Genomic DNA, 60948 nt, shown 5'->3' on the forward strand with positions numbered 1-60948 from the left:
GTTGTGAGGCAGGCGAGAGACTGCCTGCAAGCAGGTAAGGCACCTGTCTGTCATTATCAGCACGTGATAATCCCCCAGCCATCTTGCTGACCTCATCCTATTAGAAAGCTGCATGTAATTAATGGTTTAAATTAGCAACATCCAGCCTTAACCTAATGCTGGCACCTAGCCTCGTGGAGTGCATCTCAACGTGCTAGATTTACGTTGCTCCAAGATAAGCATGTTTGCCTCTTACAGATGATGCTCAGAGAAGTAAAGCCGCGGCACAGATCAGATTCGGGCCCCCCAACTTGCCCCACTGTGGATAAAGTGAAGGTTCCTGTGGCCAGGATTCTCACCTGGCCCTGGTCAGCATGCTCACTACACACGTGTGGGCAATGCGCTGCTATTGACTCTATATAAAGAGCTCCGCCCAGTGCTCTGGGTGACACGGTGGCACGGCTGCAAGGCTGCAGGAGAGCAGAGACTGGTGTGGTGGCAGCGCCGAGGACAGGGACTGAGAGGGCTATGGGGACAGAGAGGCCCAGAGGCAGAGACTGGCCTGCTGCACAGAGTGGATGGGAGTTTGTTGATTGACCTGCCACCATGGGAATAAAGGTAGGTATGGACCCTTTCACCCCAAGAACGTTCCATTGTTATTTTGTGGTCTCATTGATTCCATAGTGAACTTGCCTGGGGCTGAAACCCACTGGCAAGACACCCCTGCTCCTCTCAGTACGTCCCTGGGCCTCCTGCTTAGAAGTGAGAACGGAGAGAGCAGGCGAGGCTCCGTTGAGAGACCACTGTCATCGATCACGCTGCATGGTCACTGACCCGGGGCTGCACAGGGGGCTCTAGGCCCTGACACACATGCCCTGTCCTGCTGCGAGGGAGAGGGCACGTTACACAGCTTGTCTGAGTTCACAGAGCATGTTGCTCACCAAGCCAGGAGCAGAACGTGGGAGTCTGGCCCAGGCCATTCTCGGGGAGCCCTTGGCTGGCTCCCTGTTGTGAGGGAGGGGGGCCTCCGTGCTTACTGAGACAACACAGGGAGAAAAGCTGCACCCAGAGAGCAACTCTAAAGTGCCGACAGCATCGATTAGTTCTACTTGGCTGGGGTGGTCAGGGCTGCAGCTTGGAGCGTCAGCTATTTATGCACAGGGAGACTTCAGGCTGCTTGCCCCACTTCCGAAACACCTACGGCTGGGTGGTCCCCCGGACAGGCCCAGCCAGCCTGGCCTATTCCTCCAGTAGGAGGAAGCCTAGGCCCCTCCTGGTGAGGTCTTTGGGAAACCCCTCCCCCACCCTCACCTTCTCACCCTGTAATCTCTGTCATCACCCCGGGTTTCTCTCTGGGACTCTGACTACTAAATCTTCAGATGTGACCTCATATCATCCCAGCAGTCTGTGAGGTTGGAAGGGCTAAGAATTTTTTCTGATAGATTAAAGATGATAAATCTATGGCCTGGAGAAGTAAACCACCCTCCGCATGGCTGAGGCAGGGTCCCTGATCAAATACCGTCTGCAATGAAGACAAATGTTCCCACTCAGGCCTGTTGCTACAGGCTAGGGCATGGACACAGCTGGGCCATTTGGGAGTTTAGGGAGGGGATAGTCTCTCTGCTCTTTCTCTTTGGCTTCTTCTGGGTGCCTGGGGACTCCCGTCAGCTGGCTTCCAAGACCCCTCTGTGGCCAGCACCCCCTGTGGGTTGAGATTCCTTCAACAGAAAAGGTACTGATAAGGCCAGCAGTGCCTGGGAGGCCCTGGGTCCACCTTGCTCTGCCCAGTGCTTCTGAGTTCCCAGATCCAAAGCCAACCTGCAGCCTGCTGAGAGGTACACCCCACTTCAGCAGCCAGCCACCTGTTCCTTTGCTCAGCTGCTCCTGGGCCTGGGAAGAGCCCAGCTGCTGGAACTGACTTGAAGCAGCTTTCTGATTCACTGTCCTCAGCCGGAAGGTGTGGAAGGTACAGGGGGCGGGGCCTGTGTTTCCTTATCGTGCTCAATCCTGGATCATCAGGGAGACTGGCACATAGTAGGTGCTCAGTAAAGACTGTGGGAAGAACGAATGTGTGTGTGTGTCTGTACTGTGTTGGGGGCTTATGGCCTCCTCAGGCAAGTGTGTGGATGAGGAGAGGACATGGGCTGGGCTCCTGAGAGCTCCTGGCACACTTCAGATAAGTAGAGCCTGGAGCAGTTGGGTGGGTGTGTGGGGAGGACAATGGTGGCGCTCAGCAGAAGTGTTGGCAGCTGGGCCACAGAGGCAGCACCTCAGGGTCCTCATTCAGGCGGGGCCATCTCTCAGCCCTGTGACCTTGGGTAAGTTCCTCCTTGCTGGGCCTAGCTTTCCTCACATGTAAAAGGATGGAGCTGAAGTAAGCCAGTGGATTCCAAATCCAGTGGATGGCCAGAATCTCCTGGGTGCTTGTTAACAGCACAGAACCCTGGCCCTACCCTGCAACCCACTAAATCGGAACCTCTGGGGCAGGGGCCCAGGAATCAATATGTTTAATAGTCTCCCATGGTGATTCTGAAGCTGCCAGCCCAAGGGAACGATGCTCTCTAGCCTCCGACAGGCATCAGGGACTCAGGGTGTGGAAAACTCATGGCTGCAGTCCTGGCCCTGGGGTTTGGGGCTCAGGGGCCTGGCAGAGATTTACTGAGCAGAGCCTGCTGAATAGTGTTACACAGAGACAAACACACCTTGCAAGCTCATATATGCCCACTTGGCCTCAGATGCCAGGCCCTGAGGAGTGCCATCTGGCAGCAGCAGCCGTCACATTCCTCCACTACCTGTGTCTTCCTCAGGCTGCGGCTTGTCTGTCTTCACTGGATCCCACACTCACTGAAACACTCCCTGGGGAAGGGGGCCCACATGCACACTTGGCCTCTGGCCACACTTTACCGTCTGGATCTCAGTTTTCATAAAGGAACAATAATTCTTTCCTCCAGGAATACTATGTACATAAATAAAGTCAAGAAGGCAACATAAGGGAGTGTGTTGGAAAATGCAAACCACAGAGTACATTGGTTCCCTTAGGTCGGCTCTCTGTGAGGCAGCCTCTCTGCTCTGCTCTTCACAACAGAACTCGATGCTTTTCTCCAGCCTCTGTCCCTGACTCGACCTAGTCCCTACTGTTCCTTTGAGACTCAACGTGGGGGTCCTGGTGGCAGGCAGACCCTAATATTCTCCCAGGGACCTCTGTCTCTTGATACACTTGTATAAATCCTTTCCCTTGGAGTGAATTAGCCTAGTGACTTGCTTCTAATCACAGAACAGGAGAGGATGTACCTTCTGTGATCAGGCACATAAGTCTGTGATTTCCATCTTGCCCTTTCTGACTCTCTCCTTTGCTCATTTTGATGAGCAAACTGCTGTGTTAGAAAGGCCCTCATGGTCAGGACTGAGGTGGACTCCGGCTAAGAGCCCACGGGGAACTGAATCCCACCAACAACCGTGTGAGTTTGGGAGCAGGTCCTTTCCCAGTCAGGCCGTCAGGGGACCCCACTCCTGCTGCACCTGATTGCTGCCTGGTGAGCCCCTGAAGCAGAGGTCCAGCTAGGCATGCCTGGACGCCTGCCCCATAAAAAACCAATAAACATGTGTTGTCTTACACCATGCGGTTTGTGAGCATCTGCTACATCGCAGTTGATAACTAACAAGGATGCCTTCTTCCGTGGCTCTCCTCCTACCCCCAGTGGGCCCGGTGCCCGTCCTCTGCCTTTGGTTTGCTAGTTTGTCTCTGTCTCTAGGTAGGGACCACATTCTCTTGATCTTTTCTCTCTAGTGCCTGGCCCTCTGCCTGCCACACTGTGTTTGCTACAGGACAGAGATTCTAGGATTTCTCTCTCTCCTCCTGACCTCTCCCAAGATCTGACATTTTGCCTTTTCAGAAAGTGGGTCAGGTCCCCCTGAGAGGCCTGACTAGTGGAAGATGCCAGAGTGCCCTGGGCTGTGGCAGGGGCCAAGTGAACGCAGAGAAGATGCGCAGGGCTCAGCCTAGTGGTCTTGGAGGCCGCATGAGCCACCCAAAGCCGGGAGCTGGCACTGCAGAAGAGGGGGGCCATACCATCTCCCACTTGGACGACGTACCTTCTCCAGTTGGCCTGCTTAGCACAGGACATCCTACCTGCCTACCTCAGGACATCCTGGGATATTTCCACGCTAGAATGATGTCCTCGTCCATTAAACGAGCTATTCCAATGGCAGGGAAGATGAACTCTGAAAAAGAAACTGTCCAACACAACAGAGAAAGAGAGCCACTTTGCAAGGGCCAGGGCCAGGCACATGCTCTCTTCATTCCATCAGGCAAAGGGTGGGCAGCCAATAGTTTCCTGTGGCTACTATAACAATTTACTGCACATTTGGTGGCTTAAAGCACCAGACATTTATTCTTTCGCAGTTCTGGGGGCCAGAGGTCCAAAATCAGTATCGGGCTGATCTGGGCTGAAATCAAGGTGTTGGCAGCGCTGTGCTCCACGTGGAGGCTCCAGGTAAGAATCGGTCCCTTGCCTCTTCCAGTGGCTCCAGGTGTCCTTGGGCTTGTGGCCACATCATCTGTGCTTCTGTGTGTACACTGGCTTCTCCTCTGTCATAATCTCCACGTGCCTCCCTTGTATAAAGACACTTGTGATGGCATTCACAGCCCACCTGGAAGATCCAGGATAATTTGCCCATTTCAAGGTCCTTAACATAATCCCATTTGCAAAGTCTCTGCCATGTAAAGTAACATTCATGGGTTCCAGGGACTGGAATGTGGACATTTTGGGGGGCCATTATAAGTCTACCCCAGAGAGTGTGTCCAGAACGGGAAACACTGAGGCACAGAGCAGCCCAACATCATATTCTCGTCTGGAAATGGAAGCCCGGAGTCTGAACTCGCAGACCAACTCCCTTGTCCCTGACTGCTGTCCCCAAACGAGGAGGGCCCGGGACAGACAGGACCAGCTCTGCCTTTGCCATCCTTGTAGCTGGAGTCCAGCCCCTCCTGCCCTGGGTCCCTGAGCTCCTCTTTCCTGGCCCTCACCCCCACCAGCGCCTGTGTGGGAGGCCCTGGCCACGGGACCGGGAAGTCTGGCTTCAGAGCAAGGGCTCTTTCTCTCCTGAGAGCAGCATCTTCTCTGGCACAAGCCCCACAGTGGGCGAGGCTGTACATCCCGGCCCGCCCAGGACAGCTGGGGCCCGGGCACATCCTGTGGACTTAACTCCTTGCTGGCCTGCTGACCACTCCCTGAGCCTGAGCTTCTGCTCCTGGGTGCAGTGTTGGCAAATGGCCCCAGGACTGTTTACTGAGGGACTTAAGACTGCCCATCCTGCCAAAATCCAGGAAGAGCCAGGGGCTGGTTAACCCTGGTGTGGCTGGTGAGGACCCTGGCAGGAAGGGCTGATCATCGTCAGCATCCAAACGGCCTATATGCAGAACCATCTACACCAGGCTCTGGGATGAACCACCGACCAGCCAGAAACACTGTGCTGGCCCTAGGGTGGGGCTGCTGAAATGTGTTTACTTAGCTCTCTCCTTCCCAGACTGTGTGTCTAGAGACTAGAGCCTTGTTTATCTTAGGAGATAATAATTTCTGTATAAATGGTTCGAATGATGCTGAATGTTTCCAGCTGTGCAGAATCGATCCTCCTTCCCTGCTGCCTCCGACACTGCATTCATTTGGGAAAGTTATGGAGGTTTGAAGGGTGTGAAAATGCTTCATAAAGTCAGGACATTACACACCTCAGGGACGATTATGATCAGTCTTCAAGAAGCTGGGAGCAGACACACTCCATTAGCATACTGACCATCGTAATAACCTTCTGCTGTGTGGCCTGGTGATAAAGTTTCGTGGGGCTTCCCTAACTACTAACTTATTTGAGTTTCCCCACCGCTTGGAGCAGAGGTAATCCCTTCTCACTTTGTGGATAAAGAACTTGAGAATCCAGAGACATTTAGCAATTGCTCAGAATCGCATGGGGACTGTGTGCTGTTCGTTGGAGATGGGGTCCGAGCCCAGGTGTGTGGGGCCGAGAACCAGAGCCGGGGCAGAGCGAGATGCTGAAGGGCGCAGGGAGAAGCAGGGCCGCAGGTGGGGGGGGGGGGGTGCTGGGGAACATAAATTGGATTATGAGGCCCAGAGTGAAGGTTTGGGAATTTTAAATCACTGCCCTGGGTGACTTAGGGTGGTGGCTGGGCAATCATAGCATTTTCCTGAATATGACATGAGGGCCTGTATTTCACCAGGTGCGTTGTATGGATGATAAATAATAAATACAGCAAAGGAACAGGAATGGGATGGAGGCTGTGACAGAGAATGGGAATTGTGGCTTTTAGGGAAGGGGAAAGGAGCAGGGGGCAGAGGTGTTGTGATCAGCAATGGTGCTTGCCCACCAAGCAGGCTGCAAAACGGATCCCTGCAGGTGTCGGGGCCAGCATGGGGTGGGAGGGAGGTATCAAAGCCTACGGTCACTCGGTCACCCACTCCAGGAGGCAGGCTGGGGCGTGAGCCTGCCACTTGGCCAGGCGCTGCTGGGCTATGCTCTGATCTGCTCCTCCCCCGAGCCTCAACAGAAAGACAATAGTCCCAGAGAGACTCCTTGGGACAGGACAGGGGGTGCCAGCCTGCCCAGAAGGACAAGGAGCCCTTGTGCAGGCCACAGCCTCAGATCCTGCCCCATCCCCCCCGGCCCTGGGGGATGGTCGGAAGTTCAGATCCTGTGGGGAGGCGGCTGGGAGCTGACACTGAGGGCCAGGGCTGGGGCTGGGGTCACCTGAAGGTCTGCAGGGAGCCAGGGAGGGGCTGGATAGCCAGTTCTGGGTTCCTGGACCCTGGAGGAGGCAAGGATCGGATGCCCCGCAGCTTCTGGTGGAGGCTGCAGAGTGGCCTTCTTGGAATAGAAAGGAACAGACATGCTGAGGTTCCCAGTTTTTCTCGTGTGGTCCACAAAACAGCCCTGTGCGGTATGAACGGAATGGCCCATCACTCGCCCTTTATAGACGGGGACACAGAGGTTCCATGAAGTGGCAGGTGCTACCGGAGGCCACTAGGGAGCGAGAGGAAACACCACGGTTTGTACCAGCTCTGGGCGTGGGGCTGGGCGGTGGGCTGGGAGAAGCTGTTTCTAGAGAGTGGCCTCCGGTCCGGAAGGCCGTCCGAAGGGCGGGGGCCCAGGGCCCTGTTAGCCGGTCTCGGCCTTTCGCGTCCACTCCCGCTGCCTGCCCTCCTCCGCAGGTACCGCCTGGGAGCCCGGCCCAAGCCTGCGGCGTTCCAGGGAGGGAGGCACAGGGTCCCAGCCGGGCAGCCCAAATCTCCCAGCTTTTCCTTGAAATTCCGCACACCCTGGACATTTGGCAGGAGCGCGGAATGTGCTTCGTCTGAACAATTTGTCTTTCATGGCGCATTTGCATCAATTACTCCATTGTTGCTTTGCCTTTTTCTGGACCACTGGGGCTGGCGGAGGCACTGCCAGAGCGCCGTGGGGGCGGGGCAACGTGGGGGGCGGGAGGGGCGCCCCCTGGTGGCCCATCTGCACACTCCCGTCCCGGGGACGGGCCCCAGGGGAGCTCTTAACACAGCGGCCTGATGGAATCGTCCGGCTTGACACGACCCCAGCTCCCCACTTCCCACTCTGTTCCCAGGGTCCCTGGGAGGCGTAGAAGGCACAACACAGGTGGGTCAGGCACTTCATAAAAGGAGGGGTGCTGTTTAGAAAAAAGGTACAGCCCACAGGGCCAGGGCCAGGGCTCAGCCCCTACACTACTCCTAACTCCTGTGTGGTCCTGGGTGATTGAGCACCCTCTCTGGGCCTCAGAGCCTCCTCTGTATAATGGGCGAGTTGGGGGGAGGATAGTTGTAAAATCACAGGCGTGGAAGCCTGCTATGTGGGGTCTGAAGCCTGGCTCTGCCACTTCCCAGCTGCGTGCCAGTGTTTACCCTGATGCGCCTCAGCATCTTGCTCTGTAAGATAACAGTACAGTCGACCGTCTTTATTTGTGGATTCCGTATTTACAAATCAGCCCCCTGGCTAACGGCTATTTGTGACCACCAGATCAGCATTTGTGGAACTTCCGTGTGGACGTGTGCAGTGGCCCTGAGCGTGCGGCACAGGTTCCCAGTGGAGGTCATGCGAGGTGGCACCCTGCCTTCGCCCCTCTGCTCTGGTACTGCCAACCAGTATCTTCTTTTGCGGTGTGCGTAGTAATACTTGGTTTGCACTTCTGTGCTTTTTCTTGGTGACGTTACCACCCGCGACGGCCCCAAGACACTGATGTGCAGTCTGGTGTCTGAGCACGTGAAGGCTGATGTGCCTTATGGAGAAAACCTGTGCTAGAAAAGCTTCACTCAGGCTTGAGTTACCGTGCTGTTGGCGACAAGTTCAATGTCAATCAACAATATATATTAATAAGGTGACTTTAAATAGAAACGCATAAAACAAGGTCCTGTGTCGACTGGTCGTGAAAATGTGACCAGAGGTTGGCAGGGTCTTTACCCTGTGTTTCTGCAGGAGCAGTGGTTCCGTGGCTGAGTCAGTGCCCCAGGTGACTTTGTAGAACAGAACTGATGGAGGGCAGAGACAGGAGACAAGCATCATGATTCATTTTCCAAACAAGCTGAGGTGTAAACAGTAGAGTATGAACAGGAGGGATTCCATCTTATGGCTAAGATTCCATTTAAAAAGCCAGAGAGTGAAGAGCTAAGATTCCTAATGTGGTCTTTGGTAAACAGACTACTGTAACCCACCTTACAGCAGGGCAAACAGTCTTAACCGACACACATTCCCAGAGGGAAGCCACTGTCCCGAGGAGGAGCCAGATCAGTACATTTCTTGTGTTAAGCTGATTTTGCAGAATTAGCTAGAGGACTGATAATAGAGGAGAGGAGACAAGGTGTCTCTCACTAGAGGTAAGCATCTTGAGGCCACTTGACAAGTCTACACCCCCCAGCCCTTTGTCACATTCCGGAAAAATGCCTAAAAGAGGGAACCCCCAGCCTTTCCGTGTGCCTCCTCTCTGAGGATGCCCACACTTTTTCTCTCTTTAAGTGCGTAACTTTAAACAAAGCTTTCTCACTGCTCAACTTAACTGCGTTTTGCCTCCCTGCACTTTTCCAGGGGTAAGCGGCTTTGTTTCTTTGCTATTTCATTCTATTTCTAAGCCTTCACTTAGCTCCATTTTACTCCTGTTAAGTAGGGAGGGGCTGCCTGCGGGTTCCCGTTGCCTGCCTGACCCAGAGGAACTGCAGCTGCAGGAGCTGCCTGAAAATCTCCTTTCTTTGGGAAGTTCTCAGAACGTAATGTCACTCCATCCCATGCTCCGAAGCTCCCCAAATTCTGGGGTGGGATGGGGTAGCCCCCACACAGTGCAGATTCAAGCGGACATGGATGGCAGGTGACCCTGGCTCTCAGAGATGGCAAAGGAATCTGCCCTGTGCTGAGAAAAGGTTCAAACTTTCTCTTTCCCTCCGCCCTTGCCTGTCCTCAGCCACCGGCAAGGCAGCCACCATTCCCTGCTATGCTGACTTTCATGGAGTCCTTCTTTGACTCTTCCGACCTGCTCGAGAATCCGTTCAGAGTCAAGAACCCTCCCCCGTCCAGGCTGAGGTCCCACCTGGTGTGCAGCCCCTAAACCTCATGGGGGGATGAGCTGCCTGGCGGTGGGGCCCCCCCAGTGTACACACCCAGAAACATCACCAGCCAGGCGTCGCTGCTCAGGCCCGGACCTTCCACAGAGACACTTAATTCATTTGGTTTCATAGAAAGGCTCACACAGCTCCTGATGACTCACAGAGCCTCCGCAGGTATGCCCTCATTTGATCCTCAGCGCTCCTGGGATGGCAGCATCGTTGTTCCCAGTCTACATATGAGCCTGAAGTTCAGAGACGCCAAGTAGCCAGCCCAAGGCCACCGGGTTCGTTAGTCAGCAAGCTTCCCACTACACTGCCCACCACCAGGCTCCCCTGTTAAAAGGCTCAGCAGGAAGTAAGAGTCAGACCTTGTTTTGACAATTTAGGCTGAATGGGTGCAGTGAGGTCCCCAGGGACGTTGGAGAGCAGGTGGGAGAGGAATCTCTGAGCACTTCTTCCCCACCTCCGCCTGTGCTCCAGACCCGGGCTCCCAAGGTAGCTCACCCCACACCCGGACTCCTCCCACCCCCTTTGCCTACAGGCCCTGTGGGCTCTGAGTCACCTGCCCTGCTGTCGCTGTGGCCATGGCTAACTTCCTACACATTATGTGTAATAGTGTTACTCACAAATCTCCCCTCCCACACCCTCGCAATAAATTTGACTTTCTTGCAAGTTTTAGTTAAATTAAAAGTATTTACATACTTTTGACTATGTACGATGTATTTTTCATATCCAAGCCATAAATAGTATATAAACATTCCCTTTTTATACAGCTTTTGATTTTCTCTGAAGTTGTGTGACCTTGTTTTTAATTGCTGAGCTGTCCCTGTGTCCGTGATGGAATCGGCCCCCCACTTTCTGACGGCACAGTGGGTTCGCACATCAACCCACAGGCCATCTCAGAATGTCCCTCCCCTCCCTGGCGCTCGCCTTTCCTTTTCTCCCTTCCTGTGCCCCATGCCTTTCTCTCTCTGTGGTTTGCTCCTTCATTTTGGGGAAACACTACGTCCTGCAGCTTCCTGAGAAAAGAGGCAAGATAATTTCGAAGCTTTGCATATTTGAAAATGTCTTTCTTCGACCTTCACACCTAACTGATAGTTTTGCCAGGTGTGTATAGCATTCTGGTTGGAAATTATTTTTCCTTGGAATTTTGAAGGCCTTTTTCTACTGTATTCTAGTTTCCAGCATTGCTGTTGATAGGCCTATAGTCATTCAACTTTTCAGTCTTTTATATGTGACCCACTCTTCATTTCCAGAGGCTCTGCGTGTCTTCTCTTTGTCTCCCAGGCCGGAGGTCTTTGTGATGGAGCCGGGGGCTCGGTGCCCAGTCCTGCGGTTCTGGGAGGGGTGGCTTTAATTTCTTGGATGACTGTCTCCTAAATTCTCTGCTCCTCTTTCTGAAACTTCAAATAGCAAAATGTTGGACCTCCTGGATGACCCCATACTTTTTGTATCTTTTCGGATAAATTTCCCATCTTTTTTTGTACTTTTTGGATGATTTCTTCAAGTTTATCACCCAGCCCTTCTGTTGGATGTCTTATTATTAGAATCATGTTTCTAATTTCCAGGAGTTCTTTTCTATTTTCTGAATGTCCCTTTTCCCTTTTATGCAGCACCCTGTTCCCACGTCATGGACAAAATACTTCTCTCTCTCTAAGTAATCATAGGTTTTTGAACTTTTGTTCCATTCCTTGCATGTGTGTTTTCCCCAGATGGCATTTTAATCTGTTCTGGTTTTCTTTCAGGTTAGAGATTTTCCTCAACTATCTGGTGATCCTTCAATGTCCTTTTATGTATATGAATTTGAGGCTCTGGGAAGCTGATTGGGAGCTCTGCGTATGGGGCGGGGCTGGTTTTCTAGGGGTCGAACTCCAGGCGGTCTGGCCGGACCTCGCGGCCCCAGGGCCGGACTCTGGAATGTCAATGCCTTCTCCTGAGACGGTCAGTTGCCCTAGATCTGAGTTTTCAGGTCTCCTGCCTGGGGGCGGTGAGCCTGGCTGCCGGCGTTCCGGAGCAGGGATGGGAGGCAGTGGGTGCACCTCGCCCTTCCGCCTGTGAACTCCCCTTAATCCTCCTGTTTCCAGGATGGGGCCCCTGTGCTCAGATGCGCCTGCTGCTGCTGAATCGCAAAGCTCTCCGGCTGTGTCTCTCTTGAGGGCACCTTTCTTTCCCGCGGCCTGGAGCCTGGGGCATGATAGCCATTCAGTGTTTGCACGGCAGCCACCCCCGCCCGGCCGCCAAAGACTCCCGCCTGCTGCAGCGGGAGGGGTGCGCTGCCCTCGCAGTGGATCAGCCCTCCTTCCCGGGGCCCTGTCTTCACTTGACTGCTGAGACGTGCTGGTCTTGGGCTGCTCGCCCTGCTTCCCCTGCTGCTCAGAACGCCTGCCTCTGCCTCCCCTGGACGAGCCACGGCAGGGGCCGCGGGGCAGGCTGCCCCCAAATGTGCCATTGTGACATCCAGGTTATTTCAGAGTTGAAAACAATCAAGGCCCAAAAGATTCAGAAAGAAACTGTGACCTCCCCACCTCAACCGCATAGCAAGAATTTAGATAGAGGACCTGCTCCAGGAAGAAGGCCAGCACCACAGATAAGCCCATCGGAATATAACCCGGGGGTGGGAGACAGGGAGGAATGCGGCTCCGGCTGTTAAAGGCCCTCTGCGTCCCGTTGCTTCTGTCTGTTGAGCCTTGGCTCCTTCCCATTGCTGTGAATGGCTTCCCTTTCCCTTTACGGTCTCAGACCCCCTCCCTTCTCCTTGTTCAGGATGACATGCAGACCTCATTTCCCCTGGTGTCTTTGGAATCCATGTCTATGGATTCCCTGTATGTACCTAAATAAATTTGTTTTTTTCTCCTGTGAATCTATCTCATGCCAATTTGATTCTTAAACCAGCTAGAAGAACCTTGGGCAGAGGAAATTTTTTCTTCCCCAGTCCCATTGCCCCCAGGGTTTCACCCGCAGCCTTCTTTGCCTCCCTTCCCCCCTCCTGTCCTCCTTTCTTCTATCTCGACACCCCCCTCCCCTGTCTTATCCCTGCCTATGGTTTTAGCTGCTCTGATAAACTGGCCTGCCTTCCAGCTGAGACAGGGACTGTGGGTTTAGACAGGGTAGGGTGAGGGCCTCCGGAAAAAGACCCCTACAAAACTCTGTATTAAACAATTAAGCAAAGTCAGAGTCCCATTAATTCTCTAAAGTAATATAAGCATTCTTCTGTGAGATTAATTAAAACTAAAAAGCCAGGAGTAACTTGGCCTGGAATGTTTGAACATCCTCCAGATAAGAAAAGACCTCAGTATAGCCCATGTCTTCATTATGTCAATTGAATCAGGTGATTCCTGCTAAAAAGCCCAGCTTATTTTCTTTAACTTTACCCAGATGCTGCTTTTCTTCTTCCAGCTCTAAATCAAATAATTTGCAACCTAGGCAAGTAATAACGACAAGTGAGCCAGGTTATAAACAACATAGTAAACACAGGAAGGACTCCATCTTAAAGATAAGATTGCATTTTAAAACCCAAGAAGTAAAAAGAAATAGGTTTCTTAATGTATTTAAGTCCAGGTAAAGGAAATCCCGGGACAAAATACCTCTAAAAACCAAAATCAGTCAAAGGGAGAAATAAAGTTTAAGACCCGTTTATTGCTTACAAAGGGCAGTCTGGGGTCTTCTCTCTTTCCTGTTCCAGCAGAAGCCAAACCAGCGCCCTCCCTCCCCTCTCAGGTACAGATAAGCCCTCCATTGCCCAGGTAAATACCCACTGATACGGAGATCAACTTCTCTCCACCCCTGAGGATATATATACAAATGCACTAAAGCCATACTTCTTTCCATCTTTGAACTCCTATTGATATGCAGATATATTAAAGCCAGGCAAGATATTCTGGAAATATTACAATTTTACCCACAACATAACAGACAATAACCCAGCCCACCTTGGGAGCAGGAAGGCAGTCTTGATTGATATGCTCCCAGACCAAGAAGTTGCTCCCAAACCAAGAAGCTGCTATTCTGGGAGAGAATCAAAGCAGTAAATTTCTTGTGTTAACTTTGCAAAATAATCCAGAAGACTGATACAAAACTTAGTGTCTCTTCAAAAATAAACATTTGGGGACCATTTAGTGGGTGTGCATCCCTAGCCCTTTGTCTCTCAACTACTTATAAATCCCCTAGACAACACACCACCACTGACTCTCTCATCCCCTCCTGGCGTGAGCCAGGAGCTCTGTCCTCTTCCTTTATCTCTAAATAAAAGCCTCACACTTGCTCTCCTACTTCGAGTGTTTGCGAAGTTCATTCTTCGACTCCGTGAACAAGAACCCTGGCATCACAGCCACCAGCGCCCCCTTGGGCTCTATACCAGGCTATCCTGCTAACCGGACACTACTGCTTGACTCCTGAGTTCCTCCAGTTCTTCCTGTCTGAAATAGAAATCATCGTCTTCATCCCAAAGCAGCTCTTTCTCAGATGCATTCCCAGTTTCAGTTCAGGGCAGGACATCCATGCTGCTGACTGAGCCAGAAAATCAGCCCAGGGTCTTCTCCTCATCCATCCCATCTCGGCCCCCCACCAGACACACACCCCTCCCGCAGTGCCTGCCAACGATCGCCTGGAATGGCCCGCTGCATCCGTCTCCTCTGGTCCAGACTTCTGCGGCTGCCTGAGCGCAGGCCCTCCTCAGCTGTCCCCCTAATGATGATGATTATACTTTTGTTGTATTTGTGTATTGCTTATATTTTCATTATTATTATTATCATTGGAATTGCCTCTGAACTGTTCCTTTGACCTCCAATCCTGTCACTCCCTAAACCAGTTTTTAGTTCTGCAGTTGGTGTGAACTTTCCAAAATTCCCATCTGACTGTTAACCTTGGTTTACAGCCCCTTAACGGACCCCAGTTAAATGCATGAAGTCCAGGCTCCCTGGCACCAGCATGTTGACCAGTTTTTTCTGACTTGTCCCACATCCACTTCAGCTTCATCTCCTTCTGCTAGTCCTCGGCCTAGCCCTTCACACTCTAGCAAGAGCAAACTGCCCATAGTTTCCCCACACCCCATGCTTTCTCATGACACTGTCATTGCTCAGTCTGTGCTTAGGTCTGTAATCTTTTGGTTGCCTGATGGGCTCCTGTACTTCCTTAAAAAGCCTAGCTCAGGGGTTACCTCTCCAGGGAATCTGCTTTTGAGTTCCATCTGAGAGACTTCATTACACCTTGTCAGTGCACTGAAACTCCTGTTTTTGCACATATTACAAACACATGGGGAGTTTTTCCTATCTTCATGTGGAAACAAAGCAAGAGATGAAGGCTGTCTTCTATATGGATATATGGATTTTAGTCTGGATCATGAAGAATTCACATTTGTCAAGGTAGGGAAGGATAACAGGGAGGGCAAAGCACGCGTGCGTTTCTCCCCCAGGCTGAACCTCCTGAATTACAGGAGGGTGTGTGTGTGATTGCCCATGAAGGGGGGATGTGGTGAGAATAAAGTTGTTTTGTCACATGCCACGAAATATATTGGCTCTCTGGCCTCCATAAGGCACCCTGGGAGCCTCAAAGTCCTTATATAAGAGAAATGGTAGGAATATGCTTCATTCTTTTATGCCTTTATTTTTTGCTCCTGGGGAAGGCGGAATGGCCCGCTCGCCACCTGCTCCATGCCGCCCTCTGGTGTTGACTGGCTGCTCCTGCTCTGGTGTCCGCGCTTCACTCCTTCTGGTGCCCACGCTTCCCCACTCCTGTTCCCAGACGTGAGCAGGCGCTTAGGGAGTCTCTCCCTGGAAAAAGATACCCGGAAATCCTTGGAGACAGTCGTGCACGCGTGACTGGTTCAGGTGTCCCCTCTCTCCATGTGTGTCCTTGAATGGGTTTCAGAGGGTCTCTGAGCCCCCTGGAATTGGTGTGTATGCAAAAAATGTCCGACTTTCAGAATGAGAATGATGTGCGTGAATGTTAGGAATTCCGAAAATTTTCAAAGGAAGTTCTAAGCCTCCCCAAATATAACGAACCACTTAGCCTTGAGAGCATCTAAACTGTAGGGAGACCTTACTTGCAGAAAGAAACATTTTGAAAGCAGCTACACTGGGGTTACAGAAACTGTACTGCAAAACACTGCCTGTGTATGTTGCTCTCCAAGCCTCAGCACTGGAATTAACCCAGATCACCTTGTGTGAACGAGGAATGTGTGCGGGGAAGGTTCACAGAGCGATGACAAAGGGCCTGGGACTGGAAACACTTCTGGTAACACCTCGGGTGGAGGGGTTGGAGAAGGGGTGAAATGGGGAGGAGGGACATTCACATATGGTCAGCCATTCTTAAGTGTGCACACAAACGATCTCATATGCACAGTTAGCAGGTCACAAATAAGTCGCACATACATTGACGCACACATGCCCTCACCAGTGCTCTCTGGCGGCAAGGAGGAGAACTGCACACAGCTCCTGGGAATGGGCCTGTCGTGCCTGAGTTTTCTCACCCAGACACACACAGCGGACTGAAATGAAATCACAGTGGCAGTCAGACTCTTCCGTGCAATTCCCTATGAAAATTTCCCTCTCTTGTCGTTTCAGTGGCATTTTACTAAACTACAAAATCCCCAGAGCTCACAGCAATGGCTGGTGGTGCACTCAGCAACTAGGTCATTCAAGATTTGTTGGTCGATTCCTGTTACTGGCAGAAGTGATTTTTAATTTGACAGAATTAACAATCATACTTCATTTCTTCTTGATCACTTTTGTGTTTTACTTATTGTATAGATAAAATAAGTGAATCAGGATAATAAACAATGATAATGTACAAAAAGCAGGTTCTCAAAGTTGTGGGATTCAAGAGCCCTTTACACTCTTCCTGGGGACCCTAAGGACTTTTTGTTTAAGTCAGCCACAGCTAACAGTATTTGCCTTATTAGAAAATAAAACTGAGATAGTCTTAAAAAATATTAATTCATTTAATAATTATTATAATAATAAGCCCATCTTATGGTTAACATAAATGAAATATTTTTATAAACATATATATATTTTTTATTTGTAATAAATAAGGACTTTGTTTTGCTTATTATATGTTATATTTATAACATATTTAAAATATTTTAAAATATATATTTAAATATATATAATGAAATTACAAAATACAAATATCTAATAAGGGTGGCATTATTTTACATTTTTATAGACCCTTTTAATGTGGTTTGAGAGAAGATAGCTGGGTTCTTATGTCTGCAGTTAATCTGTTATAATACATTTTGGTTGAAGTGCATAAAAAATATCCAGTTTTTCACAGATACATGTTTGGAAAAGAGAGGAGTATTTTAATAGCCTTTTCAGAGAATTGTGGATATTCTTGGGTACCACAATAAAACTCACCACGTTTCTTAAAGGTTGGCTTCAGTGTGGAATCTGAAATCATATCAATGAAGTTTTATAGTTGGTTACATCAAAATCCAATGGTTTATCTTGCACTTTGAATGAATCTTTTATCCATGTGATGCTTTTATAGCACTATGCATAGGTCATCTGGAAAATATTGCTGCTCTGATTCATGCAGATCTTCCAAATGTTAATACATTTTGTACATTTTACATGCTTTTTAAATATCACATTCTTGAATATCACCACAGATCTTATCAGAAAAGTCTGCATATTTGGGAAGCTGTCAAGCTCACAAAGGCAGATATAAATTTTCCGAGATTTGAATTTTTGTTTGAAGGCTTGTATTTTATAATTGGCAACAAACACGCTCAGCTGTTTCCCTTTAAGCCAGAGCCCCTTTTGCTTAGTTTTGAGAAAATATCTACCAACATTCAAATCTAACTAACCAGTTTTTAAAACAGTCACTCACTCTACCAAGTAAAAATGACACGCCATGAAAACAGCAGCCAGATGTGGTGTATTCCATCCCACTTGGTGGGTAGCAGATGTGCTCAATGTATGCTAACCATGTTTAATAGAAAAAAGTTGGTGCTTTTTCCTGCTTCATCAAGGAGACTAAGTCTTAAGTACAACTGGCTGTTTCCCCCACGATGGCACATTGGTGGAGAACCGTTTGGTGGCATGGCCTCGATTCCTGCTTTGGCATGAGCGGCTTTCCCTGCCATTGCCTTTGCACCATCCATGCAATGCCAACACGATGAAAAAGGCAAATCATGTACCCCAGGACTGGGTGGACCACACTTTGAGAAGCACTGCCACAGACAGGCGCAGGACGGCGGGTGAGTGGGGAGAGAGGGTTTGTCTTCCGAGGACTGACGCTGCCTCCGGTCCCGTTTTGGCTGGGAGAGTGAATTTCACCCCCCACCCTGCGCCAGGTTTCCTGCCCCGGCTGCAGCAGGTGCCGTCTGGCTGTAGCTGCGTGTGCTGGACGGGCAGCATGGAGTGAAGGGCAGGGCTTTGGGCTGCGAATCCGCCTACAAACAGGAGGCTCCCCCGCCGAGGACAGGAGAAGGTGGAAGTCTGTCTGGGAGTCTGCACTGGGAAGGACCCAAAGGACCTTTGGAGAGGTTATCCCACCCTGGATGGGGCCTTGAAGGAGTTCATTAGAACCTCTGATTGAGAAGGTCCCTTCCTTGTCCATTTCTCCCCGAGGCTCCTGAGAAACCGTCAAGGCGTGGGGGCAGGAGTGTAGGAGGGTAAGGAAGGAGGGCTGGAGTCTGTAGAGTGGGGGTGTGGACAGGGATGGTGGGGGAGGGGGAGGCAGCAAGGGGGGACCTTTGTCGTGTTGGCACCTGCTGGCATTCCTGGCCCCAGCCTGGACATGCAGGCCGGGGGTGGCCATAGTTCAGGGTGACTGCCGAGAGGCTAAGTTTAACATCAACAAAGGCCCAGCTGCCCAGCTGCTGTTTCTATGTATGTCCGAGCACATTGTTGGAGGGAAGAGGGGTTCATCACCTGTGTCAAGGTCAGGAAGTGGCTTCCAGGGGTCGGACACAGCGGTGCCCAGACACTGGGTGCCCAGAACTTGAACAAGATGGCTTGCCAGCCTGTCCTTTCCCTATATGCTTAGCCATGAGCACCCACCCTGTTTCAGGACCCTGGGAACAAGCAAGGATCCCTCCTCGGCCCTGAGAGGCAATCTCCTGCCCTGTCTTTGGTCAGAAGGCTCCTCTCCAAGTTGGCCATTTGTCCATTTATTTATTCCCTGAGCATTTATTGAGCACCTGCTATGTGTCAGGCCCTGGGATACAGATGTGCTGAGGGCACAAGAACGAGTAGGATATGGCACTGGCACTCTGGCCCAGTAAATAGACGGCTTCAACCTTTTGGGCTGAATGCAGGGAAAGAGGATGTCCAGGGCCTGTGGTGCCTGGAAGGGGCGCTGCTTGCAGTTAGGGGTGGTCAGGGCAGACTTCCTGGAGGAGTGGGTGCTCCACTGAGGCTTGGAGGAGGGTAGGAGGCTGCTCATCTGGGATGGGGCGGGAGAGGAGGGCCTTCTGAGAAGGCCCCACTGCTCTGCCATCTGTAGGCAGCCTCTCGTGGCTGGAGTTCAGGGGCAGTGGGTACAGGGAGCTGGGAGGCGTGGGCTTACCTGGAGCACGTGCCCTGACTGCGGGGTTTGCAGTTCATCCTGAGAGCAGGAAGTGGTGGGACGATATTCTTATTTTAGAAGATGTATTAGGAAGCAGAGGGGCAGTGCAGCCGGCAGAATGCAGGGGCCCAGCAGCAGCAGAGCTGGGCGGGACCCCCGAGTACAGAGCAGGGCAGGGCCTGGCGCTCAGCGGGCTGAGGGGGGTGAAGGAGGTGACCCCTGCATTCCTGATTTGGCTCAGGGGCTGTGGCTGTGCCATTTTCTGTGGCGTGGAGAACAGAAGGAACAGGTTGGGGGGCTGACGTGGGGTTCGGGCTGGGACCCCGGGTGAGGGGGGCTGCAGACAGCTGAGCCAGTTTGGCCAACAGGGAGTGGGCGCAGCTGCCCGATGCTGGGGGCGGCCTGGGCAGGAGACAGGGCTTTGGCACCAGGGAAGGACAGCAGGCTGGGATTCTGTCCCCGGGGATTCTCCCTGCCCTCTGGACTAATTCACCGCTCCAACGAAGAAGGAAATGATTTCTGTCCCTCACTGCCTGCAGCCTGGGAAGGAAGAGGGCAAAAGCAGAAGGATCAGGAGATGAGAGGGTCTGTGTCCTGGTGTCCAAGGTCACCCACCAGGCCAGGGCGGGGGTGGGGGTTGGGCCTGGGGCTTCCTGTGCCCTCCCTGGGGCTGGGACCAGTGCTGGGACGCGGGGAGCCTCCATGTGAATACATGAGTGGGTGGTGGAGTTTGTGGGCACCTCCAGAGCTCTCTGGGTCCTGGGCACAGGGTAGAGGAGGGCAATGGCAGGGTGGGGGTCAGGGAGGCTCTTGGCTGGGCTGTGGGCCCAACCCAGCAGAAGAATGGCACAGACGGGTCGAGCCATGGACCCAACGGGCCGTGTCTGCCCACAGGGTGCACCTTTTCTGGTTGGTATAACTACCATGGTTCTCAGAGTGTGGTCCCAGGCCAGACAGCATCAGTGCCACCTGAAAGCGTGTGAGAAATGCACGTTCCCAGGCTCCACCACAGACTCTGTGTCTACCAAGCTCTCCAAGGGCTTCTGATGCACCATAAAGGCTGCAAAGCCCTGGACTGGCAGAGGCTGGCTCGGCTGCCAACCACACTGAGTCCTGAGGGCACAGATACAGACAGAAGCCCCACCACCAGCCCCTGGACGCAGCCTTCTCTGAGGGCAGGGAAGACCACCCCTGAAGAGAGGTGATCTGGGAGGGCCCAGGGGAGGAGGTGGCTTCCAGCAGCGCCTGAAAGGAAAGGCAGCATCGCTGGGGAGCACGGAGTGGGTGACCTTTCTGCTTTGGAATCCTGTGGGCTCACAGGTGCAGACGTGGAGACCTGTGATGTCTGGGCTGAGGAGCAGCAGACGGACTCAGTGGCCAGGGCGGAGGTGCGAGCAAGCTGGGAGTTGGACGAGAGTGGAGCGGGCCGGCTGGAGATGGTGCTGGGGGCCCGTTGGCGGGGAAGGAGGCGGGGGAGGTGGAATGGGGAGGGGGACACGGGGAGCGGCGTCCCTGTCCGGGCCTTGCTGACGGCTCACTTGCTAGTTCGCAAAGGATGTGTTCCCAGCGTGGGGTCCACCCCTGATTTGCCGGCTCACTCTCTCCCTGTGTCCCCCAAGTCTTCCCCAGATCCACAGTACCGACCCCAAACCCTGCCTGCTTATTATGGGATTTCTGGAGAAGCAGCCAGTTTTGCAGGGGGCTGCCAAGGCAGGCTGGGCCTCAGGCTTTTGGGGGTGAGGGCTCAGCCCCAGCACGGAGGGGGCCTGGGGTGGGGGGTTGTGGTCTTCGGTCCTCCTCCTCCATCATAGCCCTGGGCTCATGGGGGAACCAAGATGGGCAATGCTGAGCAGGGGGAGAGGCAGGTCCAGGGAGAAGGCCGGACCAGAGTGGGGCAGACGTGTTGGAGGCAGGGCAGCAGTGTGGGAAGGTGCGGGGAGGGTGCGCGGCTTGGAAGGGAAGTGTGAGAATGCCAGCGTTGAGCTGAGGGCAGAGCCGCACCTAGCCTTCCTGGATGGCAGGGCAGGGCCTCTTCCTAGTATGTCAGCACCGAAAATAGTGACTAACACCATCTGTGTCCGTGCAGCCAAACCTCTTACAATTAGGTTGATAGAGAGTCGGTAATTCAAAGCACCACTTACATTTTTTTATTGTCAGAATGACTATATGGGGCTTCGGGGGCCCCGGTCTGGTTTGTCCCAAATCTCTGGTGGAAGCCAGCATGCTGGCTGAAGGTGAGAAGCTAAGGCCACAGCGGGGCCCTGGTCGCTGGCTGCGGGTGTGCGCTGCGCTCCGGTTAAGGTGCCCAGGGACCAGGTGCTCGTCTCAGTGCTGCGTCTTCTTGCTGCGGGACCTGGGGTGCGCGGCTCAACCATTCTGAGCCCTCTATCTCCCGCCAGTAAAACGGTGTTAATGTAGGTGCCTGCCTCAGAACGTTACTGTGAGGCTTCAAAGAGAACATGCTGAGAGCTGACGTTTGATGCACTGGCCTCCTGCCAGACGTCCGCTGAGCTCTCTGTACACATTCCCTCACGTGAGCCCCATAGTCTGCTCTGAGGTGGGCACTGTGATTATTCCCACTTTACAGATGAGGAAATGGAGGCTTGGAAGGGCTAAAGCACCTAAGTTATACTAGCGAGGTTTGCTAGGCAGTGGCAGAGCTGTCCACCCTGAGGTGTGGGTATGCTCCAGGCCTTAATGATGGTGCTACTCCGTGGCAGAAATTGAGGGGTGTCTCCTTTTCTGTTCTCTGTTCCTCCCGCTCAAGCCTCTGCAGCTCCCGCCTGGCCTCCTCTCAGAACTCAGCCGCAGGAAGCCTGGCGCCGGACCAACTGATGGGTTTACATGGGGTGGGTGGAGGAGAAGGCAGGGGCTGTGGCCGGCTGGCCCTGAGCCACCCGGGAAGGGGCCGCGGCTGCAAGGTGCTGGGAAGGCAGAAGAGGCTGGCGCTTGTCACTTACTAATTCGGGCTCCTGTGCTTCCCAGACATGCGAGAGAAGCTGGCTGACAGGTGTCAGCCCCCGAGGGGGTGGGGCCCTGACTCCATGACCAGGCCTTGCAAGGCTTAGTTCCTCTGGCCAGATGCTGCCCTGCCCTGTGGCCCCCCAAACCCGGGGAAGGGACAAGGGTGCCACTGAAGCCCCAGGGATCTGAGGCTGGAGACCCCAGGACTCTGTCAGCTTGCCTGTCCCTCCTTCTTCCTGGACTGGCCCCTCCTCCCCTGGTCTGGCAAAGCTGCCTGTCCTTTCTCCTCCTGGCAGCTCTTCCGTCCATTTCCCAGAGGGCCGAAAGTCCCGGGAGAGTGGGGAGCACGGGGCCACACACCCCGCGTGGCTTCTGGTCGGGTCACCTCCCACGCTCCCTGGGTTTTGTGAAGAAGCTCTGGGAGGACCTTCAGCCTGGCCCCAGGGAGGGGCGTCCGCATGGGAGCCAGGCCCACCCTGAGGTCACTGTCCACGCTTAACTGGTGTACGGACGAGGAGGCCGAGATGCAGGGGGGACACTGTGCAGCTGGGACCCTCCATTCAGGCCTGCAGTGAGGTCAGGGCTCATGCTGGGAGAGGGGTGGGAGCAGGGGCTGGGGAGGAAGCTGGGTTGGACATACGGGCAAGATCGGTTTTAGCATTTTGTACAAAACCGTGTTCGAAATGGATTACAGGAGGGTGAGGGGCTACCTCAGGAGACCGGAGGAGGGGAAACCAAACGAGGTTCTGACAGGTCAGCGCCAGGGCTGCTGGAGGCAGCCTCGTAGGTTACTCACCTCATGACAACTGAGGTGGCCAGGAGCCAGTGTACACCTGCGGGCTGCATCCCTGGAGAGGGGGCACTGCGTCCCCATTTGCACAAAGGGCACATTTGGGCGGTGGGGGTGTGTTGGGTAAGGGCAGGGACAGGGTTAGAGTAGGGCTAAGAGGAGGGATGGTGCTAGGACTAGGACTGGGCAGAAGATAAGGAGGGGAGCGACCCTGTTTTAGGGCGGCCTGACGGCGCCCTGGCTGGAGGTTAGACCTGCCCCTTACCACACCCCTCTTCTCTCTGGGCTCCGTTTCCTCTGGGCACAATGCCGGCACTGGACAGTCTTCCCGCTCTGCCGTCCTGTGATCCTCTCTGCAAGTTCAGAGCTGGCTGTTGAGAAGGCCAGGCCCTGGTAGAGCCGATTCTGGTCAGGGGCGCATGAGGCTCTGCCTCAGGGCTGTCACTCCCTGGGGACCCCGGGCCAGGGCCTCTTCTCACCGAGCCTCCCAAGCCCACCATTGTCCTGGCTGGCCCCACGCACAGCCTGAACCACAAAACTGGGGGGCCCAGCGAGGCAGTGCAGAGTGTATTAGCTTCTTATTGCTTCTGTGACAGACCACCACAAACTTAGTGATTCAAAACACCAGCGGTACCTTACATTTCTGGAGGTTGGAAGTCCAAAATCAGCTCCGCCAGGCTGACGGACACGGTGTCGGCCTGCCTGTTTCCCTCTGGCGGCCCTGTGGGGAGACTTCCTCTCCCTCCCCAGTTCTGGAAGCTGCCCTCTCTCCTTGGCTTATGGGCCCTCCCTCCGATGTCAGAGCCAATGGCATAGAATCTTCTCCCTGACCTCTGCCTCCCCCGTCCCACCTCCTCCCCATGGTCCTCATGGACCTAAGGATCCCTGTGATTGGCCTGCATGGATAATCCAGGGTAACTCTCCTGACTCAAGCTCCTTCATTCAAGTAGACTTGGAAAGTCCATTTTGTCATACAAGGTAACACCTTCACATTTCCATTAGGACTTGGGCATTTTAGGGGCCATCATCCAGCGAACCAGGGGGAGCTCTGCCTGGGGCGCTGGCAGGGCCAGAAGCCCTGTTTCTGGGTCTGGTCTGGGGAGGGTCCTCCTAGGCCAGGGCACCATCTGTGCCAGACACAGCCCCATAGCTCCGGGAACAGCTGTTCCTGCTTCTCAGGCAGAGTGGGAGGTGGGTGACCTGGCACCTGGGCAGAGGTGCCTTGAGAAGGGGGTGACCTTTTTACGAGGACAACTTAAAGAGGGCAGAAGAAAGGTGACAGTGGCAGAATGGGGCTAAGGGCCTGTCATGTCCAGCAGTGGCCCCTCTGCTGGGTTTGAGCCTCCACCCAGAGATCACTGGGCCTGCAGGGGGACTCCGGGGGTCTCTAGAAGCACTCCCACAGGTGCATGGACCACAGGGCATAATGGCCCCAGGTCTGAGGGCCAGCTTTGAGCAGACAGCAGGAGAGGGGCCCTGGAGAAGGCGGCATGCCCAGGGCAAAGCCATTCCTTCCCCGCGTAGCCGAGCTGGGCTGCAGGCAGGGTGGAGCTAAGGGTGGGCAGCTAGACGCGGGATGTGCTGTGGGCGGCCAGTATGGATGGAATCGGGGCTCTGGGGTCTGGGATGAGGGATCTGATCTGGGCCCCCCGTGCCCCAGGAGAACCGGAGGATGAAAGACCCCTCAGAGTCTGGGTCCCCGTGGCCCCCGCTGAGAGGAGGCCCCCTGGGCAGACTGCATTCACCCTGTCTGGGGCTGAACACCTGATCGCCTACATTTTAGGTTGTTTTGACTTTCTTTTGGTCTTCTGTTCGTCACTCTGCTGTTTCTTCTTTCCCGAAAGCAGGAGAATGCATGCAGATAATTCAGTTTTTGGTGTGCACATTAAGGTATAGTTCTTAAGGTATAGTGCGCATTAAGAAAGTTCTTGTATAAATTATGAACCTAAGAAGCCGATGTGATAAAGTCCAGGGGACTCATCCCCCGCCCTCAAGTTCCTTCTCTGAGACCGAGCTTGTCCTCGGGCGGTGCTGGCCTTCACTGTGCATCCCGGCCCTCCACCTGGGATCCTCCACCCCCAAACCCCATAACTTCCCAGACCGTGTCCTTTCTCCCTGGCATCTTTCCAGCACAGAGGCTTCTCAAGGTTGACCTAACCAGAGTCAAATTAGGGCAGCCTGGACCCATTGGGGCCAGAACGGCAGTGGCCAGAGGGCAGGGCCTTTACCCCTCTGGGGCACTGGGGGTGTGTCTCCTGAGGAAGCCTCTGTCCACCGGCACCCCCACCAAACAGGGAGCCTGGGAGGGCTCCCTAACCTGCTGCTGTGTGCCAGGCCTCTCCCTGGCCTCCAAGAGGGGTCAGTACCCTGCTTGTCCTGCCCCCACCTGGGATCTCAGCCCATGAGATGAATGACAATAATAGCTGCAGGATTAACATAGCGGCATTGTCTTTCTCTGACTATAGGGTGGGTATTATGTGTCCATCAACTGTCCTAAAAATACCCAGTGAACAGGTGCAGCCCCTACGGCACCAGCCCCCTGGATTCTGGCTGGAGACAAGGAACAGGGCAGGGCAAAAGGTGAGCTGGCCTCACTAGTCGCAGACCTGGGACATGGGATATGGTTGGGAACCTGGGGTCCATCTGAAGAGGGCTGCGGAGTGTCTGCAGATGCTCAGACTCCCGTGAGCATAAAGGCCCCTGCTGCTGCCCACATGTCGGCTCTGCCCCAGGAATGCGCACTGGAGCCCACCTGAAGCATGGTCCACGTTACCCCACACGTGCGGGCACATTCCTAGCACATGAAGATTGGAGCCACCCAAGAGTCCCCAAAGTAGAGTCTTTAGCTCTCTCAGGCTTTTGGTGCCTGAGCTCAGGGGCCTAATTTCCTTGTAAGAGATGTGAGTCAGCCAGGCAGTTAGTTCCCTTTCCCCAGTGCATGCTGGTCCCCGGTCCTACTAGTGCACCTCCAGGGGACGGCACTTGCTCTGCCTCAGCCCCTGCCCTGCTTTCCCTGGTCTGGCTGTTCGTTCGCTCCCTTTGGCTTCAGTCCCCTGAGGTGGGGGCTGGCTTCACTCAGTCGGCGGCCTGTGTGCACAGGGTCTGCGTGAGCCCACATGCATGTATCCCTCTTGAGCATGTATCCCTCTTCCCGCCTGTATCCCTCTTGAGCGTGCTTTGGTGTGTCTGCTCTGGGAGGGCTGTGCTGGGGGGAGGGCCAGTGGGTCTGTTCTATTTTTACTGGCCAGTTGCTGTTGACCATAGTTTTCATAGCCTCCCCTCTGCTCTTGCCCCCTCAGTCTGCAGGCAGCTGGGAGACACAGACCAGACCAGCCCCCAGAGACTGAACAAGGTAAGGGTCTGCAGCCCAGACCTTTCTGTCTAGGTTGAGTCCAGACAGAAAGCAGGGCTTGCGTTTCAGGAGACAACCAGCCAGGGCTTGGAGGGGGAAGGCGTTTCTTACCTGTGCAGTTGGGTTTGTTGGTGGGACAGCCCTAAAACGCCCCCAGAGCCGTGTGCCCTGTAGGGTGGCATTTCTCCTGCAGCACTGTTATTGGGGTGACACTCTCCTGCCCATTTGCAGGCAAAGATCCATGAGCAGAATTCTCCGTAAGGTTGTGGAGGGGCCCTGGGCAGAGCCTAGTGGATGTTTTCACACTGGGCTGCCCAGCAGGTCCCAGGAGGGAGAGGGCCCCCCCCCGGGGAGGGTGTGGCATTTGGGGTCAGAGAGCAGCAGCAGTGGGGCTACCTCTAGGAGTTTAGGGTTCTGTAAGCAATGAAGGTGAGGGATGCCTCCAGCGGGAGAGAGAGGAGGGGACCTGGGGGAGCCTAGAGGGCAGAGCCCAGCCCTGCTTGAGGAAACTGTCTCGCCTCTTTGTTCTTTGTTTTTGGGGGATGCATGTAGCTCCCTTTGCCCACCTATCTGGCCAGTAGGATGAGGGCAGGTGAGGGCAGGCTGCCAACCCTGATCAGCCAGGGGCCAACCCCTCCCAGTAGTTCGTGGGGCTCCTGGGGGAAGGCAGATGGTGACAGCATTTGGGGCAGAGGCACAAGTATCTGAACATATGGTGGGGGGCACTTCTACAGTGGGAGCCATGGCTGGGGTGAGCGTGGGTGGCTCTCTGACTGAGGTGAGGCTACGGCAGCCCCTGCCACCACGCTTGGGAGACAGTCGCACAGCTGTTCTGAGATACGGCTCTCCTGCTCGGAGCTCGAGTGGGTCGGTGTGCAGCCCACAGCCACCAGTCAGCCAGGGAGGACCAGGGTGCCCTTGAACTGGGGCCCAGGGTCGGGGTGGGCAGCAGGGGGAAGAACATGAGCCGAACTAGAAATCTATGACCCTGATTATCAGGTGCACAAGAAACCAGCTCCTGTTCCCTGAACACACGCACACACACACTCGCAGTCACACACTCAGCCTGACTCTCCCAGTCCAGCTGATACTCTGTTCCATCCCGGGGCCTTGGGGGAAGGAAGGCTCAGCTCTGAGACAGTCGCCGCAGCCCTTTGTCCCCTCCCTCCAACTGCGGATTTTCTAGTTATCTCCCTTCTAGCTGCTGGGGGAGGTGGAAGCTGGCCGGCAGCCTCACATGTGCTGTTATCTACATCCTGGCTTCCTATCGGGTTCCTGTTTCTTTTCCACGGGACCTGTCAAGGGGTCCCATGTGGCGGGTATCAGAGCAAAGGCTGGGGACCCCTTGGCCTGGCATTTGTCAGTGGGGTAGGCTGGGGGGGGCTGGCCCTGGAGCTTGGCAGGGGCCCTTACACTGGGGACGCTGAGCTCCCCAAGGAAGGTGTGAACAAGGCCAAATGCCCACCAAGGGGAGGCGCATCCCCACTCAGCCGAGGCCTGGGGCCCGCTGCAGGCTGGCACTTCGAAGGGCCATCATGATGGACAGATGGACCTGGGGATAGCTCTTCACCAGCTAGTTTTTCTTTTTGGACTTTCTCAGTGTCTTTGGAGGTGTGGAGCCCTTAGAATAAACAGCTGGTGATAAAATCTAATTTCAGCTGAGCATCTCTGGAATTTATAGATTGGCCCCTACCTCTCCCTCTGTGCCGCAGGGTGACAGCTGAGACTCTGGGGTCACACTCCCTCTCCCTTCCCTTCAGGCCTCACCATCCCCTGGTGGCAGAGGCCCCCAGAGGCTTTCTGATGGACAGGGTGGGCGAGGTGGCCAAGCCATGCTCATGGGGTGGGGAGGGGGCTTCATGTGCACAAAGGGAAAGGACAGAATTAAGGCCGAGGCGGGAGGTGGCTCTGGAATGAAATTATGGGGCGCCACTTAGCAAGTGTCTTTCAGATTCTGCCCTCCCCCACTCCAGACCAGGTTCTTGGACCAAGTCCAGGCTCCTGATTACACACTGGTCTCCCCATCCTTCACCTCATAGTCCAGCCCAGGATCCCTGCCCTGCCTTGCACACCTGCTCCCACACCAGTTGTCCCTCTCCTTCCCTGACCTTTTGTGCACTGCCCACCTCCCAATCGGAATGCTCTTTGTCCAGTGCTGGCAAGTCTGGCTTTGGAACACCCGCCTCTGCAGCCCAAAGGACCCCCCCTTCCCCGCCCTGGCCTGGGCCCCCAGCTGTCAGGACCAAAGGGAGCTCCAGCGTCCCCTGCCTGGAGGTTTCAATCTGCGCTCCGGGGCCAGGGGTCCTCACGGAGGACCCCAGGGCTCCTGGGCGCCCCCTTCAGCCAGTGCCATCCGCTCTTTTTGATTGAATTCTCTTGGCTTCCAAGTAAAATTTGATTTGAACAAAGGGTTCAAGAGTTAAATATTAAGTGGAAAACAACTTATTTAACCTCCTAATTTTGCAGAGAGAAAACTGGCCTAGAGAGGGTCTGGGTAAAGATTAGAGAGAACACAGGGCTTCCTCTGCCTTCTGGCTCAAGCCTATCCATGCAGCGCCTCCTCACTGCCCTACCTTGGGGGTGCCAGGCACTTTGCCATCTATGGAAATAGCGCCCCCTGGGCACAGTTACGTTGCATAGTGTGTGAATGGCGCCCCCTGGTGTTGTGTAATATGGTGGCTACCTGCATTCTCTCTTCCCTGTACGCCACTCGTCTTCCAGATTCTTCCCCTCTCTGAGACCTTCGGTGACTGCCCTACGTCACAGGACAAAGCCTAAACACAGCCTGCTGTTCATGACCCCATGATTTCCCTCACTTTCCAAACATATTTTATACAGACTCCATTCTTTTCCCCACAGGGGTTGGCAAGCTTTTTCAAGAAAGAACTAGATAGTAAATATGTTAAGCTTTGCAGGTCACATAGGTTGTGTCACATATTCATTGTTTTATAAGCCTTTAAGCAAAAAGAGGCTGGGGCCAGATTTGGCCTGTGGACTGTGGTTTGCAAACCCCTGCCCCACACACCCACCCCACAGAGCCACTTGGGTTCTTGTATTGCTTCTTTGCTTTAATGCCATTTCTCTCTCCCATGAGTGAATGAATAAATGAAAAAGCATAAATGGAGAAGGACCTATCCCTTCCTGACCCACTGGAATCCCTTGTGTCGGATTTCTTCTTGTTGTCTGCCTCTCCCAGGCTGAGCTGCTGACACAAGGCCCTGCTGGATGAGGCAGGAGGTACGGCCTCTCTCATTAATCATGTCTCTGTCCCCCAGGTGCTGCCCCACCACCACCATGCCGGAACTGTAAGTGTCCCCACCCCATCCAGGGCTTCGGGAGGGCGAGTCCTCTGCTGTTGGCATCAGCCCCGTAATTGAGGCACGTCTGTTCAGTGCCTGAAGCACTTCCCTGTGAGACCAGATCCAAAAACGGGAATGGTCCTGAGTGCCTGGGTCCCCAGGGTCCCCACAGGTCCCCGCCTTGGAGCGGAGCACACCCCCCCAGGCTGCCTGGGGAAGACCACTGTGGTCTGTTCCAGAGCCGGTCTGTCTGCACTGACCAAGCGAATCACATAGGCCGGGTCATGATTTAACACTGGCCCAGCAGATGCACAAAGCTTTGGGAATTTCCCCCGGAGCCCAGGGCTGGGAGGTCCCACACTGCTGGAGTGATATGTGCCGGCTTCCCTGGTCTCCCACCACTCCTCCCCAACGTACAATGGCCAGTATCTCCCAGCAAACTCTGCCAGCAGCCCAAAAAGCCTTTGGGTTTATTTCATTCTGCCGGAACACTTGAAGTGGTCCCCCCGCCTGAAGCCCGGTTTCTTTTGGCGCTCTCTCGTGGCCCCGCCTCCCCGGCCCCAGCTGTCCTCAAAGGTCTGCTGCTACAGGTGTAATACACATTGTTCACCCTCAGTCTGTCTTTTGCTCTCTCCCCTGGCCTCTTCTGACTCTTCTGATGGATACCTGAAGTGAGGTGAGTGAGACTGGGTCATCTCCGTGCTGGACGGGCCTTCAGACTGCTGGAGGTGGGGTGGCACTGAGCAGAGAGAAGAGAGCAGGGTCAGGGCCCCGGGGGAGGGGTGGCCAGTGGCTGAGCAAATTCCCAGGAGAACAGTAACCCTGGGTAAAGGTTGTGGACACAGGTCTTCTCTGGGCCCAGGGAGTTGGTGCCCCAGTGCACAGTGACCTGGAAGGAGGTTTTACAGCTGGGACCACAGCAGAGCTGGTGTGGCCCTGCACCCGCTCCTCGCTCTGCACCCCCACTGAGCCCTGAGGAAGGCCTCCCTCACCCGCTCAGAGCTTGTCCAGTACGGGTACCCTCCTGCTCCCTGCAGAACCTGTCCTGTGCAAAGCCACATTGGACGGCTATCAGGCGACTGCCATAGGGTCGCTCCACCCCTGCCCGGAGACTGGACGTTGAAAAGGAACATGGGAGTCCCCTCAGGTCCTAGGTGACCCTGGTCCTGATACAGTCCCCGATTTATTCAGGCTGCTGAGCACATAGCCTGGGTACAGCCAGGGAGGGGACTGTCGGGACGGGGCTGTGGACTCAGGCCTGGCAAGGGGGAAGTTAGCAGCTTGGATGGAGGTGACCCTTGGCACAGAGATTCAGAATCAGACAAGTCACTTTCCAATAGCCACGTGGATTTCTAAGTTTTGCTGAGGCTCATACAAGAGTTCCCTTGACTGATGGTCAAATGAGGTGGCCCATGAGCTCACCACCATTGCGGTGGGGAGACAATACTGCAAGGAACCACTTGTCATGGGCACGTTAGGGTGTGTGAACCATGTTAATGTTCATGGCAATCAGCCATTTTTCCCGTAATTACACTTATCTGAAATAGCAAAACCTTAGGCTTTAGGAGAGAAAAGACAAACCAGCCACTCCGAATGGTCAGATTAGAAGCCGCACGTTCCACGCACTAAAGCCCATTCATTTTCTCCTGTGAGAACTCCCTCCAAGCCTCCTCACCTCTGCGTGACACACCAGAAAACCAAAGAGAGCTGTGTTTTCCCAGCACACGGCACAACCCAAGTAGATACGGACTCACGGCAGCAATGAGAAGCCACACCGTAGGGGCAAAGAGACGCACAAGTGTTCGAAGACATCACAGTCGCATTAGTTAGAGGCTGAGCAGCCTTCCTCCCCATCCCCTCCCTGAGGGAATGCTGCCCCAGGGCTGACTTATTAGAATAGCAAGAATCTGTCAAGTATTTTTAATGAAAAGAGAAATTAGTGTTTTTATACCTGAGAAAGATTTAAATGGATGGTGTTGGCATTAAAAAAGCTTTGGTGTCTAAAAAGGTATCCAATCTTCAGGGAATCCACGGCTTGTTTCTCTGACAGCCGATCATTAAGCTCTTGGTACATCACCACCGGGAGGAAGCACGTGCATCTCTCATGCTTCTCAAAGGGTTTGCACATCGTGGTGCCGTTTTGTCTGTAAAAACTCTGTGAACTAAGTTAGGTGGGTCTCGGCACCCTCATTTACAGATGAGGAAGGAGGTGGACCCACACAGTACCTCACAGGATTCCACCACCGGGAGAACCAGACAAGGAAGTGAGGGCTTCCGCCCCTGGGTTCAAGGCAGCTGGCTATGGCATTCTTTGAGTCTGAGGGATTAAATCACAATGATGAGCATTTAAGGGGCCTAAGGTGGGAATTCTGGGTAGTGATGGTGACCTTGGCAGGCGACCGTCCTGCCCTGGACTGGTTTCCAGTTCGGTGGCCTCTGCTTCACCACAGTCTCTCCCTCTTGCCCTCAGAGAAAATCCAAGATCACTGCCTCCCGCAAACTCCTGCTGAAGGTGAGCGTGTGCGCTGGCTCCGGGAGGGTGTCCAGGGGGAGAAGGGGGATGCGGTGCACACTCTCAGGGGTGTCAGCCGGTGTGGGAGGGTGAAGAGGAAGGAGGCCAAAGCGAGATGACGAGGGGGCAGAGGGAGGCCAGTCGGTCCTGGAGCCAGGTGGCCCGTGGGTGGGACCCGGGCACAATGGAGCCTGAGCACCTCTGGGTTCCTGAGAGGAGGCAGTGAGCAGCTTCTGGTGGGGACAGAGGGGCTCGGTTTAATTTGGTAAGAGTTTCTCTCTTTGGAGTTCTGTGGGCCCAAACACATCGGAAGGAGGCAAGAGACTGTGGGGGACAAAGCTCCGGGTCCATGAAACGCTGTGTGTGGTCCCAGGTGCCCCGTGCCCCACGCCTGTCTGTGGTTAGCATATGCACTTCCACGCTTGGGGCCTGCCTCGTTCCCATGCGTCCGGGGCCGCCTGGTGTGGGCCCTGATGGGTGTGAGAACATGCTGCCCACAGAGGCAGAGGCCAGAGCCAGCCCGCCCGGGGTCTGCCCCGCCCTCACGCCCCGCTGCCTGGGGGGGGAACATGCGGAATGTGGGCCCCAGCTCACCAGGCTCTGTCCCACCCAGAGCCTGATGCTGGCCAAGGCCAAGGAGTGCTGGGAGCAGGAGAATGTGGAGCGCGAGGCCGAGAAGACGCGCTACCTGGCTGAGCGCATCCCCTCGCTGCAGACTCGGGGCCTGTCCCTCAGCGCCCTGCAGGTGAGCCTCGAAGGGAGGGCGGGGCTCGAGGGCTCCCTTGGGTGCCCTGGGGAGCAGGTGCCAGAGCCTGAACTAGCACGGCCCCAAGCTCTGTGATTCACAAGCGGCACCTCCTTACATAACCCCCCGGATCTCAGCTACCCTCTGAGATGTGCTGTTTGGAGACCCTTACAGGTGCAGGGAGGGGCCTCAGTGCAGAGAAGGGGCTTGCCTGGGGTGGGGCCCAGCCAGGGACAGGGCTTCCTGTCCGACCAGTGCCCCAGGGTGGACGGCCTGGAGCTGGGAGGGGGGCAGGCCTTGGGAAGCCCCGTTTCTCCAGAGACTTGCCGGTCCTTGCCTCACAGTTCTTTAATGTTTTACAAATACTAGTGGCCATTTAAACGCCAGTGGAGAATGGAAGGAAAGAAACCAAAAGATCGCCTATGGCTACCTCCTGGTGGTGGCATTGCTAGCTAGCTATTTTTATTTATTCTTTTTGGTTAATGTATAGTTTTCAAGATCTGTACAAGTGACTTTTATTTATTTATTTTTTATTTTGGTATCATTAATCTACAATTACATGAGGAACATTATGTTTACTAGACTCCCCCTATCACCGAGTTCCCCCCAAACCCCATTACAGTCACTGTCCATCAGCGTAGTCAGATGCTGTAGTCACTACTTGTCTTCTCTGTGTTGCACAGCCTGCCCCTTTCCCCCACCCCCTCCATTATACATGCTAATCGTAAGGCCCCCTTTCTTTCCCTCTCCCCTCTTCCCTCCCCAGTCTCTTTCCTTTTGGTAACTGTTAGTCCATTCTTGGGTTCTGTGATTCTGCTGCTGTTTTGTTCCTTCAGTTTTTTCTTTGTTCTTATATTCCACAGATGAGTGAAATCATTTGGTACTTTTATTATTTTTTATAATAAAAAACTTTTTAAAGAAAACAAGTATGTTCAGGAAGGAAAACAGGGATTATGCGTTGAGCTCCCAGTGGCCCAGAACCTCAGAGAGAAGGGTCCAGCAGCGTCTTCCCAGGGCACGGCTCTCCCAGCAGGGCTGGGAGAGAGCCGAGGGCTGAGGGCACCGGGCTTGGAGGCAGCAAAGGGAGGCCGGAGACTGAGTGGTTCTCCCCCCACCCCGCTTCCCCTTTCCTGCCGGCCTGTCCTGCTCCCCCAGGACCTGTGCAGGGACCTGCATGCCCAGGTGGAGGTGGTGGACGAGGAAAGATACGACATCGAGGCCAAGTGCCTCCACAACACCAGGGAGGTGAGCCCGGGCGACAGGGAGCAGCAGCTGGAGCCGCGGGCATGCCTGTCTGGGTGATGACTAGGGGAGGTGGGGTGGGCAGCGGTGGGTAGGTGCCCCATTCCAGCCCCACAGGATGTGTGCAGAGCACACACGCTGAAAAGCATGAACTTCCTTCCATCCTGCCAGACAGGCTCTTCAGTCTAACAGAAGCTGCTCTTTTTATTCCCCGACACAAATGATCATGTACCTGTTAATAACATCTTTCACGTGCATTAATCCTTTGATCCTCCCTACACACCTCTGCTTGGAGTAGGTACTATTATCTGCACTTTATAGATGGGGACACTGAGGTTCAGAGAGGTGAGGACACTTGGACTGGGTCACACAGTGGTGGTCTCTGGCCTGTAGGGGCATTAGCTTGGTCCAGCCCCTGCTGCAGTGGGGTGGGCTGAACACGGAAGGATGGGCTCCTGGTACTGTCGTCGGCTGCTTCTGGGCCCGCCTTCAAGCAGTGGGGAGGGGTGGAAGGGCCAGAAGCTACTCCCCTCCTTCCCACTGCTCCCCATCAGGAACGACAGTCTGTGGGTCACTAATCGCCTCAGAATTCCCTCCAGAGATGGCGTCATGGAAATGCCTCTGGGGTCTAGGATGGGGGTTTATCCACCCTGCTGGACAAAGGTGTGCACTCAGCAAGCAGCTTTGGAGGCTTGCCAGGCACGGACTAGTTAGAAGCAGGAGTGAGGCTGCAGCCCCACGTCCTGCGTCCACACTGCTGCCAAGCACCCTTGCCCAGAGTTCATGGGGCTGTCCCTTCTATTCCTGGCCACCACAACAGAGATCGCTGATGGCCCTTATCTGTCCATTTATTCCTTCCTTCATTTACAACACACGTGGTGGCTATTTGCAAAGTGACAAAGGTGGGGCCTGACTGCACCAGAGGGTCTGGCCTGGAGGCTGGGGAATGTGGGGTACAGTTCTGAGGGGAAGCCTAGAGGTCCAGGTCCTCAGGAGGCCCTCTCCAGTGAGCCCTTACTCCGCATCTGCAGATTAAGGATCTGAAGTTGAAGGTCATGGACCTCCGTGGGAAATTCAAGCGCCCTCCCCTGCGCCGGGTCCGGGTGTCGGCTGATGCCATGCTTCGGGCCCTGCTGGGCTCCAAGCACAAGGTGTCCATGGACCTCCGGGCCAACCTGAAGTCCGTGAAGAAGGAAGACACGGAAAAGGTGAGGACGTTTCTCCCCAGAACCTGTCCCATCAGCCTGTCACCGCCCTCACATAGATCCAGGCCAGTCCAGGAGCTCCTGCTGGAGGCGACCGGCCTGTTAGAATGTTCTAGAACCCTCTGGGAGACCAGGGATGAAGTCTTATTCTGTTTTGGGGGAAAGAAGACGTGCTCCCTTCCTTCAGGCTGTTCCCAGTCTGAGGAGGACACTGGGACAAAGAAAGCCAGACCAAGTCATGGGGTAAAAACTGCACCCAGTGTGAGGAGCAGGTGGAGATTCGGGGTGAGTCACTGCTGAGGAGAGGACAGCAGACCCCAGTGGCCACGGGACCCACGAGCACAGGAAGTAGGGAGCCGAGCCCACTCACTCACTCAGCAACAAACTGCTCGAAGCTGGGTGAGCTCACAGCATGTGCGCCCAGGCCTGCTGGGCCCTGTAAGGAACGTGATGAAAGACATGGGCTCTGGCTCAAGAAGCTCCATAAAGAGAAGAAAGGGGCCAGGCAGCATGATGATGAAATGGAGAATGGGCCCAATTAGGAGTAGGAAGGCTTCTTAGAGGAGGTGGCCTTGAGCTGCTGGCATCAGCCAAGGAGGGTGGTGTGGGGCCTGGAGGTGAGGGCGGGCTGTGGTTCACTGGGGTGGGAACTGGTCCCCTCGCCCTGCCTCAGTTACCCAGAGCTCCCCTGTGGAGGCCCACCCGGACCTGTGTCCTCTCCCAGCTGTGTCCTGGACCTCACGGCTGGGTGAGGTGTCGTGAACCCCCTATCTTCTTGAAGAGGCTGATTTTCTCCATCCAGTTTCTTCTGTGCTTGGAGGGCCCTGTGCACCCTCTGGCCTGTCTGATATGGGTGTGCCCTGCCCGCAGGAGCGGCCCGTGGAGGTGGGTGACTGGAGGAAGAATGTGGAGGCCATGTCTGGGATGGAAGGCCGGAAGAAGATGTTTGATGCCGCCAAGTCTCCGACCACTCAGTAGAGGTACTGAGAGACCCCCTCCCGTCTTTCCAGGCCCACCAGAGTCTAAGGGATAATGGGGGCTCCAGGACAAGGGCTGGTGGGCTGGGCCCCATGTGGTACAGGGAGAAAGGTCCCTGTGACAGTCAGCTCTCGGGGGCTCAGCCCGGCTCCAGCACCCTGAGACCTTGGACAGGTCGTTTCTCCTTTGGGGCACTTTTGTTCCCCTCATAAAATTGGGGGTTGTATTGTATCAGTGGTTCCTGAAGTATGGTCTTGGGATGAGCAGTATCAGCACCAGCTGGGGTACCACCCTTGGCCCCCCAAGTTGGAAACTCTGGGTGGGGCTGGTCCTCTAGGTAGTTCTGATGCAAGAGTCTGAGAACCACCGGGTCCGATGACCCCTGAGGGTCCTCTAGCCCTGACTTTCTGCAAGTCTGAGCTGTTCGAAATACCTCCTGGTGATGTCGCAAAGCACCCAGGACTCACAGTCCCTGGTCCCAGGGGGTTCCCTGCAGAGAAGACAAGACCATTGACTTGGAGGCAATGGCTGGAGAAAGCAGCCAAATCAAGACAGGAGTGCCCAGGGGATGTGCAGTAGGGCACAGGCCTGGCACAAGCTATCCGAGAAGGCTTTCTAGAGGAGTGAGTGGTGGGAACATTAGTAGATTTGGGGAAGAGCATTGTTAGAGGCTGAGGGAGCTGAGTGCAGGGGTGGAATGAACCAGTCGTGGAGGATGGCGAGGCCAGGAAGTTCCAGGAGCCTTGGTGTGCAGAAGCAGCAGGAAGGGTTTGGGTGGGGAGGGAACGTGCAGCCCGGCTAAGAAGCTGAGGTTTCTCAAGGGCCTGTGGACGATGGTCCAGCCCGGGTTGTGCTGGGGACGAGAAGTCCTGGGGGCTGTATGTGTCGTGCGTAAGTCAGGGGTTCACAAGCTGCGCACAGGTTCCCGGGAACTGACGGCTTCCACCCCTGTCCCCACAGGCCAGCTTGCCACGCTGTGCTCTGGACTCCCGCCTCACGCCTCCCCCTCCAGCCAGCTGACCCACCTCTCTGCGTCTGCCTGCATTTCCAGAGTGCCTCCCTTTGCTCTCACCTTTCCCCTTTAGCCCGAGTGTCCTCCTCTCGGGACACACGGGAGGAGAAACACCAATATCTGAAGACCTCACCCTAGCAGGTGGGCACCTGGTTCCCCAGCCAGCCACCCTCTGCTCCGTGCTGCGTCCCTCCACTGCGGCTGGGACATGTACAGTGTACCAGGCGTCACAGCCCCTCCATTAAAAAACCCAGTCCACGGTCATTTCTGCAGCTCTGGCCGCGCACGCTCAGAAGGGCAGACAGGGAGGCTGTGGAGGGGGCTGGGCTGGGCTCCAGGGGGCACTCGGGATCAGGAGGTAGGGCTAAGGGACAGGCAGCTGCCTGCACTGGGACCCCCTCTGCCCAGACCCAGTGACGTCACACAGCGCTCCCTCACTACCTAGGACGTTCAGCTCCAAGCCCTGATCTCTGGGGCCGTCCCCACGTCACCCGGGACTCCAGCCGTTGGGAGGAGCCTCTCCGTTCAGAGCCCTTACCCCACCTGATTTCAGTCCCTTCCTTTGCAAACATGGATCCCCTCTCCCTGGTTCCCACTGGATGTGTCTGATGGTCCTGAGCTGAGAAGTCCCCTCACCTGTCCCTACAGGCACAGGGCAGGCAGTTGTTCCACACCCTGGCCCCGCAAGGAGGGACTGTACTCAGCCTGGCCACCAGGTGGCTCCCCTCCTCATCCCTGGGGCTCTCCAGCCCCTGCCCTCCCCGTCTTCATCCACCCTCTCCGTCCAGTTATTTTCCCGGCACAGTCCTGAGCTGGTCGTACCCTCCAGGACTGATTCTTTCCCTGAGGTGGGGCAGCTGGCAGTCTGTCTTGTAGGTCACACAGGTTATACCGGGTCCTTTCTTCATTCCACTGACATCTGGACCCAAAGCCTGGTGAGGTATGCAATGTGGGGTCTGGGGCAGCTTCTCCCTGCCCCCCACAAATACATGTTGAGGACAGTGGCTTCTATGGAGCAGAGACTCAAGTCCTGGGAGCAGAGCCTGGCTCCTCACGCAGTGTCGCGGTGACCCCCAAGCTAAGCCTACAGAGCACGGGCTGGTGCCCCACTGGGGCCCTCGGGCTTTCTCACTGACTCAGCACTGGTCCTGGGGGCAGGGTGGTGGTGGTGAAACTGCCCGAGGAGCCCCACTTCCACCCTCTCTGTGAGTCTCTGTTCTGCCCTCCGCTCCCAGTATTATCTGCCATAAATGCCAGGAGCTGGGGCAAAGTGCAGTGCCAGCTACTCCCCTGGATGGGGTCTAGCACCCAGGGCTGCTCAGCCCGCCCACCCCCCGGGGAACGGGCGGCTCAGGATGTGTTAGGGAGGCACACGGTGCCAGCATTCTCACTGCCAATCAGTAGACAGGCAGATTGTGCGAACAGCACAGTTCCTACCGCCCACTGTACACAGAAACCCTCAGGCAGGGGCACACCTGTCTCCCGTCACACACACACACGCACTCACACGGGGTGCAGGACCTGATGGGGGTTCCATGCCAGGGGACAGGGCTGGGCTTCACATTCAGGCAGCCACAGAAACCCCCCCTCCGTGCCTCGGAGTGCTCCTGCTGGCTGGCCCGGCTCCAAGCGCTGCCTCCTGTCGGCCCTTCGACAGAGCCTGGGCCCAAGTTCCAAAGCCAAATCTCAGTTCTGCCAGTTGACTATTAACCTGGGGCCCTGGCAGTTTGGGGTCTCCACCCTGCCCGAGAAAGGGAGGAGGCCAGCCCCGGGCCTGACTCAGAACAAATACCTGCGCGCAGAGAGCCCTTGGGTGGAGGAGGTGGGCCAAGCGCACACCCAGAGGGAGGCCCTCTGCAAAAGGGCCACGGGCCTCCCGGAGGCCACCCCCTCTGTCTGCTTCCAGCCTGGCTAGAATGACTCCGTCTCCTGTGAGGATGGAGCAAGAGCCAGGCAGCACACCTGGGAGGAGACAGCAGACCTGACTGCGGAGGAGGGGGGCTCTTTGGGTTGGGGAGCAATCTACAGGAGGGGCTGGGAGTTTCGCTGAGCCATTATGGGGCCTGGGTGTGGGGCACGGCATCTCAGAACCAGGATGCCACCCCCGCCGCCTCTCCTGGTGTGGGGCTGGGGTGGGGGGCAGCAACACACCCTAGACTGGACCTGGGAGGGCAGATCTGGGAGCTCAGCCTCCACGGAATGACGGCTCCCACCCGCAGCATACCTCTATATGCCAGGCACACTCCATACACTTTGGTTCATTCATTTAACCTTCACAACTCCACAACTATCCCCATGTTATAGAAGGGAAAACTGAGGCATAGAGAGGTTAAGGCCTGCCCTTGGTCACATAGCTAGTAAATGGAGGGACCAGAATTTACCTGTTAGAGTGTTAGAGTCCATACTCTTAGTCACTATTTTAATAATAATGATAATTATTACTATGCTAATGATTTATCAGAATTATATCATTATATTCTCACAAAACCTTGGAATTATGTTATTGCATTCTCACAAAACTTAAGAAGTAGGTACTATTGTATCAGATTTACGAATGTGGAAACAGGCTTGGAGAATTCTAGTAGTTCATCCCGTTATGGGATTTGATAGTTGCAGACTGGGGATTGGAACTGAGGTCAGCCTGCCCTTGGGGTTGCCCTTTTCTGGGATAGACTTGACTCAACAGAGCCTAACCAGCCACTTTCTAGAAGGGACACGGCCCGTGGTCAGGGGCCCTGCACATATACCTGGGGAGCTCCAATAGTCCCACCGACTGGCAAACATTCAAATGACATGCACACGGATCCCTGAGCAAAGGTGAGGTCTTTTCCCAACGTTACGCAGGGTGGGAACCAGGATGGAGAGACTGGGACAGTGTGGGGGAAGTCTGCCACACACTGACACCCAACAGCTGCCGCTGGCCATGGGCCTGGGGCGCCTCCCTCGGTGGTAGGAATGCTTGGGGCAGAATGATGTGCTGCCACCCCTGTCCTCTACCAGGTCCCTTCCCCTTGGGGTAGGATGCTGAGCCATTACCTGCCTGAAGCCCACCTTGCAGCAGGGTGAGCCAGGCAGGCCCAGAGCCCAGAGCTGCAGGGCTAAAGGGCCTGACTGAAGGAGGGAGTGAGTTAAACATTAGCCGCACTGGCCCCCCGCGAAGTGAGTCAGACTCCCCGCAGGGTGCCGGGCTGGGCAGCCAGGGGGGGCAGTTTCGTTCCAGGTGGGTGACCAAGCTACGGAAGCCTGGGACAGGTCACTGGGACCAGCGTAGGTGGCAGCTTCCTCTCCTGACCCCAGCAGGGTTCTCTCCTCAAAAATCCCCTAAGCTTGTCAGTGTGCAGGTCGTCCACTGGGGGTGTGGGGCCAGGGCATTTTCTCACTCCTAGGACAGGCTCCCAAGCTGGCCTGGGGGTCCTCTGAGGCCATGCCTGGGCAGTGTGAGCCTCCATAGCCTGTGGCATGGGCATAGGTCACTGCAGTCAGCGTCAGAGGCCGGTGAGGGAGTGACTCGCTAAAGGTCACAGAGCTTATCTGGTGAAAACAGGTCCCTGGGCCCCCAGGATACTGAGAAAACTGGAGGTGGGCAGAGGCAGAGGTCCAGTGACCTGAGCAGGTGGCCCATCTCTGGTCCCAGACCAGCACCTGCCTGGCCCCAGTGCCACCTGGCCTTCTCACTGGTAGGCCAGGCTGGGCGAGCCTGGCCCTTTGCTCAGGGTTCAGGAGAGAAGGATGGCCTCCTCTGGGTGCCAGGGCGAGGACCCACTGGGTGGAGTGTGTGCATGAGCACTCACAGCTGGTCATCCGAGGGCTGAGCCCCATGTGTGCACACAGCAGCTGGCCTGCACGTGAGTTTGACAAACGCGTGAGTGTCCCTGTCCTGACCCCAGCAGGTAGTCGTGCGCTGCTGTTTTGGGGCCCAAGTCTCCACTTTTCTGCTGTAATATGCGGAAACCAGGGCCTGTGGGGTGAAGTTTCCAAAGAGCTAAATGCATCCATCAAAAAGGGCCCTCCTTTGTTCTGAAAGCATGCGTGCCTTAATGTTAGTGCTATAGTATGACAATATCCTTTACTTACAGGTGGGAGATAGTGGGTGGTCATTGTTTCTTAAATGTTCTTACTTCACAAAATAAAAGGGTAACAACACCATTTGGGTATTCATATTTTAAAAACTATTATTAGTTTGTAAAAACCTAAAGCCAGGGACCCACTACCCCAGATTCTTTTGGGTGTGGGTCTTAGCAGCTCATTCATTTCTTTTCTGCCTCCCCCGGGAGTGGCCGAAATGGCAGTTGCTCAGGGGGGACGTGTGAATGGGAACGGACCTGAAATGTCAGGGTGTGACCTCCAGCCCTGCTGGTCTGGGGCCAGGAATCCCCCTGGACCTCTGCTCTGGCCTCTGTGGGAGAAGCTGCATAGGCAGGGTCTGGAGGGGGGGATTCCAGAGTCTGAAGCTGGTTCTGGGAGGGGAGGGGAGAGGGGACCCTTTCCTCTGTTGCTGCTAGCTGGAAAGTCTTGAAAACCCCTTGTCCATCCCCAGGGGACTCCTGGTGTGACAAGCCCCATCTCTGTGGACTCTCCCCAGAGGAAGTGACATGCTTGTGGTTTAATGTACCTAACAGTATAAGAACACAAAATGGGCTTCCACATGCCGAGCACTATGTGTGAGAACTAGGGTATCGCAAATACTTTGGAAGCTCCTGTGTGTCCTGATGTAATCATAGCCCTTCCCCTCGCAAAGGAAAACAAAATCCTCAACTTTGTGTTTATTATTGGTTCTCCTTATAACAGGTACTACATGTTTATGAATCCCTAAACAATCTACCGTTTGCTTTTGTTACATATTGTTACTTTTTTGTCAACCTGACATAAACGCATGATTTTAGCTTTTTCCCCTTTGAGGATGAGGTTGTAAACTTTATTGATGTGCTACGTTTGTCTGTAGTTCATTTTCACGACCGCGAAATGATGAAATGTTGAAAATTCTACCACTTACTCCTCCGTCTTCTTGTGGATAGACATTGGGATGGTGTCCAGACTTCTGCTACTGTAAGCAGTGCTGTATGGAGTGTCCATGCGCCTCTTTTCTGTTCCTCATGCTCACAAGTTTCTCTCCCAGGAGGGTGACAGCCTCTCCTTTGCTGGGTTGTGCCATGTGAACACTTACCAGCAAGTGTGAGGTTGCTGAAGGTCTATATCCTGGTTTTACAAGATCCTCAAGGCCAAGGGTTGGAGATGCTTAGAACCCCTCGATCTGTTTCTCCCTGACCCAGTTCCCAGTGTCACCCTCAGTGGGGCCTTGGGTCACTCAGGTTTCCTGTTCTTCTTCCCAGCAGGTTAGTGACATTCTCCTTCCCTTTGCTGAGGACCTGCTACACTAGGCATAGTGTCGAGGGGAGGCTGGGGTGAATAAGACATTCTGTCTCTTCTCAAGACACCCCTGAGATGTTGGGGAGTCAGGACATGAGCACAAATACCTTGAACACTAACCCCCTGTCCTTGGGAATCAGCCCTCATCTCTTCTGCAGTTCACCCTTGGGCCCTAAGGAAGCGTAGGCAGAGCCATGTCCTGCACTCCCATACCCAGCACCTGGCCATCAGCTGGCCAGCTCCACCCAACTTTCTTTACGATCTCACATCCTAGTGAGTAGGGGCCAGGGGTGCTGCCAGTCCTCTCACAATGCATAGCCAGCCCCCAGCCAAGAGCTGTCAGGCCCCAAATGTCAATAGTACTGAGGTTGAGAAGCCCTCGGTGGATCAAGTCACTCTCCTCCCTAAACTTCCTGCACCCTCGGCTCATCAGTGGCCCCTGTATTCACCCAGCGCCCCGCAGCTGGGGAGGTGGGAGTCACCTAGATCTCCCCTCATTCACCACCTGGAGTCAACCAACTCCATGCTGACAATTCAACCTTCCAAATCTCTTGCCAACACCTTCTCCTCTCGCTCATCCTGGCTGCCATTGCTCAGGACCCTCATTTCTCCAGTCCTTAAACACCTTTGCTTTCTGCCCCCATGTCTTTGTTTATGCTGTGTTCTGTAGCTGGGTGCCTTTATCACCTTTTTGGCAACTGAATTCCAGTTACCCTTCAAGATCCAGCCCAGATGTTCCTTCCTCTTGAAAAATACCCCAATCCTTCCATTATAGTTAATCCCTCCTGGTGATGCAATTTCAGTTTTTATCAGTCTCTCGTGAGTGAGGTTTGGGGATGTGCACACCTGTGAATATACGTTTGCAGGTGTGAGCCACAGTGGGTGCCTCCACCACTGGAGTGTGACTGTCCTGAGGTCAGGAGCCGACTGAGCCTGCATCATCTTCGTGTCACTGACTGTCACGGCCATTTGCTGATTGTAGGAGATAGAATTATGTCTCCCCCAAAGGATATGATCAATTTCTAGCCCCTGGTACCTATGAATGTGACCTTATTGGGAAAAGGGTCTTTGCAGAAATGGGATCCTACTGGACTTCGGTGTGGGAGGGTCCTAAGCTAATGACCAATGTCTTTGTAAGAAGAGGGACATTTGGACAGAGACACAGGAATTCCATATGACCTGAAGGCAGAAATGGGAGTAACACAGGTGCCAAGCCAAGGAACTCCGAGGACAGCTGGCAGCCACCGGAGCTATAGAAGAAGCGAGGAAGATCCTCCCAGCGCCTTTGGAGGGAGCACAGCTCTGCTGACAGCTTGATCTCCAACTTCTAGCCTCCAGAACTGTGAGAAAATAAAGTTCTGCTGTTTAAGCCACCCAGTTTGTGGTACTTTGTTTCAGCAGCCCCAGGAAAGTACTACATTAGTGCAGCTCCAAGCACAGTGCCTGGCACACAGAGGTGTCCGGGAAACACACAGCGCCCGCCCTCAAGGGGCTTCTGGCAGTATAGCAGTACATGACCTACTTTCCCTTACTTCCAGGGTTGTCTGTATACCAGCCTCCCGTGTCTTTGAGTTTCTATATCCACAGAGAGGATTTTGGACTTTTAGATATGTGACTGTCCTCTGGCTTCTCGAAGTAATCCTGGAAGGGTCATGCTTCCAGTGATTCTGAGTATTTTTACTCCTAAGTTGAGGGGCCACCACCCACAAAGCATGAGAAGAACATTCCCAGGTCCCCGTGGAGACAGCGGGCTCCCCGGGAAATGCCAGGTCCTGGGTCAGAGGCTACAGGGTCATTGATTACTGCCATTCCCTCTTTGTCTCTTCCTGGAAGAGCAAACAGGATCCAGCCTTGGCCCCTGCTCAGAACTCCCTGGGGCCCTGTCTGCTCTCACACTGCTCTGAACTGTCACCAGCATTCAGCAATGGACACATTTGATCTCCACAACCTGGAAGGAAGCAGGGCAAAGTATCAGTATTTCTACTACAGAGACGAGGACACTGTGATTTGCCCCAAATCACATGTCTCATGAACGGCGAATCAGAGCTCAAAGCCAGGTGTCCAGGCTCCCAGTCCAGCATTCATTCCTTGAACCTCATTCCTCAACTCCAGTGTAAGAAAGGAAGGCTCCCTACAGGAGGGCGTGTCTTTTTCGGAGGAGATGCCCTCGCAGTCTAGCTGTGTGTGTGTCTCAGCAGCTGGCTTGTGCTTCACTATGTGATCTCAGAGCAGGAAGGCCCTGCAGAGACCATCCGTGCCCAAGGGGGGTGAGGCCCAGCAGAACGCTGGTGGTTCCGGGTCCCGTCCCGGCATCATCGCCTCCTGCTGTCTGGGGCCGCACCTCATTCCTCTCAGGGCAGGAACTGCTCTGCTGACCTTGCAGTTCTGATCCATTAGGGAAGATAAGATTCCTCAGCCTCATCTGAGGCTGGTTCCTGGGTCGAAAGCACCTAGATATAGAAAGTGCCCGCCCGCCCAGAGGTGCCTCAAGGCACTGCAAAATTCCAGCGCTAGCCTCTGTGTTCAGTCCCTCCCTCCAGGCGAAAAGCTGAGCTTCCTCTGCCCTTCACACACTCTGTGCCTCCAGCCCCAAGTCCAGTGTCTGGGGGAGACAGTGCCTTTGACATTCATTGTGTTTTCGGGGCTGTGGGAACTCCGGTGTTTGCTTAACTGAACCCGACTATCTCGTTTTGGGAGCAGCTGGCCTTCTACGGGGCGTGTTGTGTAGTTTTGCAGCCCCACAGAGGAAGCACCGCGCCGCTCGGGTCGTGGGCTTTAGGGGCGGTGGGCCGGCAGGTTCGGGAGCCCGGGGTGGGGACGGTGCGTCCGGGGAAGGCCCAGGTGGCGCCGGGAGCTCGAGACCCGAGATCTCCGGTCCTGCTCTGACTCTCCCGCCCGGGTTTTCTTGGCCAAGTCGGTTTCTCGGCAAGGAGCTCGGCCTGACCCCGTCCTCGGGTCCCCGCCCCACCCCCGGCACCCGCGGCCACGACGCCTGCGGGCGGAGGCGGGGGCCGGGCGCAGGGCTGGTCCGACCGGTTCTGGGCAGGAGCCCTCCCTCCGGTCCCAGGCGGCCGACCCCCCGCGCGGGGCCCGAGGTCCGGCGGTCCGCCCGGCGGCCGTCGGGCAGTCCGCGCCGCGCCGGGGCCGGAGCCGGGGTCCGCGCGGCCCGGGCGGGATGCCCCCGCGGGGCCGCCCCTGGGCGGCAGGTGGAGCGCCGGGCGGGCGCGGGGGAGGCCATGTGACCCGCCCGGGCCGGCGGGGCGGGGCGCGCAGGTGAGGCGGCGGCGGCGCGGGGCGGGAGCACACGGCCCGCGGCTCCGGCAGCATGTCCGTCGGCAGGAAGGACTGGTCGGCGCTGTCCAGGTGAGCGCGGGGAGCCGGGCCCGGGCCGGACCTCGGCCTGGCCGCTCCGCAGCGGGCGCAGAGCTGGGGCCAAGCTGGGGGACGCCCGGGGGCCAGGGTGGGTGGTACCCCCTCCTCCACAGCAGCCTTCTCCCCTTCCCTTGGGGCCTGGGGCCGCAGAGGGTCCCTGGCCGGGAGAGCCGCCCGCAGGGCCGGGGCCGGGGTGGTGTTGAGGAGTCACCGTCCAGCCTCATTTCCCGAGAGAAGCCCTCCTCGCAGCCCCGTTCCTCTAGGGAGCCGTAGGGTGGGCCGCCTTTACGGTCTGAACACAGGGGCCAGTGAATGGGACCAGAGGGAAGCAGACCCCCCAACCCCGCTTCTTTGGTGAGGCTCGAATTCTGAGCATGGCATGCTGAGGTGGTGTCTGGTCTGGGTGACCTCAGAGAGGTGCTGCCCCCTCTGTGCCTCAGTCTTTGTTTGTGAGCTGGTTCCTCAAGGTTCAGGGCAGTGGGTATTTTATCCCTGCCTGCCGGACATCCTGTCAAGGGTAGAGAAGTCTGGGGTGAGGGCCTTCCTGGGGGCAGGCCCTCATCGCGGCAGGCGATCCCTGGTGCCTGCTCGGATGCTACCCTGCACCTCCCCAGGAAGGGGTCACAGGAGCATCTTCACCTCCTTACTCCCCACTGTCCCATCACACACACACTTCTTGTCCTTAAGGAAACTGAGGCCCAGGCAGTAGCTCAGATCCCCATGCCTTTGATCCCCTAGGCTTTCACCAGGTAGAGATTGGCCTTTGGGCCCCTCCCAGGTGGTCGTTTAGGTACTGAGGACTTCCGTGAGGCCAGGGCTCTGCAGGTGCAGACCCGCACCCTCCCCAGGCCTTCCCCATCAAGGCAGATCTATTTTAGGTGTCCTCCCTGGCTCTGGGACCTCCTTCTCCCCCTGCCTTCCAGAGGACTCCAGAGCTTCTCTAGCACCCCGAGCACATCCTCCCCAGGGGTTGGGGTCCCCCTCCCCAGACCCTCAAGACTCCACACTCCTCTGAAGCCCAGTCCCCTGGAACTCCTTGTGGAGGGGCCCATGGGGTCTAGAGAGGGGAAAAGGTAAGCCCCAAGAGTGGAGGGACCTCGGTTCTCTGGAAAAGGAACCCAGGCTGCCACAGAGGTGGGACACACCCCAGGGAAGTTCTGTGCTGAGGGTGGGGCCGGGGGGTCAAGGCCTTGGACTCTATGTGGGCCAACTGCCCGGGTTGATGTGGGAGTGTCTTTGCTTCTGGGTGGGGGCCTGTTAGTGCCTATGGAGAGCGCCTGTATGGATGTGTGGGCACAGGTGTGGGCAACGGGTTTGCGGCCTGTGCAGTAGGAGATGTGATGTGTGTGCGGGTGGTAGCTTCTCAGGTAGCTGAGCTTGGGCCTTGGGGGTCCCAGTATGTTTGGTCCAAATGTTTATTGAAGATTTCAGTACAGGCGCTGGGTTAAAAATACAAGCAGACACCATTTTCTCAGGAGCTCACAGCCTGGTGGGATGTATGTGATTCTGTGTCTGAGAACATGCCTGGATATGTACAGGGTGTGTGTGGGGGGTGGGTGGACAGCTGGAACTTTGAAAATGCGAGCAGGGTCTGCAGCTGAGGCGGACCTGGTCTCACATGGCTGCAGGGTGGGGCTGAGTTCCCATGGGGTGTCCAGAGTAAGTGCCAGGGCAGCCCTGGGGAACCAGTCCTGCCACAGAGCCCCTGGCCTGGCCCCCGCCTGGCCCCAACCTGCAGGGAGCCCCGTGGGCACATACATCTGCTGCCAGCAGGCCCCCTGATGAGGCACCTGGAGTGGAGGACCGCTCCTGCCCTGGGTGAACAAGCCTCAGCGGGCAGGAGGGGAGGGGCTGTGAGTCACTGGGCGCCGAGCCTCCGCTGGGGAGGACTGTTCGGAGGGTGTGACCGGTATTGCCCCAGCCAGGGCCCGGCTGGGAGAGGAGGGCCAGCCTGCTGCCCATCCTTGGCATGAAGTTGAAATTCCTGTGTTCCAGCTCTGTGAGGGGGGCAGTGGTGAGCTCCTGGCTGGGTTCCCTGGTCAGTGGCCTGGTGATGGGTGAGGCTGGGCTGGGCCTGTCCGTGGGGGGTGAGGATCTGAGAGCGCCCAGGACTGAGCTGCCAGCGGTTAATCATTCCCCTGCCTGGGCCTTGAGCAGCCCCTGCACCTCCCAGTGCTGCCCAGTCCTCTCCGACACCTCTCCCTAGACTGGCAGAGCTAGAAGGGTCCTGTGACCATCCATGGTGGTCCCTCATTGCCCCTCATTGGCCAAGGGGGCCTAGGCCTGGCCCACCAAGGCCTAAGGCCACACAGCCAGTCAGAGCTGGGCCTCCCCGCCCTGTGCCAGGCCTGGGCTCTCTTGTATGTCCTTTCCTTCCAAGATTTGCAAATCCTCCGTGAGCCCCAGGTCTCCCTAAGGCTTCCAGGGCAGTCCTCTCGCCCTGCCTCTACCTGAATGGGAGCAGCTGAGCCCTGGCCTGGTTTTTGAGCTGCTTTGGGTCTCCCACAGGGTTGTTCTCCTGAGGTCTTCCTCCATCTTTCCTGTGTAGCTGATGGCAGGGCTGTGTGTGCAGCAGAGAGAAGGCTAGCAGCCCCTGTGCAGTGCAGAGCCCAAGACAGGGTGTGTGTCCCCAAGTGAAGGCCAGGAGAGAGGAAAGTGAAGGCCTGGCTCTGGAGCCCAGAATGTCAGTGTGTTTGCTGCGGGGCTTCCCCGAACCTCTGCTCTCCCGGGCTGCACCGCCAGCCTGTCCTGGGGTGGGGAATCCTGCTTGGACAGAGGCCCTCCCAGGCTCTCCCAAGAACTAGGGCTCCTCTCCAGTTTAGGGCCAGCCCTCCCAGGACTTCGTTCCTGGCCCTTGGTTATGGTTAAGGGTGTGGGCTTTTGAGAGGCTGACCTAGGTTGGAATTCTTGGTTCCTTCTCCTTTGCTTCCTGTGCTGTCTTGGGAGAGAGAACCTCTATGAGCCTCAGTTTCCTCATCTGCAAACTTTCCCTGACAGGGTAGCGGTGAGGTTTAATGTCAACAGTTTTTGTAAAATGTTTGGGACGGTGCCTGGTGTTGCCACAAACACACAGTAGGGCCATCACTTCTTCCTCTGTTCCCTTACTGACGGGTTTATCATAGCTCACACATTCAATAAGTATTTGTGTGCTACTAAATGTCCAGCACAGTTCTGGAGCCCTTAATGTTCATTTACTTATTACTGAGGTTTCAACAACTGCACCTGTTGAGGTCCCTCTTGAAGGCTGACCTCTGCCCCTCCTTCAGGTCCATCCATTTCCCCATCTTTAGAGGCTGATAGCTCTTGGCTTATTGGAGATAACATTTCTTCCCCAGGGTGGCAGTGATGAAGGATTTGCGTTTTGCCAGGGCACCAGGGTTGAATGCGGCGTGTGATTCCTCAGCAGCAGGGCAGGTGACTGTGTCACCTTGAGCAAACTGTGGGGTCATGGCATAAAGCCAGCCAGCGGATGCTCAAGGACTCCTGGGCCCCACCTCCCGCAACTCCAGCCCTGGAGACCCTTCAAGGGGCTTGAGTCATTTCCGAGAAGACCAGGCTCTGACAGGTCGCACACCACAGAGGGCCTCACTGGAGGGCAAACAAACACGCTGCTTCCCTGAGGCCTGAGGGGTGTGTGTGGGAACAGGGTTGCTCAGAACCAAGGAATCCTGGCCTTTCCAACCCAGCCACAGGTGTGGTCAGGGAAGAGTAGCTGCTGACTTTGTGGGTCGTGTTCCCAGTGGAGGGTCTCTCAGCTTTGGAGGGTAAGAGCTGGTTGCAGACATGGACCAGAGCAGAGGATGCATCCAAACGAGGACAGAGCTGAAAAGATGGCCTCAGATGTAAGCCAGCTGAGGTTGGAGTTTCTAAGTCTGAACAAAGGGAGCCAAGGAGAGGTGGGCATGGGATCTGGGCTCAGAAGAGACCATCGGTTCACGGGCAGTGAAGGAATGTGGGATCAGTCTGCAAGTGTGCGTATCTCACGGGGCTCATGGGAAGGCCCAGGGGATCTTATTTAAATTCTGTGGTCTCAGCCCTGGGCCCTTGATCTGCATCCACTTATGGAGGTCGAGTAGAGACATGCCTGGAGCACGAGGCATTGATTTTCTCACCAAGAGCTGCCCTGATGATCAGAATTGGGAGGTTCTGGAAGTTTCCCATGCAAAGGCAGCTCCTTGCCTGTGGGATGATGGGCAGGTGCTCATTTTCCAGAGGCAAAGAGATGGGCAGACTGCCTTCGAGGGGGCTTGGGACATGCTCCCCTCCCTGTTCACACTCTTCCTTATCAAGTGGAGGTTTGGAACTTGCCCCGGGAGGAGAGCCCTGCACTTCTGAAAGTGGCCTCTACACTTGGCACGCGTTCTGAGCCAGGTGCCATGCAGACGCGCAGGTGCCCCACCCTGTGGTGTTTCCTCTCCCCGCAGGACAATGCCCTCACACTTTCTTTTGAAGCCTCTCGTGCCCTCTCCGCTCTTCTTATTCGCGTGTCTTTAAAAAGGAAACAAAATTTAAGATGTGTTCAGAGTGAGGAGACATCAGTGAAGAGCAAAGAAGACCGAGGCGTTCAGCCAGGGAGATGTATGGACTGGGGGGAGGACTGAGTTCCAGTACCTCTGAGGGCGAGAAGCCCCGGCAGAGTAGTGAGCACACGGGTCCCTAGTCCCGTAGAGAGAGCAGCTTGGAGACCGAAGCCAGAGCTGGACAGGAACTAGTAAGGAGACAATGGGGACCCATAAAGAGGAGCTTCTGACCACCAGCAACTCTTCTGAGAAGAAAACAAATAAATGGGACAGTAGCTAGAAAAGATGTGTATTCAGGAATGTTTTTTAAATCGAGCTTTGACCCCTGATAGTGCCAAAGGGGAGACCTTGAAGCCACTGCCCTAACTCTGGGAGGGATGAGGAAGGCCTCTTCTAGATCCTTCCAGTCACTGGGAGGCTCTGGAGAGGCCCCACCCGGCCGACCCTCGCAGCCTGCTGCTCCCTCATGCAAACCTTCTCTTGGGGCTCCGGGCGAGGGAAGCCTTGCCTCCTGCTCCAACGAACCCCCTGCCCTCTGACCTCCAGGCCTGCTCCGTCCGTCCCCTCTGCCTGGACGGCCTGTCTCTCCCCTGCCCCCCCGACCCCGCTGAAGTCCTGCTCGCCCGCTGAGGTCCGGCACAGGTTCGGTCTCTTCTGTGGGCCTGTCCGGGGAACGTTGGCCTGCAGTGACTCTTCTCCTCTGCGGGGCCGTTTCTGCTCCTTGACTGGGGAGTTACTGGTGGAAACGCTTCCCTTTCTCACCGGAGAGTGGGTCTCTCCCAGGCAGCCTTGTTCCGGGAAGCCCGGTTCGTGACATGGTGCTGGCCCGGCCCAGTTGGCTCTGAAATGCGCTGGCTTTTGGCAAGGGCGGGTAGATACAAGGGGAGGTGGGCGGGCCGGGAGGTGGTGGGCGGGCAGATGCAAGGGGAGGTGGGCGGGCCGGGAGGTGGTGGGCAGGCAGAAAAGGCTGATCGGTGGGTGGGCGGGGATAGGTGGGGCAATGGTGGGTGACTGGGTGGATGGGTGTTTGGATTGACAGGTGGCTGGATGGGCAGATGGGTGGGTGAGGGAGGAGATGGGTGGGCTGCTGGGTGGCTGGCCAGTGATCGGAGTGACTGGGGGCAGGAACCAGAAGGAGGGTGTTCGGGCACCCCTTGCTTCCCAACACGTGGAGCTGGTTTTCTAAAAGGGGAAAGAGGCTTAAAGAGCTCCTCAAAAGTGAAGTGAAGATGATATTGGAATATTTTCCAGGAATAATTGGTCTTATTTGTGAGTCTCCACCCCCCAGAAGTGGAGAAATCCCATGGGTTGTTGAGTAATCCTGAGTTAGTTTCTCTGTGATTGTTCACTGAGGGATATTATCTCGAAATCCCAGGACCGAAAGGAGGAAAGACCCTCTCATGCTCACCTCCTCAGGCTGAACCGAGCCCACCTTCCCATGTTCCTAGTCAGTGCCAGAGAGGCGGCCCCATGTGCCCACTTGGGGGTCCAGAGTAAAACCCCCCCGAATGGTTCTCACCTTGGGTGGTTTTGCCCCCCAGAGGACATGTGCAATGTCAGGAAACATGTCAGATTGTCACAACGTGGTATCGAGTGGGTAGAGGTCAGGGGTCCTGCTCAATATCCTGTAATTCACCACAGTCCCGGGCACTACGGTCCCGGGCATCTGGCCCAAATAGAAACGGTGCTGAGGTCCAGAAACTCTGGTGCCCTCCAAGTGCCTTTTAGTAGCTTTAGCAGAAATGTAATGTCTGCCACAAATGTGAACCATGAAAAGAAGCAGAAAGAAACAGGAGATAAATTTTCATAATAGATCTCCCTTACACCTGTGTATCCAAAATACTGTCATTTCAACATATAATCAGTGTGCAGAATCATTCGTGGGATATTTTGGCCTGTGTTCGAGTCAGGTCTTGGAAGTCCAGTTGCATCTGCCCAGGCAGCCCCCGGGTCAGGCCCACGCCATAGGTGCCTTCAGACAGCGCAGGCCAGGAGGGTGTTCGCCCCCCCGCCCGGCCCCACTGGAGTCCACCTGGGGATGGTGCTCCGTCTTTCCTGGGCTGCCCTGACCCTGTGCCCACAGCCTGGCCCGGCAGTGGTCTCTGGAGGATGAGGAGGAGCAGGAGCGGGAACGGCGGCGGCGGCGGCGAAACCTGAGCTCGGCCACGGACGACGAAGCTCCCGGGCTCAGCCAGAGCGGAGCAGGGCCGGCGGCGGAGAGGTGCTCGGGCCGGGTGGGCGCGGTGTCCTTTCCCTCCGGGCGGCGGGGATGAGCATGCAGCCCCGGACTGTGCGGCATGTGTGGCTTGCCCAGGGAATGAGGCTGAAGGACCTGCAGGAGGACTTGAGGCCCCTTACCCGCCCTGGGCCCTCCTCAGCCCAGCCAGGCCCCACCCTCTTCAGAACAGTGATCGCTCCTGTCTGTGGACACTGCCCATGAATACTGTGCTGGACAGCACCCATTTAATCCTTACAGGATCCCTGAGAGAGGCATGGTTACCCCATCTCACAGGTGGAGAGACCGGGTCCAGGAGTACAGAGGTGGCCGGCTGGGACTGCACACCCGAACGGGGGCAGGGCCAGAGTTGTCATCCAGACCTCAGGCTGTGGCTCGGCTCTTTCCACCCTAACCCCGACCCTCCCTAATTCACTTATGACTGGAGGAACAGTGGGGCGAGCCCTGACCCTAGATTCTAGGGGCCTGGGGGAAAGGCAGAGAAGGGCTGGAATGTCCTGGATGGCTCACGAAATGAGTCTCATTTTACCTTCTAACAAGCCCAGTGTGTAGATTTGGAAACTGAGGCTCAGACAGTGACTTAATTTGCCCCCGAATCGCATGCAGAGCAGGGTGATGAGGAAGGAAAGGAAAAGAATCTCCTTTTGCTAGAGGGCATGGGCTGCGGGTTTTGGGCAGCCCTGTCATATTGCTCCCGTGCCCGTGGGTCCCCCAGAGAAGGCAGGAGAGGCTGTGTGTCTTCATCCTGGCAGCACAGATACCTGATTGCCACCCAGTCCCAGCTGCACTCATGTGCCTAACAGGAGTGCAGGATGGGGTACCATAAACTTTGGGTTCTACACCTGGCTCACCACTAAGAAGCTGTGTGATCTTTGATGCATCCCTGAATATCTCTGGTCTGCATTTAAGCTGCAAAGGGCAGGGACTGTATTTATTGCTTTCGACCTTCCAGCACAGGGCCTGGTACATATAAAGGAATTGTTTAATCAGGTGTTGTGGATTGGTTCTGAACATGGCATGGTAGGGCCTTACAGAGATTTATAACCTTTAAAAGCATGGTGTACTCGGTTCAAATGATATCTTGGATGCCCAACATGTAAAGCAGATGAAAGGAATCTATACTGAGGTGATGGGGAGGCCAGAGCTCTACTTCCTGACCCCTCCCTGGGGGCCCTGGGGACAGCCACTGGGGCGCGTACACCCCGGGGTCTTGCCCACCTCTGACATTCTCTGATTCTGTCTCCCACCCCACCTCCCATCTACTGGCTCAGACTGCCCAGCGTGGAGGAAGCAGAGGGGCCCAGGCTACCGCCCCAAGCCTGCAAAAATGAGGATGAGGACATCCCGGGCATCCTCAGGACGCGGCAGGAGCGGAGGCAGAGGCGGCAGATGGTGGAGGCTGCACAGGCCCCTGTCTGGGAGAGGCTGGAGGCAGAGCCAGGGAGGGACAGCACAGACCCTGGGCAGGCCAAGAAGCAGCCCCTCACGCCCAAGAAAGAGGTGGAGCTGCCCCCTCACCGGAGACTCAGCCGGGAGCAGCGGGGCCGCTGGGCGGGAGGGGAGGAGAGTGCGGCGGGCAGTGAGCCGGCGGGTGGGGAGAAGGGGGTCTCGGAGAAGACCCCGGTCTTAGAGAAGTCCCCCAGTCCAGAGAAGACTTCAGCACTTGGAAAGAGACTGATGTCAGGGGAAACCTCCACCCCTGAGGAGACGGTGGGCCCTCCTGAGCAGACATCTGTGCTGGAGAAGACAGCGGTGTTAGAGAAAAGAGCCATTGTGGAGAAAAAGTCAATTCTGGAGAAAATGAGTGTGTCAGAGAAGCTGCCGGGGAAGACATCAGGCTTGGAAGGGAGACTGGTATCCGAGAAAGCACTGCTCTTTGAGAAGCCACTGGTTTCAAAGCGGGCAGCAGCCTCGGGGTGCCCTGCCCAGGAGCAGCCAGCCTTTTGGGGAAGCCGGTCTGCCTCCAGTGAGCAGAGAGGAAGGGCCCTCCCGGAGAAGAACCCTCTGTCCTTGGCAGGACAGGGGGCGTCAGGCCCTCTGCCTGCGGCTGCCCGCCTCCCACCCATCACACTCCAGGTGGGTGTGCCCCTGCCCCTCCCATCCTCCCTAGCTGCCCCCAGTCCTCCCGAGGGGGTCCCTGGCTCCCTTGCTGTCTCCTGGCCTCCACCCTTCAGGCTGGCTTTGGCATTTTCTTCTTTCTCAACCTGCTTCCAGCCACCGTCAGACTAGGGGACACTGAGTCAAGGGCAGGCTGCTGGCAGCTGAGGGGCATCAGCTGTGTGCTGGGGAGCACCTGGCAGCCTGTGGCACTTCTTCATCCAGAGCCTGGACGTCAGGACACCAGCAATTGCTTGGGAAGCCTTGACTCCTGCCACAAGTTCCCTGGGGAAGCTCTGCCCGGTGGCCTGGCACTGCGGCACTGCATCCCCGACGCCTGCAGCAGAGGTGGCAGGGCAGGAGGCAGCAGAGGGAGGACTGGCTTATGCGCTCCCTCCTGCAGTTCATGGGCTGAGCCAGGCCACATGGGGTCCCCGTGGCAGCTTGGGCTCCGGGCTGCCCAGACCTCCTGTGTGACACCCCCACTGCCTCCAGGTGAAAATCCCCAGCAGGGAGGAAGGGGTGGACGCCTCCTCACCCACCCAGGCCACCTACAGCAGCTCCCTCAAACGCTCCAGCTCCAGGACCATCTCCTTTCGGGTGAGGGCCCAGAGCACCTTTGTCTCCAGCCCAGCGGAGGGCAAGTCCGGGATGCCAGCCGGCATTACAGCACAGGGCCTAGGTTAGATGTCAGGAGGATGCTGTGGGTGGAGAGGGCCTTTGGACTTGCATGGGTGGCCAGGATCAGAGGAAGCTGATCCGATGAAGGAGAGCAGGCTAGTGACCTAGAGGGTGGGTGTGCGTGAGCCTGAGCAGCCCCACCTACTGGGGAAGGCCGGAGCTGCAGGAATGTGGCCCAGGGCAGGCACCCTGCACCTGCGGCGTCTGTGCCCTCCTGGCTGGGCAGCCTTTGCTCTGAGAGGACAAACCGTGTGGACGGGGGACTCTCGTCTCCCTTATCCTGTATTTACTCTGTAGTTCCTCTGTTCACTGGGTTGTTGAATCACTTTGTGCTGACTTTGTGCCCCTGATGGGTGCCAGACCCCAGGGAAGACGCTGGGGCCTGGTTGACCAGTGCCTGTCCCTGTGCCCTGGGGCTCATGGGCAGTGAGGAGGCGGACAGGAAGATGGGGTTGCAGGCACCCCTAGAAGAGGTGGGGTTCAAGCATCAGCTCTGACCCGGCCTGGTGGGTGGAGGTGGTATGTCCCAGGCAAGAAAAGGGCCTTTAGCGGAGGGCTGGTCTGGGTCCAGCAGTGGAGAAGCGCGGGGGTCTGAGGAGGGGGAGGGAGTATTCTGAGGGCTGAGCCTGCCCCCAAGGAAGCTGTGGGCCCCCTGGGACCCCCACTCATCCATGCCTCACCTTCTCATTTCAGATGAGCCCCAGGAAGGAGAACACAGAAACAACCTTAACCCGCAGGTCAGGGGCCTGCAGGCTCTGGCTGTCTCGCATCTGCTCACGTTCAGCCTATGTTTGCTGAGCACTCGCCACCTGTCCTCGAGCCATGTGGTGCCATAGGACATGTGAGGGGAAGGCTCCAGCTCCTGCAGGGAGACTGGGTTAACATGAGGGACAGAGGCCCGATGAGATGGAGCAGGGAGGGAAGAGACCCAGGAGGGCTGCTCGGAGGAGGAGGGCGTCCATGGGCTCGGAAGGTAGAGGAGGGTGTAGCCTTGGTGCAGAGGGGTGCGGAGGGGGAGGAGGGCTTCCATTTGAAAAACAAACAAACAAACCAGAAAGAGGATCCAAAAAGCAGCTGTGCTTCTGCTTCGGGGTTTCATGCGCTCACTCTGCACCCGCCTGCCCCTAACGGCTGGGCTGCTGTCCTGGGCTGGGACTGGGGGCGCGGGTGCGGGCAGGGCCTACAGAGATGAATAAGCGCAGTTCCCACTCTCAAGCAGCTCACATTCGACCATTGACGTTTAAGAACCTCCCAGCCTGGAGGTGCCGGGGTAGGGAGACAAGGGGCTGGGGGCTCCTGAGCGCCTGTAACAGCTCAGCCTGCCAGAGCCAGACAACGTCACAGAACAATGGGTGTCTGAGTGGGGCTTGAGGAACTCGCATTTACAGATGGGAAATCAAAGGAATGCATTTTAAATAGAGGGCATAGCATGTGGAAAGGCACAGAGTATGAAAAGCCTGGGGTGTCCGGTTGGCTGGCACGTGAGCACGTGGGGAAAGGGGCTCGGGGGCACGCTGGTGTCAGGAGTGGGGCAGGGACCAGATCACCACAGCCTTGGAGCTGTGCTGTCTGGGGCCGCCGGCAGGGGGAGGGGGTAGAAGGTAGGCAGGATGGAGAGGAAGAAGGTTCCAGAGATGTTCTGAGCTGCAAGCACAGGACTGGGGAGAAATGGCAGGTATTTCTGATACTGAGGATGTTTTCCTGGATGAGATGTTTCTAGGGAGGTAGGGAACATCCGTGGAGTCTGTAGATTTTCACCTTGGCCAAGTCATTCTAGTGTCACTCAGTGATGGAGGTCACATTCTCTTTGCCAACATGGTGGGGTGGAGGGCTACTGTTCCTCAGGCTTGGGGGGGCAGGCCTGGCATCTCCGGGGGAGGGACTTCACCTGGCCTGCATCGCCCTGTCACCTTGCAGTGCCAGCGTGAGGCTTCCGGTCAGCACAGCCCGGCTGGGTGAGAAGCTGGAGAGATACCACACTGCTGTGCAGGTGGGCTGGCTCTTGCAGGGAGCAGATGGCAGCTGACCCGGGTGGTGGGCATGACCTGTGCCCCTCACCCTTGAGAGCCCGTGGTCTGTGTGCTTTGTTCCCAGAGATCGGAATCTGTCAAGTCCCCAGGCTCTTCCCGCACCGAGTTCTTTGTGGCTCCCGCGGGTGTTGCCAGCAAGCGGCACCTCTTTGAGAAGGAGGTGGTGGGCCGGAGCCAAGCAGAACCAGCCTCTGGCAGGAAGGTGAGAGGCTCGGGCCCAGCCGCGCATCTTCGGGCCGCTTAGGCCTGAGGCCTCCAAACCCAGAACCCTGGCCCGGGCAGTGCTGGAAAGCTCTGTATTGTCACGTGTCAGTTTGGACAGGACCTGCTGTTGACTTGAGTCACCATTCCTGAGGCCAAGTCTCCTGGGCTGTGCACGTCACTCCCTGGGGGACGTACTGGATGGATACGGGAACGGTGTCGGGTCCCATCCTGTGCCATGGGCTCTAGAAGTGCCATGCTGTCGCCTGTGGCCCCGGCCCTGAGATGGAAGCTTCTCTTTTCAGGAGAACTTGAAGCTTTCAGGGGTTGTGACATCAAGGCTCAACCTGTGGATCAGCAAGACCCAGGAGCCAGGAGCTCAGGACCCCCAGGTACCTTGCTCCTTCCTGAGGCCTCTGACTGTGGACTTTTCTGGTGGGATGACCTGGGTCAGCGGAGGGTTGAGCAGGGGCCATCCTCTGCAGGCGGGGAGGGCTATGATAAACTGCATCTGGTCAGCAGCAGAGAGGAGGCGTCGGCTCCTCCCTCTCATGGAGAGGAGGGGCCTGGAGATCCGAGCCCTTCCTGGTGTGCTGAGCCCCCATCTCCACCCTGATGCCCCCTCTCAGGAGGTGCAGAAAGAGTCAGCGGCCGCCAAGAGGACCCAGTGGGGAAGGAAAGCGGTCTCCTCCCTGGAGGCTGAGGTGAGAGGAGCGGGCAGGGGCTGGGCTGGGAGTTGCCACACCCCACGCCCACGGGCCCTCTGAGTGGCCTGCAGCCGCACAGTCTGCGTACCCAGATTGCCCCAGACCTGCCTCTGGGCTGGTTTGACCCGACCTGGAGACCATTCGCCGAACCCCTCCACTGGCCGTGCTTTCCCCAGCACCATGCCGAGTCCCCACCCCCTCCAGCCAGCAGGTGTGGGACCTCTGGTGCTGTGTTGGTGTTCCTGTCCAGGGCCGGCCCTTCCTTCAAAGGGACGCCCTTCCCTTGTCCTGAGAGACCTTTGCCCGCAGGTGTGACCAGCCCTGCTGAGGCCCACCTGCCCATCTGCGTCTCAAGGGTCCTCCCCTCCTCATGCCACCTGCTCCCTTTCTGCCTCTGGACCTGAGACGGAAGGAATGCCGGGCAGACTCAGCCAGCAGCTTCCCAGCGGTGTGCCTGGCGCCTCCTTGTCCCACCGCAGCCACAGCAGGTCCTGGGCCCCAGCGTCACCTCAGGGCACCGTGCCGGCTGTCACCAGCACTCTGGGGCCTGCACGGCCCGTCCGGAGACGGTGCCTACTTCCTGCTCACTTCCAGGGCCAGGGCAGTGCCGTCTCAAGAACCCCAGGGTCACCTGTCTGAGCTCCCAGCAAGCACCTCCACGTGCCTGTGACGTCTCTGCCTCACGGAGGCCTGGCTTTATCCACCGTGGTCCCTGGGGCCTGCTGGCAGCTTGCCGAGGCCCAAATCAGCCAGATCGGGAGGAGCTTGGTCTTCCCTGCGCCTCATCTCCCTGCTTTGTGCCCCTCAAACCCCCGGCCCCCTGCTCTGTCTAGGAGCTCCGTGCCTTTTTGTGCCCCCTCACCCTCTCCCTAGAAAACCTGTTCTCAGGAAATGCCTAATAAACTCGTTCACTCTCAGGTGTAAATGACTGATAATACCTTAAAAATTGATTCCTTTCTGGAGGCTTTGCTTTTTTGCTGGGACCAGTGGTGTGTGAGGAAGACTGGTCTGGCTGGGAGGAGGGGCCAGGCGGCATTTTCCCAGCAGTCCTTTCTCTTCCTCATGTCGTCCTGGGTTGCTACCCTCTTATCCTAGCAGAGTGACTTGGTAGGGTGCAGAAATGCTGCATGTAGTGCCAGGTCTGCTGCCACACCACCCCTACCTAACACGCATTCTCCCCGAATGCAGTCTCCCATTCCCCCGACATCCTGGCCCGTGTGACTTTGGAGAATGCCGAGCCATCTGAGAATCTAGGAAAAACCGAACTATGAAAGTCAGTGGTGGCCTGTTATAAAAAAAACCCTTAGATGTGTATTCCTAACTGGAGTTTACCTTCCTAATTGCTGCTCTGGGATTTACCCGGAACCAACTGGAGGGTGCAGGTGGGGAGAATAAATGCAGAGCTTGGTCGGTTCCTCCTTTGTCCCCTGCCCCCAGGCAGCACGCCCCGGGACTCAGAACATAGCCTTTTAGGGTGTCGCCAGGCCTCAGCTCCCCAAGCTTGTAGGGCACAAGCTGCCAGCCAAGGACAGCCAACCTTGTTGTGGCCTTTGTGGCTATGAGTGACCTTGGCTTTCGTCCTAGATCTGGGGCCGAGGGCCTGCCCCGCTGCCAACCTCCCGGTCACCCCAGGCTGCCCACCTCCAGCTGGTGCGTCTCCTGTGGCTGCCACTGGTACCTGCACCGAACTAGGGGTGTTGGGGCCCCTCATGACCAGGCCTAGAGCGTTTGCAAATTTCCCAGCTCCAGAGTTTGGGGTCAAAGCCAGGGGCAGGGGTGAGGAGTGGGGTGAGTGCTGCCTGGAGACTCCGAGGACCAAGCTGCTCCGGCCCCACCTGGAGCTCAGGGTTCAAATGAGGGCCTGACGGGTTTTGGATGCCCGTGTTCTGAACTTCGGGGCACTGGGGGCCACGGAGGGCGAGGGGTGAGGGTGAATTTGCCTAGTGGTATAACTGTCCTCACATGGCCTTTTCTTAGGAGAGGCTCCCAGAAGCCTTCCTCCAGGTGGAGGCCTGACTGGGGACTGCAGGGGCTGGCGTGGTCCTGGGTTTCTGGGTGCCCTGGCAGCTGCTGCCCCTGGAGTGGAGCCCTTCATGCCAGCACACCTTCCTTGGGATGCCCATCAAGGGCAGACTGTTGGGCAGAGTACTGGGAGGCATGACCCTCTGATTCCTCCCTTGCATTCACGTACCCCCCACACGAGGGACCTGCACTTAATCCTATTTGGGTTGCAGCCAATAATGAGGTGAGTGCGTGCACAAAATGATTTCAACTGGTGACTGGTGTGCGGACAAAGGCTTGCATAATGGTGGTGACTGGTGGCCAGGAGGGTAGAGGACTTCTCCTGGAGGAGGACAGTGAGCCCCCCTGGAGACAGCAGGTTCCCCTACCCTCCCACCAACTGCTGCTTGCTCTGCCTGCCTGCTTTCCTGCCCGGGTGGCCTTGAGACCTTGCAAGTGACCTGTCCTCTCGTGCCCTTGAATTTGCAAGCACCATATATGCTTCTTCCAGTAAAATTCTTTAGTAACACCACCCCT

General features: G+C 56.1%; 2 protein-coding genes and 2 long non-coding RNA genes across 11 annotated transcripts; 3 read left to right on the plus strand and 1 right to left on the minus strand.

The window, feature by feature from the left end:
• The first annotated feature begins 18069 nt into the window (after positions 1–18069).
• Positions 18070–30532, plus strand: LOC140844517 (uncharacterized). Of its 3 annotated transcripts, none has more exons than XR_012122959.1 (4): positions 18070–18204; positions 25320–25434; positions 26154–26206; positions 29482–30532. It is a non-coding gene; the product is annotated as an uncharacterized lncRNA (long non-coding RNA). The 3 variants fall into 3 exon arrangements; XR_012122958.1 differs by lacking the exon at positions 18070–18204 and adding an exon at positions 22522–22640; XR_012122960.1 differs by lacking the exon at positions 18070–18204 and adding an exon at positions 23750–23832.
• On the minus strand, positions 22571–23603 carry LOC140844518 (uncharacterized). Of its 2 annotated transcripts, XR_012122961.1 has the most exons (4): positions 23494–23603; positions 23120–23207; positions 22861–22912; positions 22571–22630 (listed from the first exon to the last, which is right to left on the minus strand). It is a non-coding gene; the product is annotated as an uncharacterized lncRNA (long non-coding RNA). The 2 variants fall into 2 exon arrangements; XR_012122962.1 differs by lacking the exon at positions 22861–22912 and having other exon boundaries at positions 22583–22689.
• Positions 30533–31869: 1337 nt separating the features above from the next.
• Positions 31870–37463, plus strand: TNNI1 (troponin I1, slow skeletal type). Of its 2 annotated transcripts, none has more exons than XM_017673592.3 (6): positions 31870–32017; positions 32631–32762; positions 33918–34007; positions 35036–35212; positions 36080–36189; positions 37200–37463. In XM_017673592.3, exons 2-5 carry the CDS (start codon positions 32637–32639, stop codon positions 36185–36187), a joined length of 501 nt encoding a protein of 166 aa, XP_017529081.2. In that variant the 5' UTR covers positions 31870–32017; positions 32631–32636; the 3' UTR covers positions 36188–36189; positions 37200–37463. The 2 variants fall into 2 exon arrangements, with proteins under 2 accessions (XP_017529081.2, XP_017529079.2); XM_017673590.3 differs by having other exon boundaries at positions 31871–32017; positions 37148–37463.
• Positions 37464–45662: 8199 nt separating this feature from the next.
• On the plus strand, positions 45663–59327 carry LAD1 (ladinin 1). 4 transcript variants are annotated; one of them, XM_037015269.2, is made up of 10 exons: positions 45671–45929; positions 52542–52679; positions 53966–54770; positions 55287–55391; positions 56166–56209; positions 57390–57462; positions 57567–57704; positions 58009–58095; positions 58333–58407; positions 58720–59327. In XM_037015269.2, exons 1-10 carry the CDS (start codon positions 45892–45894, stop codon positions 58723–58725), a joined length of 1509 nt encoding a protein of 502 aa, XP_036871164.2. In that variant the 5' UTR covers positions 45671–45891; the 3' UTR covers positions 58726–59327. The 4 variants fall into 4 exon arrangements, 2 of the variants coding, with proteins under 2 accessions (XP_073073258.1, XP_036871164.2); XM_073217157.1 differs by lacking the exon at positions 57390–57462 and having other exon boundaries at positions 45665–45929; positions 55287–55473; XR_012122963.1 differs by lacking the exon at positions 57390–57462 and having other exon boundaries at positions 45667–45929.
• Positions 59328–60948: the final 1621 nt, after the last annotated feature.

The sequence above is a fragment of the Manis javanica genome, chromosome 11 (assembly GCF_040802235.1).
Source record: "Manis javanica isolate MJ-LG chromosome 11, MJ_LKY, whole genome shotgun sequence".
NCBI lineage: Eukaryota > Metazoa > Chordata > Mammalia > Pholidota > Manidae > Manis > Manis javanica.

Coding starts and splice junctions, on each gene's coding strand:
- LAD1 (XM_073217157.1), top strand. CDS start 45,892: ATGTCCGTCGGCAGGAAGGACTGGTCGGCGCTGTCCAG. Junction 52,680..53,965: donor GCAGGGCCGGCGGCGGAGAG/GTGCTCGGGCCG, acceptor CTACTGGCTCAG/ACTGCCCAGCGTGGAGGAAG. Junction 58,096..58,332: donor CAGGAGCTCAGGACCCCCAG/GTACCTTGCTCC, acceptor GCCCCCTCTCAG/GAGGTGCAGAAAGAGTCAGC.
- TNNI1 (XM_017673592.3), top strand. CDS start 32,637: ATGCTGGCCAAGGCCAAGGAGTGCTGGGAGCAGGAGAATGTGGAGCGC. Junction 32,763..33,917: donor TGTCCCTCAGCGCCCTGCAG/GTGAGCCTCGAA, acceptor CTGCTCCCCCAG/GACCTGTGCAGGGACCTGCA. Junction 34,008..35,035: donor GCCTCCACAACACCAGGGAG/GTGAGCCCGGGC, acceptor CCGCATCTGCAG/ATTAAGGATCTGAAGTTGAA.